The sequence below is a fragment of the Gallinula chloropus genome, assembly GCF_964237585.1.
Source record: "Gallinula chloropus genome assembly, chromosome: 9".
NCBI lineage: Eukaryota > Metazoa > Chordata > Aves > Gruiformes > Rallidae > Gallinula > Gallinula chloropus.
In genome coordinates this window covers 21558977-21631065 of record NC_140094.1, presented here as the reverse complement: position 1 = coordinate 21631065, position 72089 = coordinate 21558977, and the positions used below count along the sequence as shown (strand labels likewise).

The 72089-nt window shown below is 42.1% G+C and overlaps 1 protein-coding gene across 1 annotated transcript; it reads right to left on the bottom strand.

Moving 5' to 3' along the window:
• Positions 1–45059: 45059 nt before the first annotated feature.
• AQP9 (aquaporin 9) lies at positions 45060–71353 on the bottom strand. The gene is made up of 6 exons (XM_084267794.1): positions 71059–71353; positions 58903–59029; positions 55225–55362; positions 52777–52895; positions 51017–51234; positions 45060–45839 (listed from the first exon to the last, which is right to left on the bottom strand). The coding sequence occupies exons 1-6, from the start codon at positions 71158–71160 to the stop codon at positions 45677–45679; spliced, it is 867 nt and encodes a 288-aa protein (XP_084123920.1). The 5' UTR covers positions 71161–71353; the 3' UTR covers positions 45060–45676.
• Between the last annotated feature and the right edge of the window lie 736 nt (positions 71354–72089).

Genomic DNA, 72089 nt, shown 5'->3' with positions numbered 1-72089 from the left:
TACACAGAGTAGGTACAAGAAAACAGATCGGAACAATGAAACAAAACCCCCTTTGACAATAAGAAAAACCAATGAGAAATACAAACCTGTTGATCTGAATAGATAAAAGTCTTCACAGCATAGCCAGACTAATCAGTAGTAAAAAATATTTCTGATAGCTTCTTCTGTAGCTGCTGACTGCATGATTTTGAACAAGTGTGTCTGAAATAAGTTGTTCTGGCCACTGGAGCCAGGAGGTCCTTTCAGGGGCAATACTGAAGGTCTAGTTAAAAAAAAAAAAACCACAACAAAACATCAAAGCACTGTGGGGACAGGAACCTTTTCTTGCAACATCCTTTGTTCCTTTCTCATCACCCTAGTGTCTCCTTGCTCTCAGTAGGAGCTAGCACATTTTGGCTTTCTGTTTTTCAATATTGTAGTCATTGTGAGTGAATATAAAGAATTGGAGGATGAGGAAATGTGGTGGGGGAAGCAGTTGTTTGAGGTAGTTAACTATTGACCCCAAATGTTTTGTTTGTTCCAGGGCCTGAAACAGCTCTCGCTAGTCTTAGCAGCTTAGATACAGGGTTGGGTAGACCTTTAGATCTGATGTAATGTGGCAGTTCCTACATTTCTATAAGATTAGAGAAGATTATAGGATAGAAAATTGGCTTACTGGAGGGATGAAGAAGCCTTAAATACTTTGAGCATCAGTTAGGATAAACATGCATTTAAAATCTTCTCCAAACTTTCTGAAAATCTGGTCTGAAAAACAGCCTGAAAATATTTTCAGGGGCTTTACTTTCCAAAGATGTCTGGAGCTAGGCAGAAAAAAGGAGCAGGAAAAGAATATTGCCAGTATTGAACCTTTTTGAACCTTAATGTTTTAACTTAGGTGTTGATTTGAATCAGTTTGACCAATCTTATTTGATTTGGGACAAGCAATGTGATCTTTTAATGGGATTTATATCAGGAGATTTTGCCATCAGCCACCTGCTTTTATTCCTTGGCAATTCGGCAGGTGTAACAAGGCCATTTGGAAGTTCAGTGCGGCTTCTTGGTCTGCTTACTGCTGTGATGATGGGAGATGTGGTTCTTAGGACTGGATTTTATCAGGTTTGTGCTGGTTGCAAGCTTTTCTGGACAATGCACAATCTTACGCTTATTTCCTATGCTAGGATGAACAGCTCTAAGTTTTGCTGGTGTCATTCTAAAAATAGACTAGCAGGGAAGTACTTTTTATCCCAGAAGTATTCTGCAAATCAACAGCATTAAAGGATATGACTGTCAGATTGTAGCTTGTAATAAGTAGTGTATTATCTGCAGATTCTGTTTTAGGCCCCTGAGGGAGTGTGTAGGAAAAGCTCTTGCCAGGTGCATGCTATGGATCATTTGTCATTCTCTGACACCGAAGAATCTCAGACTCCTTCACGAGCACCAGACTTATTTGAAATCGAAAACTATGTACAGCCCAGCCACTTCAAGTACAAGTTTCAAAATACTTTCAATTGACAGTCCGAGTGTGCCTCTGGGTAGGAGCGGGTAACTGCATTGTGCACAGCTGGCTGAGTAACACGTGTCCTCACTATTCATAGCGAGTAAAATGCCGCAAATTAAGCTGGAGGGGCTGGCCTGGCAGTATCTTCCCATGAATGCCCTGTCAGGATAATCCCAGTTCAATTCACAAGAAACCGCTAAAACAGCAGAGAACCTTTAAACAAAGACTTTGGCAGAACCCTTCAGACAATGGCAAATGCTTCTGGCTAGTTTCTAGATAGCCTGTGTGGTCAGGCTGCCTTCTGCACTTCCCTTCCTTCCCTCCTGAGTGTGGGGATGCCGTGGTTCTCTTCGGTCCCTGTGAGAGTTTTGTTATTTCAACCAGATCTCATCTAGCAAAAGAAAGGCCTACATACAGAAAACACATGCCTTCTTGTTGTTCTTGCCAGGGCAGAAGGTAGGAGGGGTTTTTTTAGAGAGGTATGGTGGATATTTTCTTGAGTTCATTTGAGAAACAAATTTCCTAGGGACAACTATTCCTCTTTGAAGGTTCCACCCTGTATGTTGTACTATAGAAAATCTAGTACAGAATGTTCCATGTTTATTTCAGTGACAATTGTGTGTTGGAAATTAGCTTGCTCAGGAGATAATTCAAGCAGTGGGGAAGGTCAGCTGTGGTCCTACAGAATGGTAAGAGAATAGTTGACTTTGTTCACTTAAATAGAAATTAATGTAGCTTACTAGAAAGAATCAAAATACTTATTTTTCTGTTAATTCTGGAACTGCAAATCTTTGACTTCTGGATGAACCATAGGATAATTAGGTACACTGGCATTCCAGAGTCCATAGCTGTTGAAATGGTTCACAGAAACAAACCAGTATGAGACTGGAAGTGACTGTGACCACGAATTCAAACAATTTCTTGGTAGTGTCCTGTGAATACTGATGTTCCACAACTGAAATGAGAAATGGGAAGAGCTATTAAACTCTGAATTTAGCACAGATGTTTCCTGTTATAACAGATTACTAAAACTTCAGTATTCAGTGGGCCTTTAACACCCACCCTCCATCTGTGGTATTAATTTTTAGCATTGTAGAACAGGCCAAAAGAGCAGGCATGTAATTAAAAAGAAACCCCACCAGGATGTTTTCTCTAGCTTTGCCTTCTTTTTTCTGCATTCCTTATTTGTATGTCGAAACATTTTATGGGGGGCAACATGGATGAGACAAAGCTAGTTCTCCATCTGGGAGTCACACTTCTTGCAGCCAAGTGTGCTGCAAACAAGCCCTTGAGCATATGCTACATCCATAAGTGCTAATTGAGAAACTCTGGTGATGTCAGTTGCGTAAGAACAATACTTGCCAAATGACCACTTTGTGCGTGGGGCTTTGAAGTAGCTCTGGTTCAACAGAGTGCTTGAGAAGTGCGTTTGCTTTGAAGAGGAAGCTGAGCAAAGGGCTGAAGGCAAGCTGTGCTGACTGACTGGGGGAGAACTGTGGGACCAATAAGGTCAATAAGAAAGAGATTTGCCACTGACCCACTTAAAGTGGTGGTAAAGCTCATCTTTCTGTAACTTAGTTGGGAGTAAAAGAGGAGAAAGGAGCAAGCATTGTGGTGGCTCTGCCCCATAACAGGCATTGCAAACATGTACACGATTTACCATGTAAGCCAACTTCTCCAGATTCCTTCATGCATATTGGTATGTGAATGCCAGCCTTCGTTTCTCACTTGCATACATTCAGGTGTTGAATATACGACTTTAAAGACCTGGGATTTAGGGTTACTTATTTTTTTATTTTCATTCTCTTTTCTTCTATACTTCAGTGTAAGTTTGCACCAGAAAAGGAAATTCTGCTTGTGGAAGTTCATAATGCCTTCTGAGACAGAACAATGCTATCCAGTACAATATTCAAAGAAAGGGGTCTGGTATCCTTTGAAAGTGACCTGAGAGCTCAGAAACTTTCTTTGAAGTAAGATAGGTCAAAATTTGGCCTATATAGTTATTGAGAAGAATTTTAAAGCCCTGATCAAGAGGTACAAGTACCAAGCTAAGTAGATTTCTGATGCCACAATGACGTTTTTACAGAGGAGGAAATAACAGGATTTTCTGTCTGCTGGGAGAACAACCTTGCTACCCCCTTTTTGGCTGAAGGGCTGAGACTCTGGACGCTGTCCTAAGGAGCAATTCAGCCATCTTTCAGTGACAGACCAGGGCGTAGTCACAAAATACGTGCCCAGTGTCAGCTGCAGTTAACTGACCCTCCCATTCTTCCAAGTGTTAAAGTGCATAAATACAGTTTATTTGATATTCTCCAGGGCTGAGAGTTACTTAAAAGCCATGGAACATGATTTAGTTTTAAAATTACCATTTCATTTTAATTTTGGAGTTTTTGTTTTTCCACTAGAGTGTCTTTTAGATGTTTCTTTTCTGAACACTAGGAATCTGTTCAGAAAAGTGCTGGCTGTGAGCATGGCCATATCACTGTGGCTGAAGCTGGAAAAAGAGTAGGGTTAGTTTTCAGTCCCTTTTTGGTCTCCAGGAATTTGATCCATCTAAATGCTTTAATTATAGAGCAATTTCTAAAAAGTTCAATTAAATTTTTTTCCTGAAGAGTAGGCACATGCTTAAAAATTGCTGGTTTGGGATTTCTAAGTAAAGGTCCATTTTTGAGAAAGAGATTCTGCTGTCAGGTACACTAATGTAATTCAGAGCTGGCAGATGGATTTGTATTCATGATGCTGACAGCAGAGGTTTTCATCTAATACTGAGAAGATTCCTTTCATCTCCCTCTGTCTAGCCACTTTGCACAACGCTGTCATAAAGCTGTTGTGGCTGGTGACAGATTTGCTTTCCTGGTATGGGACGATTCCGAGCTGGTGCAGGCTGTTGGTGCGAGGTGCAGGAAGTTTCTGCTGTCGTTACCTTTCTTGTAATTAGCAAAGAGAAGGAGAAACCTGACCGGTTCTCCAGACAGATGGTTTAAAATTTCAGCCCAGTGACAGCAGGTCATGAAGTACCGTTGCTATTCCTCTTTTTTAAAAACAAAACTATTACTGAGCAAACCCAACAGCATGGCAGCAAGTATTGTCATTCCCAGCTGCTTTGTCTGGTGCTGTTCTGTGCTGCTGAGAATGAATTGTGTCTGTTGTCTTACTGCACCTTTACCCATTAGCGATTCTCTCCCTTATTCTTTACCTCCTCCCTGGTCCTGGTGAGCCATGGTTCAAACTCACCTGGTTTTCAAGCAATCTGTACGTGTCTCCTGCTGACTCTAGTATTGTTTACTGTTAAAAAGAGTTCACTTAGAAAAGTAATGTACCGTGTCCTCTGCAGCATGAAGCGAAGCTGGTAAAGCAGAGCCCTGAAGCAGGTGTGTTGAATGTCTCCCTTGGGACTGTCTACAGATTGGGAAGTGGAAAAGGGAGAATAGTAGCCTTTTGCTTTCTCCAGCTGTTTTTCCTGAACAGTTTGTTGTCCTTAAACAATCCCACAACATTCAGTTTCAAAACATAAGCAGTAAGGTTGTATCTAGTGCTTAAAAGATGGTATTAAGAACCAGGTGCTTGGACCTGGTTTCTTTCTGTGTCCCTAATTTCCTGTGAGCTCACTGGTAATTCACTCAAGGCTCAGATGTCCCGTTTGCTAAAGGGAGTTTAATAGTGCTCCCTTTTCTGGAGTGTGGAGAGGCTGAATGAATCCTCTGTAAATGTCATTGTATTTTCTAGAGGAAAGGTGCTATGTAAGTCAAAGTAATAGTTTTGTATCTAATTGAATACTTCAGTCTAACAGATGGGAGCAAAGCTTAAGAAAAACGTTGAACATCTTCTTCCCTTGCGTATTTCGGCTATTTCTGTACCTCAAAACTCACTTTGAAGTGAGTGCCTGTTAAACGAACATAAATGTTAACAGAATACATTTTCCCACACACAGTTAGATGTTCCCACATCAAAAACTAACTTCAGATTTATTGTTTTGAGAGCACACGTGTTCCCAGGGCAGATCGTAAACGCAGGGAGGGAAACAGCCGTGCCATGTGTGCCGTCTGGCTGTAGCTCAGCTTTGCTCCTTTGCAGTGGGGCACTGCTGCCTCCCGCCACCTACCCACATCTCTTGGGATCCTGCACATTCAGCAGGGCAGAAGTTTTCTTTTTAGTGAAAATAATAAGCTGTAAAATAATTTTGCCTGCCTGTCTTATACAATCGTGTGGGCCGATCAGCTTTATGTGTTGGTTGTTGTCAGTGAATGGTGAGATGTGCCATGGCTCCTTTCACATTAAAATGATGACACTCACCAAGGAGGGTTGTGTCTCCATCACCTGTTGCAGCAGGTACCTTCAGGCTTTTTGCTGTTACAGCCAACAACAAGCTCTCGTTTCTTTGCACACAGGCTCCCTGGTTCTGCTCTGACACCTGCATTTGCTCAAGTCAGGCCTCTGCCCTGGCCTTCACTGAAGTTTCAATCTGTGCTGCTTTTTCTAGAGGGTTCTGACTAGGGACCCTGATACTTGTTATTCCCAAAATCCGAAGAGGTGACAGGGTACTTGTTGAGTAACTTGGCGGGCGAAGCGCAGGCGTCAATCTTGTGAATTTCCAAGCCCAATAGTTTTATGGTCATCAGAGAATGGGCAAGCAGTCTAAAATGTGTTTGCTGTGGAGGAGTCCCATTGCAAAGGCCTCAACCAAGGGATGCAAACCTTTCTATGCCTGTACTTGCTGTAGCCCCATGGCCCTGTACATCTGTGTTTGTGTATTTCTTCCCTCTGCACTGTGGCATGAACCCCAGGGCAGCCAACGCTGGCCTGCGGTGCCCTCCTGCCACACTTAGGAAGAGAAGCATGCAGCGAGTCTGTTCCCTGGAGATTTCATTGGCTTAGTGCAAGCAGGGCTCAGTGCCCTGCTATATATTCCTTTCTTTTCTGTGCTCTAATTAGAACATAAAAAATATGTATTTTTTTTAAAAATTTCCAAATTCCACTTGGCATCTTGTACCCACATTTCCTGCAGAGAAAAAATTCAGACTATTGGATAGAAACCTTTCTTGTCACATTCCTTCACAGATGGTCCAATCTGCTCTGCAGTTCATGCCTGACAGCTAGTTAATCTGGCAATGCAAGAACACACGTTTGAAAATGCAAATTCTGCATCAGCCTCAGATAAGTACCTCAGCTATGTCCTGTACCCCAAAATTGTAGGTGTGCAATGGCACAAACCACATGTAAAGAGACTGATCCTGCTGCTATCACTTACATGTACTTTCAGAGAGACATCCATATTTGGTACATATGCAGAAGCAGGTGAGAAAGTATCTGCCTTTTCAATTTAGGTAGCCACGGTACTACAAATTAAGATCTTCTAACCATGGTGGATGTGGAAAATACATCAATCAGTGTTTTGGTTTATTACTTCAGATCAACAGAGAACATTTCATTTTATTTGCTATTGGAGGGGAACACTTTAATGAGAGAGGGTCTACACAGAAATAGAGAGCTGCTCTTTCCTGGTGCCCCTTTAGAGCTACAGTTTTGAAGCTTGGCTTATTGCTAACTGAAAACTCTTAAATTTTGAGGTTTTTAACTAAAAACATAAGGAGTTTTTAACTAAAACCAAAGGAGCATATTCACACCATTTGTGTAGTGCCTGGCATGGTGGATCAGACCCTCTAGAAATCACCTATACATGAGCAATTATTAGCTCAGGTTGGATAAACCGTCAGAATTTCCTACTTTATTATCAGTGCTGTCAAGCTGTTCTTGGTTTCCTCTTTCTCTCTTTTGTAACTTGTATTTTTACTTCTTGGATGCATAGAAGAATTCAGTCCATGGCCTCCTTAAAGATGTGAAAAGCAGTGTTTTTCAGCTATGAGATATATTATAGGAGACAAGTCTGTGCAATCTAGATGTAACTAGAAATGTTTGTTTTGTTGCAGTATGCCAGCACAGGGCTCTCAAACCCACACCAGTGGCTACGGGCAGTTCCCTAAAATCTTAGAAAAGGTGACTGAGAAAAGCAAGCCCATTCATTGTAGGTCTGAATTTGTTATTCATGGGCTTTCACCTTCTCTAGAAAACAAGAAAGGGAAGTAGAAGTCAAAAGATTGAAAAACACTGCCCTAACAGAACACTCTCAAAGCTCTGGTGAAGCGCTGGGTGCTTGCTTTACACTGTATATTTATTAGGCCTAATTCTGTGCAATCTGGTTAAACAATCTTTCTCCAACGTATAAAAACATCACCAAATTACATGTATTTGTTTCTTCTAATGAACTCTGGGAAGTCTCATTTTGAAAAGTGGAATAAGAATACAAAAAATATTGTGGGGTTTTTGTGTTACCGGTGTGTAACACAAATCCATAATTTATTATAATTACAGTTATTTTACTTTCGAACAGAAGATCTAGTAAAGATGCACCTTTGCTCAGTACTACAAAGCTTATATCTGAAACTTACTTGAAATGTAATCTCTAACTAAAAATTTGGGATTTTTTTTCTAGATAGAACTACAGGACTATGTTAATCCTTATAATTATTTTTATTTTTAATTTTAATTTTTTAGAAAAAGAGGTTATTGTGTTTCTGATAACCATGTGCCATATTGATTCTTAAATAATTGTGTCTTTCAGTCTATTTATTCCAGATTAGTGAAATTACTCTGTGAAATTCTACAAAAATCATTACAATTTAAATACATCAGTCTTTGCTAATGAAAAAGAGATAAAATTGAATTCCATTTGCTCTGAAATCACAGTCTCCAAATGGCAGCAAACAAATTCCTCAAAATGCTGCCTCTATTTTTTCCTGTCCATTTCGTATGGTGTTTGTCAAGAGATAAGTTAACATGAAAATTCAAATGAGTCATTTACTCAAACTTTAAGGCTGAATATTGAGCAGAACATTTAATGTCACATTTTCCCACTCCTTTTCGTGGCAGACGTAAGAAATTCAAATCAAGAAATCAGGATGCCATTATGTTTCTATAGATTATATATCAATGTAAATTCTGAGATGGGTGCAGAATTTTTCTGTAATTCTTTTCAGTGAAAAAAAGGAAAGGCTTCATAAAAGCTTTTAGAAGTGTCCCTAGGGATCCCAGTGAGGTGATGATATTTTTTCTTATGAATTAATCTTAGAAAATTTCACAGTGGCAAAAATCCTCAACATTTAAAGAAATACTGCAACTTTAAGAATAGTTCTTAAATATTTGAACTAACATAACCCCAGGTCTGCCTTTCAAAGGAACTGAATATTCCAGATTTTAATTGACTTCAAATTGCTTGCCTCTGAAAATAATCAATTTCAGATTAAGGTGGGGGGTTGGCAATAGGGTAATTTCCAGAATAAACACTCCTGGATATTTAAGGTCATGTATAAACTTATATCTCTATATTTAGTTTTGGTTTTCCTTTTGGACTTATGCATAGTTAGTCAAACTCAAGGAACTGGTCTGGTTTCTGGATACTTTTTGATTGAGCTGCAGGTTCTTGATATCCTTTTTCCCCTTTCCAGGGCTTTGTTTCATGCATTGTAATATTTATTCCTTTGGAGAGGAACAAAATGCATAATGAAATTAGGATTTTACTTGGAATGACAGGATATGTGTATCACATTTTAGATTTCTTAGCAAAGGCTATCCAGGCTTTATCACTGGCAGGTGACCACAGTGGTAGTCCTCAGAGAGCCATTAGTAATGGGCAGTGATTGGATATGGAGCGTATCAAATGCAGCCAGTCTTCATTAGGAATTCTGACAGCCCAAATCAGGCAGGTTTGGACATACAGTATTTTGCTTGTATTTCCTTACATTTCCACATATCCCTGTATTTTGCTGATACATTGTCAGGGGAGCTATTAGTCTGGATTACATGGCAATTATTTCATTTTATTTTAAAAAAAAGAAAGCAAAAGGAATTGCTTTTGGGAGAAGATGATCCCATTACTCAGAAGAAAAAAACACTTGATATTAAATGAAGTGCTTACCAAAATGAATACAACAGAATATGACAACAAAGAATTTAGATAATAACTTGAAAATAAGGATTTAGACAATATTTCCTCATTCATTCAGTGTGTGAGTTGCTAAGGCAAAGCCGTGTAAGCAGTTTTATGTTAAACGCTTGGCCTCAGAGCAATAGCTACTAGTAATGAATTACATGGCCCAGTTACTATGGACATGATAATAGCTGACATTGTATAATGTTGGCAGGTCCCTAATGTACCAAATAAGGAAAATTCAAGTGTAAAATGTCTGTGTATGCCATCATTTCCACAAGAAAGTACTCCCCTACAAGGCTGCCTAGTTTCACTGGTGTGCTTATGAGTAGGAGTGGTGCTCTTCTGTTGAGGATACTTGGTTTGGATTTTGCCTGGACAAAGTGGGTCCACTAGGAGTAGCAGGTGCAGAGAAGGAAACTCTCTGAAAATCTGATTTGTGAGGATTTGTCCTTGTACCATAGGGAAAGAACCCAGCATGCAGCTGGAGAGTTGTCTAGAATGCCATATGCAGCCAGGTGCAGCGATGCTTTGGTGCTTCCTGCTTCTGGGTTAGTGGTGCCTCCAGGCACAACTGGTCCCTGCCCTTCTGAGTTAGCCAGGACTGTGGAGCTCCCGTCACCTCCATTCCAAGCAAAAAGAAAATGCCATTCTAATCCTTTTCTGGAACAGCCGGATTCATGAGAATAACTTTCAGTCCCAGCAGAAAGTGCATAAAATTCCTTTAAAATTTGGGCTGCCAAAGGAGGAACTAGTGATATATATCTATATATATATAGATAGATATAGATATATAAAAGCCGTAAATGTATTAAAAGTGCATGAGCTGCAGTGGTTAGTATGATGCCTTCTGGGAAATAGGTTTTGTTTTTCCATTTCTTTCAGGATTTGTTGTACTGTTCTGAGTGACAAAAACTCAGGTCTATAAAAAATGGAACATTTCAAAAGTGAATATATTCTTTTTCCCTGGCCAGCCACTATAGTCTTTCACCTGAAGGAGTACTCATCCTTCTCCTTTGGTGATGACAAATCAGATGGCCCTTTAAAAACACCGCCAAACAATATTTGTGTTCCCAACAATGAGGGATTTTTTATGGAGCTTTTACTATAGTATAACAATTTTAAGTGTAGGCAACACAAGCATCGCATCTTTTAGCTTCAGCTGCTAACTTGAAACTAAAAATTCGTCCTTTGACTACAGTTCTTGGACTTCCTTCAGTCAACCTGTGAAGAAACAGAATGCTTTTTGGGGGGTTTTGGTGGAGTGTTTTCAGGGTTTTTTGGTTGTGGGTTTTTTTAATAAATCAGGACCAGACTTAAACACATGGGGCAATTTGCATGCTGAATTTGAAGTTAAGATTCCATAAAACAAAGTAAATTACAAGAAGCTGTGGTGAAGTTAAAAAAATCAGTAGAAAGCTAAAGTTCATTGCCAGTACTGTTCTTGCAGATCAAAGCTATGCTAATGTGGTCTAGGGTTACTTTAATAATTTGCAGCCTCTCGTTCCCTGGTGCGTGTTTTAAGTATGCATATCACTCACTTTTACAATAAAATAACTTGAAAAAGCCTTCTGCTTTGTATAAGCCTCCTGAGGTAGAAAGTCACAGAGATGGTAAGTCTCACATTGCTTGTTCCAGCTTCATTATGTCTGATGAAAGAAATATCTTGGTCATACCTTGTAACATGCAGTACTTCCTCAGTAACTGCATTGCTCTAAGGAAGGACATTTTTAGCTAGATAATGAAATTTTGTATCCTGGTTATTTCCCTGGTCTTCCTTGTATGATACATACAACAACTACAGCATGATGGAAAGCTTTGCAAAGGAATTCTATCTTTAGGGATGGATGAGTGGAACCTTTACTGTCTTCCTGAAAGATGCACTGTGCAGCTTTTTATTCTCTGTGAAGGAAGAGGTGTGTGTATTTTCTAAATATAATTATGGGTCAGAGTGTAAATGTTAGGCTTTGTGAACTCCATGACTAAAACCAGACCTATCAATTATGTCAGTGGGAGGTTACTGCCAAGATCAAAAGTAGATTATAGGTCTAGCTAAGTCTGCATTCGTGCAGCTTTGCTGGTGCAGCAATCTTGCTGTGCTCCCCTAGCAAAGAGCACGTAACTAATGTGGATGCAGCATATTCCAGGTTGCTGGGAAAGATGCTCTCTTGAAAAAAAATGGGTTTAATTCTCCATATAACTGTCTCTGCACCATGGATTTTGCTTATGCAAATAGTCATGTGTCAGTTTTGTCCACGTTCATGTCCAGAGTATTTACCAGCTCTGATCCATGATGATAGAAGTCTGGCCTTCAGTAAATGGGCTAACAGGGCTAAGCTGAGCCCTTGCCCTGTGTCCCGTTGAAGGGGTTGAGCATCCTAAGAATCTCTGTGCTACACGGGGCACGGATAAAAACTACTCACCCTAGGAGAACCCCAGACAGTCCTAGGGCAGCCAAATCCCCACTCAGTCATCAAATTAAAATGGCAAAGGATGCTTTTCTTTCTGATATTTGTTTTAATAAAGAAGTAGAAAAAGCAGCTCCTAGCAGAAAACTAATTTGCCCTTCTTGGTCTTGCTGATGGGTATAAGAGAAAATTAGTAGTTTAAGAAAAAAGGATGTTTTAGTGTATATCTTGCAATACTCCTATCTTTCTTCTTCTTTTTTTATTTTCATTTTTGCCATAATAGAGCATGGGGTTTACAGCTAAGGGATTGCAAGACATTGAATGTTTTGAGAATTGAGAGACGACGAATGCAGATATTTGTAAACAAAGAAGCAGAAAGTATTGATCAAAAAACGCTCTGAGGCAAACCTATTAGGGACCCACTGACAGCAAAATGACCTGCTCATCCATCTTCCAAATGAAATGTAAACTTAGGTCCACATCATTTGTGGTCATTTTAAACACTTGCATGTTTTTTTCTCCAGTCTGAATGCTGTTAATTTTCATCTCCTGGCCAAACTCCAAACCAAATAATTATTCTGCTTACTCCTTTTTTAAATTACAGCAACAATTTCATTGGGAACAAATGCATTCATAGTTTGCTGACCTAAACTACTCTTATATTGCCTTTATCTTCCTACTATGCTGTTTAGCTACAGCATCATCCTTGGTCATTGTATAGCATCTGAGCTACTTTGCCTGGAGTGGTTTTAAGCTTAGACTCTCAACTGCACAGAATAGTCAGGGAAATGAAAAATTTATTTATATGAACCTGCTATAATTGCAGGGGTGCCACACGGCGGGAAAGCACTCTTACCCAGTCCACAGAGCAGTTACAGTGGCAGCAAGGAACGCATTTTAACCCAAAGGCCTTGGTTTGCATTAGTCCTTGTCTCTGTGGCAGGTGGAAGCATTGTCTGATCTCTCCATGCAGCCTGAAAGCAGCCTACACTGCAGAGCTGGAAAATCTTCCTTCTCTAGATAATTTGAGTTTAGCAAGTACTTTCTCCTAAGTGCAAGCAGCTTCTTTCTCCTTCACTGGTTAGTAGATTTATAGTCAGAAGAAATGAGAAAAAGATTCTTTCCAGCAGCAGTTGTATTACATATACTGTTAAGTCAGAGCAGTACTACAGAGAGCCGCTGGGGGCTCGGCCCCCGAATGTCGGCAGTGGCACAGACAGTCCAGGCTCCTGTGCTCTACCCAACATCTCTGAGCAAGTGTCTGTATCATGTCAGTGCTGAGGAATGCCACTGACTTGCTCAGGACCAAGTGGGAGACTGCCTGGGTGCAAATGTTTATCAGCAGTAGTACTGTGGTGGTTTGAACTCCCCAGTTTCTTTCCACCACAGGGAATGAGGCTGCTGTCTCATGGTTTGAGCATTAGCCTTTTGGCTGTGGATCCATAAAGCATAGCATAAACCTGTAGGCCAGTGCAGTATTCAGAGAACAACAACAAATATATGTGGATTTTAGAATATTGCATGCTTTGGAATGTTATATGGTTTTGGAATCATAGAATGTGTTAGGTTGGAAGGGACCTTTAAAGGTCATCTAGTTCAACCCCCCTGCAGCAAGCAGGGACACCTTTAACTAGATCAGGTTGCTCAGAGCTTGACCTTGAATTCTCCAGGGATGGGGCCTCCACCACCTCTCTGGGCAACCTGTTCTAGTGTCTCACCAAACAATAAAGGTGCTTGGTTTGGCATGCTATAATATTCAGGTGTAGATGGTGAACTTGTATATGACTATTCACTGTCTGTCAGCTGCTGTGTGACTGGTACCAGAACTCTAAATCTCTACAGTTTTTCTTTCCTAATATTGAAGTATGTATACCAGAGTGTTTGGTTCATTAGTTGTTATCTGAAGTTATTACCATGTCTCTGTACGCTCCTAGGATCCATTCTTAGTGCTCTTAGGAGGTGTTGGTGGCTCTTTCATTTCCTCTTATGAAACTGTACTGAAAATTCAGTGTTCTTTATAAATAGGAAAGTACCAATTCCCTCCAGCATGTCAAAGTTTGCTATCAAAGGAAAGAACACAAAACATCATACTGTGCAAGTTACCAGGCAGAGGGACTGCTGACATCATGGATGGTCTCCTAATCCCTAACAGACCCAAATAAATAAATAAATAGAAAGTATTTAGAGCAGCTGAGCATCTTTGAACAGTCTGCTATGAGTAAAATGAGTTAATTTTGTAACAGACTTTATTTGTTGTGAATAATTTTGAGCTTTATTTAATTGGCAGACACAACAATAGCCAATCATACAACATTTCCCATAGGCTCTGAATCATGTTACAACCCTTTTGCACAGTGAAATGGTTACTGGTTTTCCTCTTTCCACATCTGTTTTAGTCAATCCTGCCAAGTATTCATTCATTGATGTTATAACATGATGTTAAATATTTAAAATTATGAAACACCTTTAGGATGGTGCCTGAACAGCATTCATTTAGCTTGCTCTCATGTTGGATTTTATTGCTTTGTGTATCATGTACAGAACTTTAAAAGAAAATATAGAAATCTATTAGTAAAACAAAAAAGGGAAACACAGTAAGTTAATAACAATTTCAGCAGAATTACAGATTCTCATTTGAATGTCAGTAGAATATAGACATCTAAATCACTTGGGAAAATCAGTGTTCTTTATCCAAACAGAAACAATCCACAGCCTTTTCATTCCAATAATAGTCCAATTCACTGATGTTCATTTATATTGGAAAACCTCTTGAAACCTAAGTAAAATTTTCAGGTCAACAATTCTCATTCTGATATAGTATCTAATGGATACTCAACACTGCAATGTTTGATTTCCAGGATGAGTCAGTTCTTTTTGACTTGAAGGACCAGCCCTGGATATTAAGAATAACAGCAAATTGCTAAACTTTACATATGAACCAATTAGTCTCTTTACTAATAGTCATAAGAGACAAGGGGTCTTGTGCTGATTTTAAGCCTTCATTCTAACCTCTCTGTAAAAAAGCAGCTCAGTAAACCATCTTCAGTCTCAACAGAATTTGGACTGCAATATACTACTTATTATATACCAAAAACATGTGCTTACCCAACTTCGCCTTACTTGATGATATGTTCCAGTCTGGCACAAGCTGTTCTATCAAATGAAAATTGAAAAAAGCCGTGCATGAAGATTCCCTCCTTGGAAGAGCAGACAGGTATCACAAGGAAGAAGTTCTCAATTTTATATCCTCCTCAACAGAAGGCACACAACTCTCTCACATTCTTGAATGGCTGGTCTTTCAAAAATGGTTCTTCAAAATATTGCTAAATGAGATCATTGTGTACCACATTCTTGTGCCAAAACACACAAAATATACTATATAAGTCACATATGCACTTAGGCATCCAGGACAGGATCTCAGCCTTGGCTTTTTTTAACTGTAAAATAACAAGCCTCTATTATGAGCTAAATGCTATTCTCTCTGTGAGACAACCGTAACGTTTGTCTATCCAACTCAGCAGAACGACTTCTCTTAAATTATAGCAAACTATCAGAGACAGAAGAGAGAGACAGACAGAAAAGATTTAGGCCCTGATCCTGGACATTTTTAAGTCAAAAACTGATCTGTCATTCCCTAAAAGACACCAGTATTTTGCCTGTAATGAACAGTTACTTTGAAGCTGGCTTTATAGCCAAATGAGAGAATAAGGAGTTGTGTATGAGGGAGAACAGATTTCCTTTTATGACCAAGGGTGCACGAGCTGGTGTGTAGATAAAAATGTGTACAGTAGTCTTCTACATGCTGGATCTCACACAGGAAAAAAGATCCATTTAATAAGATACACATTTTGAAGGAAATAGAAATAAAAATTAAGCCCTACCATGGGATTTAATTATCGGATAAAGGGCCAAGTACCAAACCACTGTTCAAGGTAAAGGTTTATCAGATACACAGAAGCAGGTGGTGGGCTTTATCTTAGCATCAACTGCAACTGAGAATGTTAGAAGTCTATTTTGCAGGATTTCGTGAAAGAATACCCTGAAAAGCGTGAATCTGTGGAAGCCAATCAACCTGGGTTTCAGACAGAAAAGTTCTACCTCATTAATTTCCTTACTCTCTTCAAAGATACAGTGTCACAGCGGTGGCTGGCGTGGATGATACAGGGGATGTTATGCAGTGCATGTTGAAACAGAAGATGATGATTCTGTGCTTTAGTGAGAATTGCACAGCAGGAGAAAATGCCTGTAATGGATAAAAATGCATCTTTGAACAGAATACTGAGTTTGATTATTAGGAAATGGTACGTTTCCTTAAGGATCTAAGAGACAGCTCTTTTGTTTATCACTCCATCTGACTACATGGGAAGTTAGTATCGATTTTTAAATAATCAGTTGTTTATGGAGCCAAAACAGAAGGTAAAGAAATTGCAGAATAGTGCAAATATGTCCTAGGGGACTCATCTATTTAAGATTATAGAAGAGCTAAATGGTCAGTCAAGTACAATGCAGAGAAATTCAAATTAATATTATCAAGTTTGCATAATTACATATTGCATGTATTAAGAGCATGTTCACAGTAAAACAGAGCCAGAAAATTTTAAGAATTCTGGCTGCTTTCATCTTGAATAAAACACTTGAACAGCTGTCCCAGTGAGTTAGAGAAATGAACCCTGCAGAGGGTTTGAGGCGAAAAGGGGCTTAGCTGAGAGTTTCTGTAGAATATATTCCCTAGCCTAGGGAAATAATATGAAAATGATGCTTGGCTAACAGAAAGACACTGCTCTTGTTTGCTTTCCCAGGGGATTTTGCCTTTTGGTTTAGATGAGGGAATCCATGTTCACCTGTCCAAATTGAAGGCCTGGCATATCACTTTCCGTATCTCTTCAGGCTCCCCTCCTGTTAGCAGCCCAGTCAATGTATATTTGCAGAGCAAAGTGCACGGAAGTTTCAACCTCTGAGGCACTTTAGAGTCACAGCTTTGTAGCAAAGAGAATATTCACAACAGGTGAGAAGGAAATAAAACGTTAGGCAGGAGAACAGACAGAGGAAAAAGGAGGCTGAACAGAAGCATTAAACTCTCATCTCTAGTTTATGGGATAAATGCAGGCCACTTTACCTAGTGGACACAGCTCTAACTCCAGAGTTCATGGAGAGGCAGGAAACAGATGTATTATTTCTATCCCTGGATTTTACTCCCCCCCTACACTGCCCTCGTGTGGCCTTGGTTTCAGCACAAAAAATGGCACTTGGTAGTGTGAAGCTAGTTGTATCTGATGCAGGGTATTTTAACCAGTCCTGCTGTTCTGGGCTAAGATCTCACGGTGAAGATGAGAATCTGTTGTTACCTGATCAGAACGGCAGTTCTTAATCGAATTGCCAGCCCCTGTGCTCTGAAAGCAGGTCCCACTATGATCTAGATGCCCGTCCTTGCTCTATTTTAGCCTCTGGGTTTATGTCTCCTGGTTGCTGTTGTGTGGCTTGTGTGAAATGAGTTGGTGGTTCCAGTCCTATGCATAGGAGATGGGTGGTTGTATCATGAAAATCAATATTTCCAAGCAAATGAGGTGACTAATGCTATCAGATCTCTGAAACAGGGAGGAGAAGGCACCACGGTTCTCAGACGCCACCGCTGCGTCTGAGTCATTAGTTAATGAAGTTAAAGCAACCCCCAACTATGGAATGTGCTGACTGTGTTTCAGTGATCTGAGGAATAGTTCTGGTCTCCAACACTCCTATCCTTTCGCTGCTCTAAACTGTCTGGAAGAGTAAAGGAGATTTCATGAGACTGGCAGGGGGCAACTGTTTATCAGAGAACTGCCCGTCAGTCCCTGCAGGGTGATTTTGTGCACCCCTTTCGCCTCCAGCAATGTCTGAACAAGACCCGACTGCAGCCAGTTGGACCCAACAGGTTGTGGCCGTGTGGGGTGTTGCAGGCTGTTTCCCTCTGGCAAGGACAGGATTGTGACTCTGACACCTCTTCCTGCCTTGTGCTCTGTATTGTGCGGTACCTGCCTGCTGCCGAAGGGCCAGGCTCCCAAGGAGCAGGGGCTCACATGGGAGCCTGGGGAACAGGCAGATGCGGTTCTAATAACGCCAGTGGCAAGGTGCTGGCTCTCACGGAATCGCTGCCTGTAAATATTTCTACCTCAGTGATTTGCTGGGCAGTGTTTCACTCTAACTGCTGCTGCCTTCGCCTGCACTAAACTGCGGCAGGGAGAGGGCGCTCAGCCAGAGCTCCGGGTTCTCTTCCTGGCTCCGCCACGGCCACGCTCCATCTGGTTTGCTGCCTGTCACATGGGAATAGTAAGACTGAAATTCCCTGGTAAATTGCTTATATAGCTGCAACACAGTGTAAGAACTAACTGTTATTACTGTAGTCTTTGGGAGCCAAATTCTGACCTCTCTGTGCACTCATATGTCATGAAGCTGCCATAAGCCTGTCTGCAGAAATCATTTCACCAGCAGGCTGTAGCAGAGGGAAGACTGCAAACACCACTCAGCACAGATCTAATGGAAGGCTGTTGTCCCACCGTCAAAACAGAACAGGAGAGAACAGATCTAGACAACAGCAGGTCTTAGCAACCATTTCACACCAACCCCTCCTAGGAGATGGGAACTGACAGAAGTTCATTTGTGTGAGATTTCAAGAAAAATCTAGAGAGGCACAACAGATAAAAGACCCATGTTAGTGAAACCCAGCCTTGGCGGTCTCCTTGAGTCCTTTTCTGCTTGTTAGTGAGTGCCCCTTTCCTTCCATTCAGGCACTCTTCTGTTCAGGGAAACACAAGGAACAGCTATGCACTTCTGATCTAAAGGAGGCAGCAAAGCAGAAAGAACAATAGTAACTTTTCCATGGGAAATGAGTCTGCTCTTTAACAGGCAGGAGCAACTCTTAAGAACAAAGTGGCTAATACCTCTGCTAAGAGGCAGAGTTCTTACAGCTTCAGAAGAGGGAAAAGGCATGGTGGCTGTGGCAACATGCTGTCTGCTCTGACTTCCACATTTAAGAAAAGGCAAAGGTAGAATATGTGAGAGCCATGCCCTTAGAAACTAGTAGCAATGTGAAAGCAATTTCCTTTACAGTTATGACTCATGATCCCTCAACAGTGCATCCATTACAGAATAAAATACTACCCAACATACCTGATTGGCAGTATGTAGGGCCTAATTAATCACTGTTGAAAGGTTTTAACAGTCATACAAAGGTACAGTTATTTGTAGATGATCTGATAACAACTGGTTTGTGGAAGGAAGGTTGGCTTTTGGCAACTCCAAAGAGAATTCCAACCTGGAGAGAATATGATTTGCAAATAGCAATGATCTGTGCTTTCCAATTGTATCAAAAAACAAGGCATCTGAAATACATGGCTGTGAAAACAGAGATTTTGCAGCTATTTTTCTATTCTCCCTAATTTTCTGGTAATTTCTCCTGTTCCAAACGGCACTCCCCATAGTTGGCCCCAACCCCTTTCCCACTAGTGGTCTCATATGTTCCTTATTGTCTCCTTCCATGCTAAAGTATATGCAGATTGCCACATGTGCTTCTAGCATCCTTGATCTTGATCATAGTGATTATCAGCAAATACAAAACTGGATTAGCAAAGGTTCCCAATTAACTGGATACAGAAACATAGGGAGAGAGCTGGCAGCAGGGTAACTGCCCTGCTCAGCGAAAGATGCATGGACAGATGCCTGAGATTTTGCAGCTGAACTATGTAATCAGTAAGTTATTGTTGTAAAGGTACCTTTCATTCATCACTTGTGGAAGCAATCTGGTGGCAGGAAGATGAAGTGTGCCGTACATTTTGGTGTTACCTAGAACCTGTAGATATTTGTGGATTGGTTTTGCTTTCTGTTCAAGTTTCTTAGGTAATGGGTGTAAATGTGTCTGGATCTTTATTCCTTAGACATGACCATTATTCTTGCTGCTCTTCTCCCTCCCACATGTTACCATCAATGAAAATTACAAATTCTAATGAAAGAACTCAACTGCCCTGCATTAATTTTAGATGGCACCTCAGATAGGCAGTGAAGTTAGGTTCTTGTAGAACCACTGTATATATTAACATTGTGCTAAAGCCCATCTTTATTGCATCTGAGCACTGTGTTTTGGGCTTTAACAACTCTGACTGACTAAATCCACAACAAAGCTCTGTTTAACACTCAGCAATCTGATGTCTCTTAATACAGTTGGGTTGTGTCTGCAAGTGTATTGCAACTATTTGGACCTAAACTAGAAATCAGAGTGGAAAGAGGAATTTAAGAAGGAAGAAGGAGCAGAGAAAGATTAGTATGTTTATTTACAACAGAAGGCATTTTAGTGTGTGCTGAGAAAGGAAAGGAGACAGTTTTAAATCCAGCCTTTCAGGATGTACCTTTCCATGTTATTTTAAATTTGGATCATACGTCAGTGTATCATACTGCAGGCTGTCCATCCCAAAAGAACAGTGAATTGCTGTATCACGTTCCCACTATGCAGGGGGGAAGCTTTCTCCATGCCCTGTCTCAGCCCTGCAACAAATGAACAAGCCAGGGCACAAACCCACTTTTAGCTGCAGACTTGTTCCAGGCCCTTTCCCTGTGCCCCAAGCAGACCCTGCGGCGGGGTGGAAGTCAGTGCACCCAGGCATGGGATCTCATGAACCTGTTCTCCACCTGCAATATGATGAATTAGCAGGACAGAAAATGTCCCAAAACATTTTCCCTTTTGGGCGTGGGTCACATTGTTGCGTGATTTCCCTGGTGTGAGTCAGAAACGGCTCACTTACAGCCGCGTAAATGGGATGAGCCCTGCTGGCCTCAGTGGGATAGCTGAATTTGGCCCACTGCTTTGCAACTGTGTTGTTTAGACAGCCAATCTCCTGGCTGCAAGGAGTAATATAAAAATATTAAAATTCACATGTGTTGGGATGTGCTCTGTGTAGCACTGTAACAGGGTGGACCAGCAGACCGGATCCTGGTTTGTACCTCAGTGCTGACAACATGCGTGTGGCAGCGCTGCAGAAAAAAGCAGCCGCCTCGTTATTCTCAGGGTGTCTTACAGTGCACCAAGGCAGCTGGGCAAGGAGGCTCTCAGAACCATGGCAGGGCTGGAAAAATCGCCTGAAATGAGGTGTAAAGATGAATAAAGAGTGATTTCCTTGTTTCAGCTTGAAGAAGAAAGTTTATGGGGTTTTTTCCTCAAAAAGCAGGAAGATGAATTAGGAAGATTTGCATCTCATGCGAACAGTTCATGTATCTCCAATTAACAGAAAAATACATCAAAATGTATGATGAATGATATGTCTGCTCAGTCCTGTTCTCATTATGCATACATCTGAAGTGGAACCAATGCCATTTATGAATAATTTAATTAAAATAATGACAAGTATTATTTTTGCAGCATACAAAACTGTAAACATTAATTTAGTAAGGCTGAGAATCATGAAATGCAATCTTAATTACTAGAAACCAGAATAATCAGCTGAACTGATGCAGACAAGACAATTAACTCTTTAGAAAGGAGTTTACAGCTGCTAGGGTGGAACTAACATCCTGAGAGTTAGCATTGTCATTACTTTGAAGTGCACAATGTTTTGGAATAAACCATAAAAGCCACAGAAGATCACTTCATTCTGCATGTCTCTTGAATATTCTACAGCCCTTAGAATTTCTCTCCATATTTTATATTTCTGTTGTCTGCCAGCACCAGGGCTTAGTAATAGATCTCCACATCAGCTCTCCTTCACAGTGGTGGCTAAGCTGTTATTAGGTCAAAGTACAGACTAGCCTGGATCATTGCAGGCATTCACATTGTGTTCTCTCTCCTGTTTAGAATTATTAAGGTTTTCTTAATAAAGAGTAAATTTTCTGGCACCTTATGCCTGGGAGGCACTTCATTGGTCTGGCAGGTAGAAAACTTCTTCCAATTTCCCAACTGTCCCCTACTTTTAGTTGGTGCTTTTTTATAGCTGCTTCTCTGCTCAGGTTTCTACCCCTCACCCCGGTGTATTTAAAGAAAACAGGCCTACTCTGTGCACTGTCAGGATAAGCAAAGACATTGTTGGAGTCCATCCTCTCGTAAGATGGACTCACCTTTCCTCTGATTGTTATTTCTAGTTTGATTTCAATTTTCTTTAATATCGGTACCAAAATTGTTCAAAGCTTTCTGTCTGTCTGTAGGGTGAACTTTGAGTTCAAGTTCAAAGTCAAAAGCATCAGAAAGCTGAGAGCTATCACCCTGAGGATAAAATGTAGGGAGCTTTTAAGCCATAAAGGCTGTGCCTGACAGCATCTCCGTGACTTGCAGCAGGCAAAACGACACCTTCTGCTCTGCAAGCAGCACTGCTTTGTCCCTCAGAGTGTGCGTTTCTCTGCTTTTCCTGTTCTGGTGCCTCATTTCTGACTCATCACAGGAACTGAGCAGAACAGGGATGGGAACTGGTAGCTGAGGCTTCCTGGATTTTCCCCAGTCACCTCACGCTCTCTCCCAGCAGCCACAGTGCTCACCAGGGCCAAGCTCTGCCCAGCCTGGTGTTCCAGGGGCTGCCACAGGAACACAAACCACACAAGTGGGACTTGTGCAGGTGGAGTTCTGACCCCGAGCTACAGCTGTGAGCGAATACAGCTGGCATCACGCCTCCAGAGCGAAGCAGTGCGTCCACCTCGGTCACTGTGCTTTGCAATAGGCAATAGTACTCCTTACATTAGCGAAAATATTAATCAGTGTCACCAGCTCTCATTGCAAACGATTTAAAATGAGAAGGGAGTGGGAAGTCGGCAGAGGGACCGACACGAACCGAACTCAGAGTGGGGAAAAGCCTGAGTGAAGCGACACCTGCTGGCCGCAGGGCGCCATGGCCGACACGCCGGGGGTGGCCGCAGCGCCTGCCCGAGCCCAGGGCAGCGCGGAGGCAGGCGGCAGCAAAAGCCAATGCCGTGTCATGCGGAAGGGAAAACACCTCAGCGGGGCTTTCACAAAACTCTGCTGTTAAGTGCCACTGACCTCAGAGAACAGCGCGTCCCTGCAGCACAGGCTGACATCAGAAGTGGGTCCCGCTGCAGTCGGTGCAATAGTAACATTTACTTCACTGGGCAAGGACTTCTGACCCGAAATTTACATTTCAGATTTAATGCTGAACAACCTCATTCCTCTTGGCTTGAGTTTCAGACAGCAACTATGGCCAAAGTCAAGTTTACGTGAGTAACTGGAGGGGCTTCAGCAAGCAGACCTGATCAGTCAGGGTTGTGTCGACTGACATGCCTGTTCTGAAGGACACCTTGAATGACAGTGATGCTTCTCTCACCGCTGCACAGAGCACTATGATGCTGCCAGGAATGGGAGTTGTTGTAGTTTTGCATGGCTGGGTTTTGGTGGAGAAGAGTGGCTGCAGGGGTGGCTTCTGCAAGAAGGAGCTAGAAGCTTTATAGAAGGGAGTGAGAAGATGTTAAGAAACTGCAGACACCAAGGGCAGTGAAGGGAGGGGTGGCTTGCAGCCCTGCAGCCCCTCCCCAATTTCCCCTCCAGAACCCATATTTCCATAATAAGTTTCAGTGATAATCAGTAAGGTTTGACAGTAAGTTTTAATGACAGAAAATAGAATTATGCCTTCATATGGACAGACAACTGATACCTGATAGGCAGAAAATATCTGAGGACGCTTCAGAACTGACTGGTGGGGTGGTGTTTGTACAGAATTAACCTATGTTGAACCACACAAAGTCAGACTGTGACTCAGGTTGAACTGTTTTGTGCTACTGTGAATCCACAGGGCTTTATAAGTAAGACCATAGGCATCGGGGAGTTCTGAAGGGCTGGGAACACCCGCTTTACAGCTGAGAATCCAAGCTGCCTGAGTTTCATCTTCAAGTGTGAGTCCAAGAGACACATTGCTTTTCATCTCCTTCACCACTCCCCAGCTCCTCCTCCTTCTCTCCCTTCATCCAGTATCATATTATACATGGCAACCAAGGCTTCATGCTGGGTCTTAGCAACTGCCCCAAATCCAATTCTTTGAGAAGTCTGGCTCAGGATTTTACTTCTTGGCTCTGGCCTAAGGCTTGAAGTGTGGGGTACGAGGTGAGTCATTTACTTTGAACTAGTCTTATGTTAACATGGCAGGACAATCAGTTTGTAAAGACTACCTACAGAATGTGTTGCAGCAGTGGCCAGAGAACAACCTAATGCTGGAAAACACAGAAATTACTTATTACTTTACCACAGTCTTTTAAATGTTTCTATAAAAGAGAAAACCAGTGACTACTGTATTAAGGACTTGAAGCATACTGGCAAATTGCCTGATAGGGCAAGTAAGGACATCTCACAATGCAGTCTTCACAGTCCTTCTTGAACAAGAGGCAGGAGGAATTTATTGCATTCTGTCATTAGGCAAATATTCAGTTCTCAGCTATAACAGCACTGAGGATTTTATTGAAACTTGTAGGCATCAGCCTGCAGTCGCCATATGTTCAGGGTTATACAAGCTGTTTCCATTACAAAAAGAAGTTGATGCTGAAGCCAGATAGCTAATTGCTTCAATCCTTTTTATTTACCAAAACTTGTAGGCAAAACACTTCTCCTCAACACAGCAGGCAGATTCCTTGTCCATGCTTCCAAAACTTCTTTTCCAGAAAGCACTGTTTATAAAGCTTTCTCAGAGGAGGATGATTCTTCCACTGTCTTGACTTTTCTGGTTTGGTTTTGGGGTTGGTTTGTGGGTTTGTTTTTTTTTTTTCCTCTGTGCATGTGTTTTATTTTTAATTGTATTTCATTCCTTAGAGGCAAGAAGAGTGTTTTTCAATCATACATTACTTCTAAATCCAACTTTATAAGAGACCTGTTAATTTCTGCTGCCTTCTGGGAGAGTAACTTTCATAGGTAGTTGATATTTTTTACATGGGACACTGATTATTGATTCTAATCATGGAAAACATAACCTCCACTCTCTGTATATGTAATGCAAGTCTTGGAAAGATGCTGTAATCAGAAGAATGTGGTCCTGTTGGCTGGGGTTATTTTCTTCAGGGTGAATAAGATGGGACAAATCACTTAGGCATCACTGGCCAAACGGTGTGATAAACCATGCCTCACAAAGGGAAGGTAATACCTAGTGAGATTTTATGGAGGGAAAAGCTGTCTGTAATAAAAGGTTCAGGACACTAATTGGCCTAGCTGTGATTACTCTTAAGGCAGAAATTCTTGCATGCATTATTCAGGCTGTCACATCAGTCATAGGTCCACTGAAGGACATTACATTTTAGATATGCAGATCAGCTGCACACATTCCAGTTTATGCCAGATGATTCAGAGAGTCAACGTGCAAGTTGTTTCCTTAATTTTTGGTGGCATCAGCTCACTTGGAGGAAAGTTGAACCAGGAGAAGAGATGAGTGTAGGAGCTCCCAGGGGTCCTCCCCAGCTCTCCTTCTGCACCAAGATGAAGGTAATGTGCTGGACAGGTGATCAGAGCTTTGACTGCAGCACACACACCTTTTCTGTATAGCAAACTCAGGGATCAAGAGGCTTGTGCACCACTTAGCCACTTAAGTCTTATGTCCTCCCCAGAGGGCTGATGTGGTCTGTGCCACTGCTACTGTTACTATCCGAACCAGCTGACAGACAATCTAGATTGCATCTGCTGCAGCCCCACCTCCTGTTGGCATTGGGGAGGAACCCAGATGGAGCAGCGGCTGCTTACCTACCCTTTCTAAGCACCGCTGCTACCTCCCAGCCTGCTTTTTGGCAGCTGCTGGGAGACAGAGACAGGAGGTCAGGGAAACGAACCATAATTTTAAAGTCTACTGTCTAGATAATGTCTGTGTCATAATTCTTTCCCTTGCCCTAGAGTTAGAGCAGCTTTATTTGTGAAAAGTCATCTTGTTTCTTGTTGATAAAGAAAGAAATGAGAACTTCTAAATTGCTCAATATTCCTTATGAGGCAAATCCAAACATAAACCTCTTCATTATGGATCACAGTGGTGTAATTCCTATTGTGGATAAGTTAATTTTAGATTTTTTAAAATAAACCAGTCCATCATCTTTGACTTTTCAGGGCTTTATAACCAGCACAGACTCAAGTGCATTTCAGAGAGGCGATTTTTTCACTTGTGCTTTTGTTCTGTGAAGCACAGATCAGAGCCTGCTCTGTAAGGGGAACAGGCCAAAGTCACACTGCCAGCTGTGGTCTCATCTCAACCCCTTTTTACAGCCTGCTCTTTGAAAGCTTTTTTATCTCATCTTTTTGGCACACCCTTTCTCTGAAATACAGGGCATGTATGTCTCCTCCTGGTGAGCAGTGTTGTGTCTTTGAGACTACCTCTCCGTTTTGGAGCTGTAACTGCATTGCAAACTTGGAAAAAATACATACTATGGTGGGTTTATTCTTTAAATCAGTAACTGATGCTCCAGGTAATGTAGGTTCTACATAAGATTATTTTTTTGCTAATTAATAACAGACTGTGAGGTTTCCTAGCTGGCTGTTCAGAAAGATGCTTTTACTGAAGTAAAAGGGTTATGTAATTGTCTTAACATTTCAGGGCAGCAGAATGCATTTCAGTAGGCAGAATTTCAAATAATGAATTCTGTGAAAGAAAAAAAGGCAAGCTGGGTGGTACAGCCATTCCTTTAAAGTAACCTCTCCTGGAAAGTCCTTTGCATCACCATTCTGCTGACTGATACTGTGTGGGAGGAAGGGTTTATTTAGAAGGGTGCAGCCCAAGGCTGGGCTGGTGCGCTGTGAACCCAGCCCTGTGCAGGGAGCAAGCTCTTCCATCACTGTAGCTCATGTTATTGCCCAATGCCTACAGAAACCCCTCCATCTCCCATCCACTATGTGCACTGCAGAACAAACAGGGAGGGCAAACAGAAAAGTACCTTTGACTCTTCAAATACAGGCAGTTCTTGTTTGCAAGAGGAGAGGGCTGGCTCCATGCCACCTAGGGAGAAGAAAGCATCAGCCGGGTCTTCACAGGCTTGCCACTGGCTGCACTGCTACTCTGCAGAAGGCCACACTGTGTCAGATTTTCTTACTCCTTCTCTGTAATTTAAGTGGAAAACTTGCCACTTTTCCATTTATTTCAATGGTCTTTAAATCAGGAGCTTGTGAAATCCAACACGGTGAGAGGATGAGAAGATCCATGTTAAACAGAACGGGTTTGGCTATAACACAAAGGCTGAATTATATTTAAATAAACTGGGCTGGCAGTTATGTAAGACTTTTGTGATGTTTGTTTCTGATGTGGGAAAGGAGAGCTTGGTGAAGAAATGTTTTGTTCTAAATCCTGGCAGTCGGGTTCATACACCAAAAATGCTGCTTTGTCTGCTTTTCATTTTTCTGAATTCTGTAGGCATCAGAGAATACCCACAGGTGTGTTTGTGTACCTTCCTTCTGGTGTGAGAAGGTTGATTCGTCATCTGAATATGAACTCAGAGGATTAAAAAATTAAGTATCCCAGCTATTTCACACATACAGGTTGGAAACTTGAAGTTCTCTCAATATGCATTCTGAAGAGAAAAATACCCAATTCAGTCGAAATACTGCCTTGATTTTCCATTCACTTACATGAGTTTTACATTAGTGCAACCTTAATGATTTCATTGGGCTTACTCATGAATTACACATTGCATTTGGAAACAGAATCAGGTCTATATGCTTTTTCAGACTTTCACTGATTTTTTGGAGATTGCTGATTTAGTTGGGGAGCTATAATCTCAGAAGAATACTGTTCAAATGATCATTATCAAAACCATCTCAATTTCTGAAGTAACTTTTCATAACTTACTTGGCACTTTGGCTGATCTGTGCTCTGGGTTTCAGTCTGCTGTACACTAATACAAATTATCTATAGAGGGCTGGAAATGAGGTGTTATCAGAAACTTAAAATTGTATTTATTAAAGGCAGTTTTCTTAACATCAAGAGCCTGGTGACTGTAAAACTGAGCTGTGCCATAGGGTTTTTTGTATGGCCATAAGCATATACTGAATTAAAGGGCTTTTGTCTCTTAGATTCTTTCTCTCTCAGAGCACCTGTGGCATAGGCTGGTGTGGGTTACTCATGAGCCATGTCTACAGAAATAGTTTTAAACACCTTCCCATATGCTGTATGAACAACTGTCGCTGAGAATATTGTATTCAAATTGTTAGAACAGGTGTTTTTAAAGTATTTTACATGTATTACTTTTTTGTTTGTTTGTTTTGTATGTATGACACACCCTGAGAGAAACTCCAAATTGATCTTGTGTCGGAGGCTGAAGGCAATAACTTACAGTTCCTTCACAATCAGGGCCAACCTTCAGGAAAAAACCCTCCATTAGAACGTTTATGTTCACATCTTAACATTGTTTGGGGGACTTCAGATGTAGGTTAGAGAGTTCACAGAGTCTGAGATCTGAAGAAGCTGACAGGTATCCTTTTCAGTTGGATTTAGTGTCTCAACTACCCTGACTGAGTGGAATAGCAAGTTTATGGAGTCACAGCCATTTGAGCTGCAGGAGCAATTGCAGTTTATTTTGTACCAAGGGGCAGTGGAGAGTTCTGTCCTCCACAATATAATTCTGTCTACCTGATTTTTGAAGTGATTTGGTAGTGAGGAACGTCCAACCTTTAGTATCCAACACGGAGCAATGAAAATAATATGCACCAGTATTTCAACAGCTTGTGTAGCAGCTGGCAAATAATGTGTAGGAAGGTTTGTTCTCTTGTCCATGTATGTGCTAAATACTTACTGGTCTTACTTTTAAATATGAAATATTAATGAAATTTAAGGTAGTAGAAGCTCTCAGGAAAAATGTATTTTTACACAATATGTGTCTCGTTTCATTATGCAGTGAGGATACACCCAAGGTGTCCAGACAGGACTTAACATTTAATCTTCATTCCCCCATGAGACATTAACCTGGACTTTGTGTTAAACTAAGGGCAGTCAAACCTATTTTGAAAACTGTTAGCTGGCCAGCTGTCTGTATTTAGCTAAGAACTGAGTAACACATCAGTAGTAATGAAAACCCTATCAAATATTTGTACTAACCGACCTTAAACCTCACCAGGTATGAGAATCCTACAGTGGAACCTTTACCAATTATTTCCTACCACATGGACTAGAGCAGAGTAATGAAAATAAGTTGTAGTGCCTGGTTTAAATGTCACAGGCCAGGAAGATATGTAGGTAATATACTAAACAAAAAAAAGTGCAGTCTGAGAAACCATACCTTTAAACTAAGTTAATGATGAAATTATTTTGTATCTGCATAACTTCTCGTGCATTTCCAGAGGAGAAACAGGTGGCCCACAGCCCATTATTAAATATATTCTGTAATGGATTCAAAATGGAAAATTCTGGAATCAACATTTCTGAGTTTTTCATGTTAAAAATCTACAGCAATTCATCATTTGATAGGGAATACAGGGATTCTGAGTAGGCTATTTTGCAGAACACTGGATATGGAAGTTACTCAATGCAAGTGCTTTCCAATCCTAGGAACATGCCTGTGTTAGCTATACCAAGCAGATGTTTCAAACCCTGTTCCCCTCTGTTCCTGAATAATCATTTGGATTTCCTGGACTGACTTAGAACATGAGCTGCTACCTTGCATTTGTCTGACCATGACTGGGGTATTGATGGTCTCAGGTATGCTCTGCTTGCCCCAACCCAGTGCCATGGGTTGTGGTCCTGTCTGTGCTGTGGCTGCTCTCAGCTTCCCTTATCAAGCAGTCCTTCTCTTACTGCTCCCTGGCAGTGAGGTCAGAAAGGATGTGCAGATACCTATAAAGGAACTGGGGAACTAATAGAAAGCTAAAAAAAAAAAAAAAAACAAACCGTAGAAAGTGAGGGAAGAAAGCATCAGGAACACCCCCAGAAAGTGGCATATGTGAAATCCTGGAAGACTCTGGAAGTTCAAAGATTTCTAGAGTGTAAGTGGGGAAGCCCTAAAAAGTAGTGGGAAAATTCCCACTGAATGAATTGCTAGGAAGGAGAAGGTGAATTCCTAGAAAGCATCAGCAACAGTGCTAAAATGGGCTGATTTAAGTCCTAGAAAGCAGTAGGAGAAATCTAAGAGAGTAAGGATTTCCCAGCAAGCTGCAGAAAACATCCTTAATAACTGAAGAACTGGGAAGCAGGAAAGAAGAATATAGTCTCTCAGCAGACTCAGTGAGATTGTTTTTCCTGAGAAGTTACTAGTTGTTAGTGTATTTCTATTAAGATACACTGTCCCTTTTTCAGTGTATAACATCCCAGCTTTCAGTGCAACCTCGATGACTAGTCTGACTCGAAATGATTTTGGAGGGTGCTAAAATAGTAATCCCATGTGGAAGCATGTAAAGGGACCGACCGACCTCCAAAGTGGTGCCTGCCTAGACCCAGCTATTTGTACCTGTTTGTCTGTAAACTCCTCCCTGCCTTTGCCCTCCAAAGTCCTGTTGACCTGCATGTTTCCCCTTTGGTTGGTGTGGGACAGCGTGACCCAGCAGGTCGGGCTGCTGACAGCTTCTCTGCTGGCACCTCTCTCACTCCTGTTCTTCCAAGCATGAATTTCTCCAGCTCAGTTTACTTCTCTCTCTGCTTCCTCACTGAACCAGAGCTCCCCAGCCACGGTGGAGCACTGTGAGCTCTGAGTGCTTGGTGGCTGACTAAACTGAACAATACCTGCTCGAGGAACAGTTCTGTTCATTCCAACAGACCGTGTCTGAGCAGGCCCTGCAGGCCATGCTAATGTGAACATTTAATAAATACAAATTCCCTGGGGAATGTAATAAGCAGCTTTTCATACCAATGACTGATGAATGCACCACAGGGCTTGACCTCGCTGGAAACATTTAAAATACTGGCCATGAGGAATAGTTAGAAGCCAGCACATGAATCTCTTGGGGAGGACTCTTTCTAGATAGGAAGTTCCTCATTGTAAATGGTTTCCCTGCTTTAAGGCACTAGACTTTTAATTCAGCCTTTATTGCAAATGTGTCTGGTTAATGTTAAATTAAAACACCCCAGGAAATCTGTACTTTTCAGTGTATTTGTTATTTATGTAAATCTTTGGACAGCAGCCATTGCTTCAAAATCAAGTTAATTGGAAACACAGCACAACAGGCGTGAACACATTCCCAGCAGAGCATCCTATGGCTGAATGGTTCACCTTTCTTACTCTTCCAAGACATTCTCCAGATATCCACCCTGTGAAATCTTCAGCTGCCAGATGAAAGCATGGTCTTCCACATTGAAATGTGTATTCCTATACTGATAGGAACTGATACTAATACTAAATCTAAATTACTGATGCTAATAGTGAATCTACTATTGCTATTCAGCAGATTTTAGGTAAACATTGTAAGTCAGGTTGATGTAAAGCTAAATCTTTGCTCTGTTGACCTGAGGCTTTGGCCTGCATTTGAGAGGTTTAGGTAGACTCAGAGGTCAGAGTCGAGTTCTAAACCACAGATGCTATGCTGATTGACTTGTCTGTGGCTCGTGGAATGCGATTCTCTGAAAGAATGACAGCCCACTGTGCTGATCTGCTGACTCCCTGGGATGTTTCAGTGACACTGTACACTGACACAAGGCTCTCTCAACGGCTCCCCAAATGTGTAACAGGACAGCTCTCTATTGCATGAGAGCGTTTTCCTCACTGCAGATTTGCATAGCTTTGACAAAACATTTATTGCTTGGCTGAAAAACAATTTCAGTGTAATGCAGCCCAAAGTGTCTGCTTAGAGAACAGCAGCATCAGCAGCAAGTAACCACAGAGAGTTTAGGAACTGTTACTTGGCTATGTTTTTTCCTCCTGTGATGAGTCTATTTGGGTGAAGTAGCTTATTTTACACTGAAATGCTTTTGCCAGCCTGGTTATATTGATTTTAACGAATCACATGTTACCTGCCAGCATAGTTAGGCCAGAAAAAGCTCTAGTGTGTGTGCACCTTAACCTCAAAGTAAACCAACAGTCTGTGTCCTGAGACTGAGACTGTGACAGTTAGCATGGTATCCTGATCAAGTGAAATCCAGGCAGAACAGGCCACAACAAATGCCTTTTGGGGACTGAGCTCCTCCACATGTAATGTACCATCCAACTAATAGAACTACTTGAGGATCCCAAGAATCTCTGAGACAACCAAATCTGAGATCCAACCTTGGTGCCTGTATCAAAGTGTCCCTTAAGAAGGCCATGGTGATGGCAGCGAGGGAGGAGGTTTGTTCCTTGATTGCAGGCATTGCCATGGCACTTTGCAGGTGTAAGTTCTCAGGAGAAGAAATGTTCATGGAAATGGGATGCATTTGCAGAGGGACTTTTACTCTGTGATACTGGGCTTGAAACCAGTGCAGGGTTGAGGAGTGGCACACAGTAGAGTAAGGTAACTAGGATTCAGCACCCAGTTGCTTTATCAATAATTATAAACCATAGCACCAAGTAACAGCATGCTTTTAATTATGAGCACTGCATTACCCCCACAACGGGCACAAAGGTGGTCCCAGCAGGCTGCTCTGCCCAGGCAATTAACTTCAGGGCCAGCTGAGCCTAACTAGCCCCACCTGAAGCCTTGCTGCCTGTCTCTGCAATGCCAGGGACCCAGGTTGGGATGATGGGCCAGGCAGGTAAACACCATGCTCTGCCTTTGGAGAAGGGCAGTCTGTTTATGTGAGAAATGCTGCTCAGCTGCCCAAAGACACTGGTACAGGCATTCAGTCAGAGGCTTTACTTCTTCCACTTTGGAGAATTTTTGCTCCAAGTCGGTTGTCTGTCTCACCCCCTTCTGGGCACAGCTGTGTCTTGTTTTCTTTGTCTTTTGGCAAGTATGGCTGGGCAGCTTAAAGCAGCAGAGGGGAGCTCTGGTAAGTCTGATGAGGGTATCTGCCTTGTGTTTTCCTGGGTCTGTGTGCTCTAGCAGCTCTTCCAAAATCCTTGGCAGGCTTTGAGCTTTATTTCACTGTAAGCAATCGTAATTTTAGGGATCACTGTCTTTCTCCACAGATCCCGTGAACTTTATCAGGAATGTGGCTCCTTCCTTGTTGTGGCTTACATTCTGCAGTACCAGCAGCCCGACATCAAGGAGACGTGTTTGTGTTTTCCTGTCAGAGGTGCCCTTGGATAAAAGGTATGCCTGCTCAAAGGTGCTCAGTGCCTGGGGTATTGTTAGGCAAAGGCTTAGTCCCAGCTTTTGATCATTTTTTTTTGCTTCATGTAAAACAAGCAGTGGTTGTTTAGTGGCTTGAACTTTGGAAGAGTTTGAGAGCAAGCTACTCAAACAAGCTATTTTTAAAAATACATTTCAAGCTGTGAGAGGAAATAAAAATTTTATATCACTGATATTTCAAAACTGAATTGACCAGATTTTCTAAGATATGTGCATTGTTTGATTTCACACTCATAAGGGCCTGAGAACTACAATCAAATGTTAATCCTGAGAGTACTGGTTGTTTCTTTCCAGATGGGGAAGATGAATATGGTATTTGAAAGTGTCTTGGAGAAGGTCAGATATGGTTTATGTATATAAGAGGGGTTAAGTAAACTGTGTCAAGACTTTTTGCAACATGTTTCACTGAGACTAAATATGTGTCATCAGGTCTTTGTGGGCTAATATTTATAGAAAGTATAAATTACTTTCAAATGAGGGCTATCTGCTGAGGGTTAGCTGTTAAAAATGTTTACTTCTCTGTCTGTAGTTTTCTAAGCCAGGGCTGTTAACGGAAGTGCAGGCAACGTTACATGTTCCCCAAGAGTTTGACTGAGACCTGCTATTCTGATGGATTATTGACTGCTGACAGTGCTGACTATTATCGTGAGATTAACACCTTAAATATTAACTACATTGTTTTAGTTGCTGTGATTGTAAGTGGGCAGCTACTGAAGTAAGCAAGTACATCTTCTAAGTCTAGATCAAAACAATCTAGTATGAAAGGAATGATCATTTATCTGTTAAATGTGTGAATCCCTCAGAAAATGCCATTTTATTCTGAGAAATATTGATATACAGAAAGTCAGTAGGTATTTTGTGTGCCCATGGAGAATCTGGTTCAGAACTTGCTAAAATCAGTGGGAACTAAGTCCTAAGTTAATTCACTGAATTAAATCCTACAGCAAATGTGGCAATAATAACTGCAGTTCAAAACCATGACCCTCCAGTGGGCTCCAGATGGTCAGGGAGACTTTCCAGGAACCTGAGAATTCTACCATGCCTTGGATTTGGAGATGTGCTCAGTTCATTTGGTGTGTCTCCAGTTTTAGAGTATTGTGAAGTGATTTTTTTTTTGTTTTTGTTTTTAATGTGAACTTGAAACCATTCATAAGTTTATTTTAATAATTTACAGAATTTAGAGTGTTTTCATATTCCTCTGTGTAATTCAAACCACTAAACAGTTATTAAAAGCAAACTTATAAAGCTGAGGCAAATCTGCAAGAGCATGATTTGATTTGAAGATTAAGTCTTTCTCTGAACATTATGCAAAACAACTTCTGGAAAATAAATAGGCAGGTTGTATTGTAACATTATTTTCAGCTATCCTGGGAACTCATTAATGCCTCATTGTATCTTTGGTCTAAACATAATTTCTATTAAGAACTTGCTATCCTGTTTCTCCTAATAGTATGTTTAATTATATATAATTCTCTATCAGTAAACAGTGCTGTGGAAACACTGCTCTGATTAAAAATCATTATTTGAGAAGAAAGAAACTAGTGACAAGTAATTAGTGGTCCCACAAGATCAAATGTTACTTTATAGCAACACTGGGCAATATATGAAAGACTATACATTATAGATAGCTTTCAATAATATTCTACACAATTAGCTTATCTTTTCTTACAGTATAATTAAGTCCTTTGATAACATTCTATAGTGCTCCTAAAATGAGAAGGTTAGTGAACGTACTACCCGAGTGTTCTCTTTTCGTTGCCTTGTTTAGATAGTTTTTCTTCTGTTTGGTTTTTGCAAGATGCATTCCGGTGATGTGTTATTGTTTAATCCAGTGACCTTTATTTGGACTAGATTTTCAGTGACTGGGCTTGTGAATTTGCTTATTATAACACCTATATATAAATCTAGAGACTAGGAGACTTCAGTACATTGACATCACTCAAACATTTTGTCCTTGGGGATGTAGTGTTTGTGTTTGCTGTTGTAAAACTTCTATAGCCTGTCACATGGTGTGCCTTTAACTCTGTTACTTTCTGAGGCTGAAAAGAGGAAAATTCAAATTTATTACAGTTAGAATATTTTCTTTTTGAAAATTGAACATGAAAATATCTTTGTTTATTTTGGAACATTCTAATAAACAATTACAAGTAATTCTGGGTGAAGACAGAATTAACTCACATTTAGTAAATCCCAAAATATACTTAACTCATGGCAGCAGCCTGCATTATACCTGCAGAGCTTTATTACTCTTTGCCCATGCTCAGAACAGGCTCTGTGTGCACAGAACAACTCAGGGTTCATAGGAAAATGCTTTTTCACAGTAGAGATCTGGAGGAGAAGAGCTGTGTGCGGGTTCCTGGAGCGTGGATGCTCTGTGCAGGGTGTCTTTGAGACTCTTCTGTAACCGGTGCGGGTTCTGCTGCCCTCCTTGTCACAGTGTGGCTGATGGCTTTCTCCACCCCTGTGTTGGGGAGCTTACCCTTGTGGTATTAAGGACATGGGAGTCTTTTAAGGGGCTGCTCTCTTCCACGGGCAGGTCTCTCTCTGTAATTCTCTGGCCCTTCAGTGCCAGGACAGGAGAAAGTAGTTATCCCTCAGCAGAGTCTCTGCTGCTGACAGAGGAGTAAACCATTGGGTCAGCTCTCTGCTGAGATATTCCAGTGTGCCGTTTCAGTAACGAGCACTTGCTTTGCTTGAGAGGTTTTATTAAGGCTCCCAGGAGGCCACAGCAACCAATCAGCACGAGGATGAGTTCCCCAGCTCACTCCAGAGCATTGAGCTCCTGTTACTGCATGGGTCACCTTACCACACGCTGGCTCCTTCCCTGCAGCTCCATTAGCTGGTAGCCAGTGGTGTAATGGAAGCAGCCGTTTCCCCAGCAGCCTCCTGCATAGAGATAGCTGCTCCTTCCTAGCTTTAAAAATACTGCCAAACTGGTGATGCTTTTTTTATTTAAGTACAACAAATAACATAAAAATAGAACTGTAGCTGGGATGTGAGCTACTTAGCATGGATTAATGTATTTATTAAATAGCTAGTGATTTTGGGTAGTCTTGAGATACACATGACCTTTCACATTACTCCCCAGAGAGATTAGTCATACTGTCCAAAAGCAGCATAAAGTAGTTCGGTCTCATACAAACAATATAATTAAGGCCACTTTGAGCCTGGTAATGGGATAGGAATATAGTAGTCCTGCTCAGATCACCTTCCCTGGTATGCCAGTTGTCAAATATTGCAGTTAGTGCAAGGTTTTTATCTCTCTGGATATCAATGAGCTTTCTGCCACACTCAGCATTTGTTCAGAACTATATTATCAGCAGTCTCAGCAGAGAGGTCAAGGACTGCACAAATGGTGTAGGCTAATATATCTCCTGATAAAAAGGGCTAACTTTAGGGTCAGGGATTATTGTGGGGCAGCCTAAAGAAGCTGCATATTACGTTGTTATCTCCAATACTGTGGGGTGCCATGCAAACAGGTAACAAAAAACGGCTGCACTCAGGCTTTAAAATAGTCATTGTCCTTCCCCTCTGGGCACAGAGGAACTGAGTGACCGAAGTGTGGCATCTTCTATTTGCACTACACTTACTCCATTTCCTACTGACACTGCTGCTGACTACAGAACCACCTCTGTAACAGCAGTAGGATCAATAGACCTTGCTCTTAGAAATTAATTATTAGACAGCTGTTAACACTTGAAAAATATTCTAATTAAGGTATTCAGATAAGCAAATGTCTTAATAAAGCACAGCCATAGTCATATTTCAAGACTGAGATAAAAAGTAAAATGTTTTACTTGATGTATATGCATATTTTACATCAAATCAATGTATTTCTGTAGCATTTATAGCACTGTTTCATTATCTTTAAAAAAGTACAGTAAGTAATGGGGATAAACAGCATCCTGTCCTAGTAAAACTTTAAAAAACAGGTTTTGTTTAAAAAACCCCAAACAAACCAACACCCCCAGGAAACCCACTCTGCTGGTGAGCACGGGCTGGTCGTTAAAACTGAGAAGTGCTGCAGCTTTTGGTATGTAACTGACTGAAAGTATTCCAGGTGGTGTTGCAGTGTTAATGTTCTGAATGAAATGAGTGTTTTAAAGTGCTGCCCTCTACCAGGGACTTCTCTCTGCTGGCTCAATGCTTATGGTAGCAGCCTCAGCAACTTCTGTGCACCTCTTCTGTATGTAAGTGGAACAACCTTTGGTCCAAGGTGCCAGCAGAGGCCTTGCATGCCTAAAGTACCTCTGTGTGTTTCAGTGCTGCATCTGTCCAAGCTTTTCTCTAGCAGCAGAGCAGCTGGCCACCTTCAGTCAGCACGGCACCCCTCCTAGGCAGGCTGGCTGGATTCTTCCTCTTGTGATGGTGAAGCTGCGGTACCGCGGTGGCCTTTGTGCTGGCCTACAGAGCACAGAGCTCTTCTGACAGGCAAAACCTTCCTGGAGCCGCTGCAGGGGGAAGGTTTGTGGGATGAAGCCCTCCAGGGCTGATAGAGCAGCTGCAATTTTTTGGAAGCCTGATGTATACGTTGCTCTTTTACTGTCAGTTGCACCATGTGGAGTCAGGGAGCTTCACTATGTATAGCAAAGCTAAGGAGTGAGATGATCATAGAATCCCAGACTGGTCTGGGTTGGAAGGGACCCCAAGGGTCACAGAGCTCCAACCCCCCTGCCACAGGCAGGGACACCAACCTCCAGGCCTGGAGCTACACAAGGTTGCCCAGGGTCCCATCCAACTTGGCCTTAAACACCCCCAGGGACGGGGCACCCACCCCTTCTCTGGGCAGCCTGTTCCAGCCCCTCACCACTCTCTCTGTAAAAAAATCTTCACCCTAATATCTAATCTAAACCTTCCTTCCTTCAACTTTAATCCATCCCCCTTGTCCTGCCATTGTCTGCCCTTTTTTTAAAAGTTGATTCCCCTCCTGTTCCTCTGCTCCCTTCGGGGACGGGAAGGCTGCAGTGAGGTCCCCCCACAGCCTTCTCTTCTCCAGGCTGAACCAGCCCAGTTCCCTCAGCCTCTCTCCGTAGGGGAGCTGCTCCAGCACCCTGATCATCTCCGGGGCTCCTCTGATCCCTCTCCAACAGCCCCACATCTTCCTTGTATTGGGGGCCCCAGCTCTGGACACAGGACTCCAGCTGAGGCCTCATGAGGGCAGAGCAGAGAAGGACAATCCCCTCCCTGTCCCTGCTGCCACCCCTTTTCTAATCATGAAGGAGGATGTGTTTATTATCAAATCAAATAGAAGTACACAAGAAAGCACTGCACTTGTGTGTGTATTTAAATAATAATAATAATTAAAAGTTCAGAAGGGTTGGACCAAAGCAGAACAGCTCCAGAGTGTCAGGAAAAATGCCGACAAAAGCAAAGTTCATAGCCAGGGGCTACGATGTTACAAATCTATTAAAGGAAAATAAGTTTCAAAGTAAAGCAAACTAATTATTTTTGAGTAGGGTTATGTCTCAGCCATGATAATGTTAAAACATCAAAAAGTCTCAGATCATAGGAGCTCTTTTACAACTCTTCATCTTTATAAACCATACACGTTTGCTCTCTGGGAATGGAGTAAAGTTTCTCCATCTGCAGAGAGGGTTTTGGTTTTCTTTTTAGGATAGCTGTACTTGGAGGTTTACTTAATTTTTTAGGGGTGTATGCTTGTTTCTGGCTTTCTAATGAAATTGCCTGAAATGCAATGTACAAATAAGAATTCTGTGAACTTAAAACACTTTCTATCCAGAATGATGCAAACTGATTCTTACTGATTTATGCACCATATTCTGTAATGTGCTGTAGCTAACTGCTGAGTTTCTTGGGGTCACTCTTCTATAACAAACAAAATCCACCAATGTCTGGGTTGTGTCTCTCATTCTAGGGTTTCCCTTGGGGTAAATAGAAATCTCACCTGCTGTCAATCTCCTTTAGTGAGATAATTACTGTCTTGCCAGGCTGCTGTGACCAATGCATCTGATCAAAATCAAGGAAAAAGAGAGTAACTGCTAGATGAGTTGGTTGAAGCCTAGTTTACTAACAGTATACATCTTGAAATTGTATGGAACAGTATGTGTTTTCAAAATATGGCTTGAAATTGCTTTTCCTGGCTTCATGGAAATAGAGTATTTTGGATGGCATCTGGTGGCCAATGGATATGAGCAACCAGTGGCACATAGTAAAGGCAAGAGCCTGGAGAGAACCAGAGACCTGTGGCAGTTGTGCTAAGAAAAAAAAGCAGGTAAAAGACTTAGAAGAAGAAAAGGCTGCAGACCCTTGCAGGCAGGATAAATATCTTTCTGTAGATTTTTGTCCTTCGGTTTCAAGCTGTTCTCTTTGGTTTCTTGTGTTTCTCTGGTTTCAGTGAACTACCTGCAACAGCAAAGAGGTTGGCCCACGATGGCTTCCAGTATCCTGTAGATCTTAGTGGTTTGTCTCTGTGACAAAGTGGACTGAAATGTCTATGTGTTCATACCCATATCTTGTTCCATCACGTTTTCTTGCTTCAGAAGCACTAGTGGTTTCTGCATATTTGTTATGTTTGCAAATGCCCTGTGTCACTGGAGCGTTTTTCTGTGAAGACTACTCATAGGTGTGAAGACAAAGTGTTTCTGAGTCAAGTTTGGTCTGTTGTTGCTTTCTTTCCCCCACACTTGCTGGAGTTGCCTTTGCACTTGCTTTGTCCCCCAGGATTCTGTGGTAATATGGGAGCTGGATTCATGTCTCTCTGTATTTGTGTTTCTGATAGCTGACTTCAGTGCTAGCATCTTCAAAAACATGTGTTGTTTCTATAGTCTGAAAAACACAAACCCACTGGGGGGGAACTGCACGTGTATGAGACTAAATTCTCTCTGTACTGAAGCCAAAGAGGCTTTCCTCCTTAGGCAGCAGACTGGTTACTTAGCAGAAGCTTTCCACCATGTGTAGCCATCAGTTGCCAATGCCTTGAACATCTGATATGGAAATGAAGATAAAACAATTCTGGTCTTGGTATTGTGCAGTTGAATGGAAAGGTCCCTACTGCCTCTTATGAGGGTTTTGGTTTAGTTTCTCTTTTTTACTTTGTTTCAGTAATCTGGAAAAGTTCAAGTCTTCAAATTTTGCTGCTTTGCTCTGGGAACCAACATCCCTGCAGTTAGTCATTTTATTCTCAGATATCATTTATTTCATTAGTCTAGTGAAAAGCTATTGACAAAATAGCAGTGCTTGTTGCCAAGCATGTGCTGCTGCTCTGGCTTGGTGTTTGTTATTGGATGCCTCAGTCATGCTACAGAAAGTGTGGCATCTATTCAATTCTGGTTCATTTCCTTCTATTCATTTGCTGACTTTTCAAGTCTTAACCTGTTGTTTGCTTTGTTGCAAACACATCCACAGCCCTGTTGATAACTGGAAGGCAGGCAAGCTTTGCTGGGAAGAGCTGTGCAGTTAAGGACTGGTATTTCTGATGACGTGGGAAGTTTTCTTCACCTATTAAACTATTACGTGCCTAATGCTGAGAAATAATAGTAGTAATAAGTATTAGTAATGCTTTGAAAGTAATAGTATTAATGTACCCAAACTATTCTCTTGGTGATATTACAAATGTTAAAATTTGCATCCAAGACAGATGTAAGTTCTCTGATAGGTGAATGATAAGACAATCTTCTGATGGTGTTACTTCCTACTGTTTTGTCTTTATTTCCATGTCCCACAGTAAAATGTACACTGCTTTCTGAAGCAACCAAGCATTTATCAATTAGCCTTTGGCTTTCTTTGTTCTACCAGCTTTTCAAGTTTTCTTTCTTTATTGTCACTTTGTCAGTGCATCAAGCAGCACCATCCTTACTCTTGATTTCTGGATGGTTTAAGCAATGTTTGGAGTGTGAAAAGAAAGCTTGCTTTCTAATAGTTTAATTTCAGACTGCTTGGTCCCTAGGCAGGTTGGGGAGGGACTGTATTGGTTTGTCCTCCTGTGTCATGGAAAAGGAGCTAACTGGGTCATCCAGCCAGAAAGCCTGGTCATCGCTGAATTAAAGTGCTGTGATACTCGCATTCCCTATCCTAGTAACTTCTTCTGAAGGAAGCTGTGGCCACAGAAGAGAAAAAGGACATAAATGTCTCATGTCTAACTTCCTACAATATGGATTTCTTTAATATTGGGTTCAACTATAAAAAAAGTCTAAAAGTATAAAATAGTCTACTCTGAGACTGTCATTAGAGTGTGCAAATAAGCAGAAAGACACTAAGACTTAGAGTACAAGAATTCTAGATGGGTTTTCTCACATGTTGTAAGTACAAAATAGATAAAAATCCAAACGTGTGCAGAATTCTTTTCTTTGCCTGGGTGATTTTGTGCTATTTTCAGTAGTGATCTGAAAAAGGAAAGCTTTAGAAGTTGTACATGTTTGAAAGCAGGGATCTGTTATGCAGCAACAATGGTACTAAACAGAAAAAGAGCAGCTGTTACTGGAAGTTACAGTTAATTGTTGTATTTTCCAGCACAAGGTTGTTTGGTGGGAACAGTGGGGGGAAAAAATGCGAGCAACTGCCAAAAAACAAGCGTGTGAGGTGAAACTTGAATTTGCTCTCATGAGAACTTTGTAAGATTCATAAGTGACTGAGAAAAGCATGCTGTACTTAAATCTCTGGAGATGTATTATATTGTATGGAGACAGTGCAGCACACAGTGTTGGCAGGAGACAGAAGGGGGAACAGAAATACTGGTGAGAAGGTAAGGGTCATCAGGCTGGATGAAGGACAAAATGCCCCCTGCCACTTCAATATGGGGGGGTTTTGTGGATTCCCAAGTAAATTTGAAGATCCTGATCTTTCCCTCTCCCCTTGTACCCTCAGAGCAGGTTTTCATGCACTTTTAAAGTGAAACAAGCAAAGTGTGTCCCTGTTACAAATCTGTGGAGTGGAAGGTAAATAAACTGGCTTGGGGCATTCTGTAAGTACTGAGGGCTAGATCTGATGTGATATATGCATGCCTTAAAAGCAATTTCTGAAGAGGGACTTAAGCAAACATCCCACCTAGGTTCTGGTTATCATTAGACTGGTGGGAAAGCTGTGGCAGAAAGCGTCCCCGGGCAGGCTGCAGGCAGGAGCAGGAGAGGGTCAGAGGCGAGGGGCCTGGCGCTCTGGGTGTGCACGGGTACCTCCTGGCCCAGGAGTGGCCACTGCTCACGTGGGAGCATTTCTCTGCTTTGGCACTGCTTCTGACCCACCAGATCTGCCACAGGGTCTGCACTCTGGGAATACAGCTTGTTAGTCAACGTGTTCTTCCAGCAGAAGGCTATAAAACATTTTAGGTCATAATAGCCAGCTATTTATTTCTTAATATGTCCTTAGGTGCCAGAGGGGAGAAATTTTTTATATATATAAAAATAGTACTGGAATGCACTTATTAGGGATTAACTGTATTTATTTTGAACCACAACACATTCATCCAGATCCATGGTCAAAACTACAAGAAAGAACAGTTTCCACTCTACGCAGAGCTTGATTCTGAGCACTTATCCTTGCCTGTATTGCACCTCACTGCAAATATTCCAGTGGCTTCTATGAAACAACGTGCAGCAGCCAACCTTTAACCCAGTAGTATTTGTAGAATCACTCTCCAAATTATTTCAGTACTAAGTTTAGCTCTAAAGAACAAACACATTGCATCCCCCAACACCCAAAACACAAAACAAAAAAACCCAAACGGAGACTGAACAATACTCTGGAAGTGTTTTCAACATTAAAACTATCTAGTCTGACTAGTGTTAATTCATTAAACAGATCCTTACAGCTGGAAAAACTGTTTCTTGTTGCCAACTGTGTTACATGAATTCAACATGAGTGTGACCACTGAATATCAGTTGATATTAGAAAATTGCATAGATTATGCAAAGTAAAAGTACTTTTTTTTGTTGTTTTGCACAGAACGTTGTGTCTGTGGAAGGTTATGACATGAGGAGATTGTTATTGTTCCCATTACATTACAGATGTAGTGGTCATGGTTCTGTAGTTAAGACTCAACTGAATTTTGTCCCTAAACACTCATTTTTATGTAAGTAAATGATGTAAAATCTGAGACAGGTTTATAACACCTTGTTCCTGAATGGAATTCTGGCTTTTGTGAAGTCAGTGTGACTTATGGTATTAGTACCATGTGTTGTCAAAAAACTGACATGAAACTAAAATGGAAAGACAAGCTTTTTAAGCAAACACAGAATTCACAACAACCTGAGAGCATGTTTTAGGTGTTGCTGTGCTGTCATGCAAATGTTAACAGTGACACACTAGCTTGTTGGTAACTTCAGACAAGTAAATAGCACTTGTGCCACTCCTATGCACTGAATTTCTGTAGGAGCTGGGGAAATGAGATTTCATGTTGATTTACAAGCAGAGCCTGTTGTGATCGGGATTCTGAGAAAATGGCCTTACATACCTTGGCCACTGCACAGCCACACAGCAACTGGAGGCTGCTCGCTCACAGGTTGTATAGACAAACAGTTTCTCTCTCATTCCTGACATGTATTCTGCTTTCCCCCATGTTTTCCATGGTATATTAAAGAAAACAGTGTCACAAGGGACATGAAACCTACTTACTATGCAAAATTCTGGCACAATAACTGATGACTTGCCCCTACCATTTGGGGCAAAATTGGTTACTTCTGGTTGATTAGCTGTCTATTGCCTTTTCTGCACAGATACTTCATGTTAGGTGTTGATGTCAGTGGAAGGGTAAGTGCCTTTCAGACCTGAGGGCAGCCCCCTGGCTGGTCGTGTGTAATCCCTCTGCAGACCTCCTGGCCAGCAGCCCCAAGGAGTGCTCCTGCCAGGGCTGAGCAGCAGCCTTCACTGCAAGGGGGAGCAAAGGGAGGCTGTGTCTGCCACCACTCTTCCACACCACCTTGTCTTATGCAGTGCCGTTTATCAATGTACAGGACAAATGAACTAGCTTGTCTGTGCTGCCAATATAAGGCCTACAGTCAGGAATGCCACACTGTTCTCTTGATTTTCCTGTAAGTGCCTCTGCTCAGGGTGAGGACGGATCCTGTAACCCCTCCCTTGTGTCACAGTGTGGATGAGTACAGCTGTATCAGGTTTTAACCCACAGCAGAGAAAGGCTGAATCAAACGAGCACGCTGCACAGGGTTGGTGTGCTCTCTGGGCAACCCGAGTTCATTACAGTCCTGTAAGTTTCCTTCAAAAACATACTCAAAATTGGAAAGGTGCCCCCTCAAGTATACAGTATCGTTCTACCCCTTTGCTGCCATGAATTTGGTGTGGCATACCAGGGAGCATCAGCAAGACATGCGGTGAGGCACCTCATCTGCCCAGATTCTGAGGCAAATTCTGAACACAGTGTTTTCCAAGCCATTTCTGTGGATACCTCACCAAAGTGCCCAGGCTATTACTGGAGGCACGAAGGGTTTCTCTCTGCAAGAGTGAAATCAGAAAATAGTGTGGAATTCTAGGGAGCAGATCTGTAGTTTTGCCATGAAAATTGCTGGGGGGCATCGTGGAACAGGATGTCTATTCATGATCACCACCACCCATATATATCTGTACTTATTAGAAATGAACCTCAATTTAATAAAATCTATTCCATTTGTAACGATTAAGCAGAAAAAAAATCATTTTTCAAGGCTGGATGTTTAGGACATGGGGTATGTACAACCACTTCTCTGTAGTGAGAAAGAACCCACACTTCAGCACCCTGGTGTGGACCTGGCCTGCCCTGGGGAATTCAGATCTGGGACTAGGTCTGAGACCAGTTTCTAATTTTAATTACTGCTACCACAACAAAAACTACTCCCACAAAGCAACTGAAATCTCTCCATGTAGATCAGCAGCAGAAGGCCTTTTGAAAGCTTATACAGACACAGTGTCTTGTGCTGACCTCCCTGCACAGCATAAGCCTCTGTTGCTGGCCCCTCTCCACAGGGATGAATTCTCTCCAGAAAGCACAGCGGAAGAGGTTCAGATTAATAAACTAGGTTAGGCTTTTTGTTTTGGGTAGCATAAAGGTCAAGTAAGTAGTTTAAATGTAACTGAACATTACTGTTGTGAAGAACCTGTGCAGAAGTACAGCTTTGCTTTCTTTGGTGGTGATCTTGGAATGCTTAGTTTCTACTTCTTGTGATCACCTTTTGAGTTTGCTAAAGCTCATCACTAATGAGCTGAGTCCTGATCATTCAATTAGTGACTTAATAGAAATTACTTATTTAAAATTACTTCAATTGACATTTAGGCAATTCAGCTATTGCTTCTGTTTTTCAGACAGGCCATTCTTAAATAATGTCTCTAAAAAGAGAGTGATGCTCTTACATGTTACGTCAGCACTGAACCAATTAACTACATATGCATGCAGTTATGTAACAACATCTTATTTATTTTCAGTTAATTAACATGATTAAGATCATATGTGTTGAATTAACAGGTCGGTGCATCATTTCACTATAATTTCATCCAGGAGATAAACTGAGCTGAAAGCTGTGTGAAAAGAACAATGATTCACCCTTTCCACCCTCAAGTTCCCAGTTTGGGATGTGATCAGCCTGATGTTTTGTGGAAAGAGGTCAGCTTTATAATTACCACAATTCTGGATAGATGGGTTTGGGTTTTTTTTTTTTTTGCTTTGAAGTGTGAATTTGTAATTGAGGCACCCAGGTTTTATAAAATGGTCCAAACAATCATTTACATAAAAACTGCACAACAAAAGGAGAGAGAAAATTTTTCACTTCTTACTCCGTATTGGTCAGTTCGTATTTATCATACGTGTCTTTTTCTTCTCCTGCCTGAGGATCTGAGTGATGAATTTCAATAAAAATAATATAGATCATTGCTCCAAGTATACCTCCCAGCATAGGTGCAACTATAGGGACCCACCACCAGTTATTTCCAGCCCTGTAGAAAGAAAGAAAAAAAAACAAGAATAACTGTTATTGTTACTCCAGTGAACACCCTACCTTGTGTTTGACAGTGATGTAGTGGGTAACACCCACTGTGCTATAGACCTTTCTATTTTGTCTTGCACTTCTGTGAGCAGCTGACACCCCTGTCTGTCCTGCCTGTGTTGTGATTGAGATGCTAAGTAACAACCACCAGGCACATTGGTCTGTGTGCTGTGCTTGCACCTTAGAACATAAGGCCTCTTCACCGTGTGTCTGTTTGGAGGGCAGGGCGTAATTTCTCCCTCATGGAAAACAGGCTTCATTGACTTACAGTGAAACCAACAGGGATGTATTTATTGCACAGCAGTCTTGACTGATGCTGTTGCCAGATGCTCATGAATAGGTTTTCAGGAGTGATTAATGCAAATGTATGTTGCAAAAATGAGTTATCTCATCTGCATGGAGATTTGCAGGTTCAGGCCTGCAATAGTGTATATACAGTGTTCCTCTTGACAAGTGTAATAGATTACACTTGATTTTCAGTGTATTTGCCTTAAGGAATGTAATAAAGTACAGTGACTGTGAAGTGGATTATGCTTGACAAGAGCAGTCAAGATTTAAATCTCATGACGTCGTGTCTTATCTCTAGTTAAAATGTGGGATCTTTCAGTAGGAGGCAAATGAGCGTTTAGGAGTGTTACACTCCTAAAACTTCATCATCTTTTAGAGTTGCTGTGTACAGTATGAAAGTTGGGCATATTTACTCCACTGAAATGTTTACATTCACTTTGCACGTTTACTAAGATTTAATTTTAAATGTGTAGATTTATGGAAGTTTTTAAAGCAAGGAGTCCACCATTAAACAGTATAAAACAACAAACAACAACCTCGGTGCAGGAGGCTTAGACTTTTAGAATTGCTCTCCCTTTCCTGGAGGTCCACATTCAGACAGTAAATTACTGAGCATTGGTTTCAGAACAGTCTTTAACTGCACCAGTATTTTGATTCGATAACATGCAGTATTAATTGAATCTGTGAGCATGCAGTGAAAACCCAGCCACCCCAATTTCACGCAGATTGAAAATGGAGAGGTAACGTCTTTCCTCCTGGGAATACAAAGGGATAAATTCATCTGTGTGAGGAAGCTGCCAGGGGAATTCTGAACTGTAAGGATCATTATTCAGCACCCAGTTATACAGAATTGGGTAGAAGTGAACTTGTGGTTAAGTCTCGGCACAGGAATATGACAGGACTGGTATTACAGGGCCCTGTTGCTGCTGATAATGTTCCTTGCTTGGAAATGCCTTGGATGTGCATGTTTTGCCTTTGGAATAATTGATATTTTGCCCCAAGGATAAAATCTAACTCCTGTTATTGCTCTACTAAGCTTATAGATCTGTTTGTTGAGTCATGAATGTTTGTTGAGGTGCAGAGTTTCTGAACAAGCACAGACTAAGGTCTCAGTGCAATGAGAACACCAGAGTCTCTATCAAGTACTTGCATGTACTCCTCTGCGTGTGCCTGTGTGTATGTGGGCATGCAATGAAGGGGTTTGCTTGGCAGGCTTCCCTCTGCTTGTTCCCTGAGCTGACATGTGCCTCCTTGGCTCCTGCCTGACCTCCAGATCACGGCCTGTATTTGCGGCCGCTGCCGTCAGCTGCACTTGAGACACCCTGTGCGAAGGTGAAGGGCATACAGCCTTTACAGGGGATGCCAAAGCTGAAACGAGACCGGGACACAGCTGAGGAACAAGTTTCCGTGACACTCCATTCTCCTTGGACACAGGAGCAAGAACTCTTTGTTAGAAGTACAGGCAGCTTTGCCAGAGTACCCTTGGCTCCCTCATGCCCTCCTTACAGCTTTGCTGCCAAGGTAGCAGCGAAACATCCAGGCGCGGCTTTGCCAGCGGGAGGTGGTTGTGCTGTTGGGCAGAGCAGGAGGGCGCTGGCCGTGCAGGGGAGTTGGCAGCCTGCGGGCCTGGCAAGCTGCGCTCTGGTTAGCTACAAGAACGTCCAGCAAGCCACAAGGCAGAAGCGGCACGGCCTGGCAACTCTGACCCGTCCGAGGCCTGCGAATACACCTCTCGCCCGGCCAACCGCCGCGGGACGGTGAGGAACGTTTGCTCGAGAGACGCCAGGACAGCTCAGGCTCTCGGCAGGCAGGGCGCGCTGGCCCCCGGCCCCGCGCGGGGGAGAGCTGTATCTCCCGGCCCTGCCAGCGCAGCTTCCCGGGGCCGGCGGCCACGAGGTGTCAGCGTTACCGCGCCGGCGGCTCTCGGGGGCGGCCGGGCGCTGCCCGCCGCGGTCCCGCCGCGCAGGGCTGAGGCGGAGCGACGCGCACCCGCTGTCGCTGCTGTGCCGCTGCCGGCCGGGCCCAGCCGAGTGGCGGGCTCGGAGCCCGGCTGCGGGTCCTGACGCGAAGTGCTGTTCTGTAGGGCCCTTCCCCACTTTCTCGTTGTACGCAGGTTGAGATCCGGGCTGGCATTTGTACGCGAAGCTCTGGCTGTTGTCTCGCTGCAAGCAAAGCTTCTCTAGCCAAAACTGTGCCTAAGCCTATCAGACAATGAAGGATGTGGTTAGGCCTGGCTCCTGGCTGTGTCCGTGGGTTTAGAACAACTCCCTAGCAATGCTCAGGTCTCTAACGTCAGGAGCTGCCCCTAATGCCGGGGACAGTTGGGTCTGTGCCACCTGCTCCCCAGGGGAACAGCTCAGTGTGCAGGAACAGGCAGGGTGCTGACGGCATCTTGTGTGCCAGACGGTGTGCTCGGTGGGGCGCTGGACAGCTTTTAACAGCAGCCTTTAACGAAAGCTAATCCGGTTGTGCTGGTTAGAGAAACCACACCGCAGCCTGTGTCCCCTGGCTTGGTTCTCAGAGGAGCTGCTCCTTCAGCCGCCTTGGTGCAAAATGTAATAGCAGAAACATTCACAAAACCCCTGCTCAGCTGCCTCCCTACCCTCTGGACACCTCCATGGTCCAGCAGAAGAGGTTACCCCTCCAGTCTACTTGCAGTTCCCTGCCTGAGAACATAATAAAACCAGAATTTACTGGACTTGGGAGCCCAAAGAAGGGCAGAGGGGATTTTCCCACTGTGAACTGAAGCTCTCAATATTTACAGCATTTTCTTGGGATCAGGGTGTGGAGAGTCTCCTCCTCCTTTATCACAGCTGTTACGAAGTGAGGCTTTCCCAGTGCTCCCTGCTTGCTATTTAGGCATCCCTCAAACACTCCCTGACTCAGGGTGACTCCATCACTGTGAGTGGCATCCATCCTCCAAAGAATGTCCAACTCTTAACTGCTTGGTTTGTGCAGTGCTCCCCTCGTGTTACCGTGGAGGCTTCACATGTAGCTCCCACTTCCTGGCCATGCCTTTTACTAGACATCTTAAGCACATGCCTCAAGGTTGGGCGTGTGAGTGAAGGTGAGACATCTGAGGTTGAGCTGTCAATTGTTGCTGCATCACTTCAGTGTTTGATGCACATGTAATGCCAGCATGCTGGTTCAGGATCCCAGCTACAGCCATTCACACTTCTCCCGTGGCCTGTAACTGATCCAAAGCTTCCAGCTACTTAGCAAAGCTCAAGTTCTTTTGAGTCCCACCTAGATCTGTGCTGCAAATAGATGAGAAGATAGTCCTGTATCATTCCCTTGAACTTGGTTATAGCTGTAGCCTTATAACTACAGGGAGGAAGACTTCTTCCTCAATTTATACATCCCTGAGACTGCTGTGGGTTTACTCTGGCAATGGCCAGAGATCCCATATCTCGTTTTCTACGTTCCTATTTCTTAACATGGTCTTTCCAGTGGGAATGCATTCCCTCTCTGCATGTAAATCCTAACATGAAATTAGAGAAGAGCCCACGTTCCTACAGATGCAGGGTTCTCCTGGCATTTCCTACATGTAAATGAGGAACACCTTACTTTTGGAGAGGAGGGGAGTTCACAGGTATTATGTGACTAGACCAGAGTGCAATCAGGCTTCCCAACTTTTTCAGTAATGTAAAAGCTAACCCCATAATGTATTATAGATTATAGCACATGACACTACAAGATCATAGTCAATTGCTCTAATATGCATGAGAGAACAGCATCTTAGGCGTGGGATATCTCTCTGTGTCCTCCTGTTTTCTAAAAGAAAATGCAATTGAATGGTACAGTGGTAAGAGCTGGGGAGGAAGAGCTTGGAGGGAACTATGCTGGAGAGCTGACTTCCTGCTGGTGCCTTGCCAGAGCAGTATTGCAGCCAAAATTTGGATCTGGCTGATGGTGTGACTGTTGTCCCAAGCTTTTTTTTTTTTGTATGAGAAAAGCTTTGCTACTACACTAACTGTGAAGACACATAGTACGTTTTCCATCTACACGTCCCAAATAGATACAGATTATTTGTCCTTGGTGAAGTAACTAGAATGAAATCTCTTAACTAGAGCTCTCTAGTGATCTACAGATGCTTCTGGAGATTCCTACTTGTAAATAACTAGAAAAACAAACTATAGAAAAATAAAACCAGGAGCTCTACCTCCTGATGACAGAGTATTCCTGGTTAGATATCCCGGAGCGCCTCTGACGCTGGATACGTGTAAGCTGTGGCTCTGATGTGCAGCTAATTAGCTGTGCGCTTGGCCAGCCAAGAGCGTGTGTGTGCGTGCACACATGCATGCACAGGGATTTGGGAATGTGCTCTGAGATGTGGGAAAACGAAGGGAGCTTTCCCTCCTTCACTCCCAGGCAGGAAGTCAGGCTTTCAGATCGTTGTGTATTCCTGCAATAACTTAGTAGTAATAATAGACTAGATCTATCTGATACGTCTATGTTTTTTACAGCACCCAATAAATATTCCCACCTAACTCTCCATATTTTTCCCCTCTCTGAAAGCTGCAGGACAAGAGAAGAAAGCACTCTTATATTTTCAGTGACCTCTAAGAATGTCTAATATTTTGGGAAGGGTCTGCTTGAAACAATGATTAATATTGGAGATAATGCGTGTTTGATTTGCCCTAGGAGCAGGAAATCCCCTTTAAAGCCCAGTTCCTAGAGGATGTCTGGCTTAAACTGCGTGAATAGCTGCCTGTGGTATGCAAAGAATTACCTGTATGTATATAAAGTATGACTTGGTACCATGTTGAGTATGGATCTGGCGTTCCTAGGAAGCCGTTTTAGCCAAGAGCGTTTCGCTTCCTCCCCAGGCACACTTACGTGAACACTTCCATGCCCCATCCCGCGATGGCTGTGAAGAGCCTTGGGCCCAGATCCCTGGCTGGGTTCATGGCACAGCCACTGTTCATCCCCAGGGAGCAGGTAAGAACAACTATGAGAAGTCCTACTGCGATTGGCTCCAGGCCCTTTGGTACGCTGGTGTTTCTGGTGTCAAAAATAGCAAATATAGCCAGAAGAAGAACAGCTGTTGACATCACCTGGCCAATGAAAAGAAAAGACTATTGAATAAATATGTGCAGATTCCTTCCAGTAATGAAAAGAGGGGCTCTGGTGGCTCAGTGGATTGTGGTGGCTTAGAGCTGCTATGTAGATGTATCCCACTACACAGAGTAGCCAAATGTGGAACCTGGTGCCTTCCTGCTTCTCAGTAATGAGAGGCTTTGAAATCTGGGCTGAAAGAAAAAGGCAAGAAATGTGCTGAGGACATTTAAACAAACAAACAAACACACTTAACCAACCTGGTGTGGAAAGAATCGGAGGTTTAAAAGGCATTGCCTTGGTGAGGTTGGATGCTTTGTTTCAGTATGTCTTGCTATCTATTTAAAAGTTCTATTTACTTGATTTTTGGTAGTTCTGCTACACCAATACGATCTGTTACGTTGATATAAGAGTGTTTTATGTGACTTTAGCTTATGTTGATAAATTAGAGTAAATATGCATCTCTTTATGAGGGTATTGCTTAATGTGGGGAAAAAAGTAAAGTCTACAGAGTCAAAACTGAGCAGCTAGAAAATGGGGAATTACCTAAATGAAGGTTGCACATGTAACTGTAACGTGAACTGTATTGCATGTGCTAAGTGAGATGATAAAGGCAGCTTTCTTGGAATTGCTTTGATGGAAGTGCTGCTCTGCTTAAATTGCATGTTTTGTGAACGTCAGCTTTGACAATAATTAACTTAGGGGGAAAACAGACAAAAGTCTCAGCAATGTCAAAATGTTCAATTTCTGTACTGATTTAAAGGAGTTTAAATTTCAGTTTTAAAAAAATAATTTTTAAATTCATCTGGCTTTAATTTTGTTTTGTAACATCCATGGGCAAAAAGATCTTATGGAAAAGTCTGTTGGCTGATGAAAAGACCAGAATTGTCTGTCTTACAAAATTTCAAAGCAATATTTGGATTTTTTTGAAGTCAGATTTCACAGTCTGCAAGTCCTTTGTGGAAGGAGTTCCTGCGCTCCAGCAATCCCTAGTTTTCATAGCTTGCTTACACAGTCTTTATGCCATGTATGCCTGAAGACAAGCAAATTGATTAGAAGTAGATAGAAGATAGGAAGTTTCAATTTTTTTACTGTTGGGTAAGTAGGATTAGAGGATACAGATTGAATCTGAAAAAAATCTCCTCTATTTCCAGTCACTTGAAAAATAACAGAAGGTTGGAGAGGAGGCTTGTGGTAGCAGAAAACTCAGTTGTTCAAGGTGCGTTAAACTGGCTCTTCAAGCATTACTCAACAAAGAAGAGGCCCACAAAGTGGGCTGGGTTAATGGACATAGCTCTGCTTAAGTTTCTGGAAAAACAGTGATTTATGCTGGGGAAAGCCTCTCACATGTACAGCGCATAAGACTTGTAGAGGGCAACAATTAATGTGATGAATGTGAAAAGAACAAGTGGAGATGATGTGCTTGTAAGGTAATGACTGAAACATGCACCCCACACACAGTTCTCCTTGTTGTTGTACGCAGTGAGGTGTGGCCAGGATGGTGACATTCAGGCTTGATTTGTAGAATCCAGTGCACTTACCTGGTCTGCAAATCCATTGATGAGGGACAGGTACGGGGCTGGGTATGTTGCAAAGATCTGTGCTGTGGCATTCGGCCCTGTGACTTCAAGTGTTCCATTGCTGTACTCCATAAACGCATCTGTAGGAAACAGCCATTACCTGGGTCACTTCTGGGTTTTCTAGGGCTAGAATATGTGCAGCAGGTCTGTGCATTTCACATTCTCAACTGAAACTGATCATGGATTTGAGGAGATTAAATAATCATACCCTCCTGTCTTGTCTCTCCTCCTGTGCCTTGAAGGACTTGGGTTTATCTATAACAGCTTTCAAAATGGGGCTGGTTTTCTCCCTGCTCACTGCACCAAGCTCAGTGCCAGGGAGCATTTTCTGGCTCTGAACACAGCTATTCTAAGAGGTGCTCTATTTGTCTAGATGCTCCCTGAAATACACGGTGCCTGATTGTACTGGACTCTTCTAAAGGAGTTTGAATTTTTCACTCTGCATGTGAAGAATGAGGGGTGAGGGGAGAGGTCCATCCCAAAACTTCAGTTCTTAGTATATTCAAGTTACACATAAATCTTTATATATGTAACAATGGACTATTGTCAATACATGTATATTTCAATTAGTATATTTAAATTGTATTTTAAATAATATAATATGACTTCTGTGTCAGAAGTACTTCCTGCCTTGAAGACCCCTGAAATGTTAGAAATAGGAAGACATGAAAAATCTGCATAGACAGACACAAATAACAACCTCTGTTTTTATTTCACTAGTGGATGAGGTGTTACTTTTGAGTAAAGAAACAGCACCTCATTTCCCACTGAAGTCCTGGTGAGGATGGTAAGCTTCTCCCAAAGCTGGCAGAGAAATCTTTCTCCTTGCCCCTGTTTGTTCCAGCTTTGCTTAAGGCCACAACATGGGTGTGGGGAATATTTAGGTGCTTACTTTGGTCAGGCTGTTTTATTTGTGGTTTCAGATTATTTTGTTGCCTTGGTCTATTAGGGGGCAAAATGGATCAGAAAGCTAAAACCACTCAGCTATGAATTCCTTTGGGTGCCCTTAGAAAGCAGCCTAGCATGTATATTCCCTCATTTTCAGGTGCATGAGAGCACCTAGCTCAGAGGTGTTCACATGGGATGATGGAGGCGTTAAGGTCCTATGTCTGGTTTAGCACCAGTGAGATTTCAGTGGACCTTGATGGGTATGTGACACTCCTGTGAGTTGCAGGAAGGAAAATACTCTTACTAAATCCCAACCCCCTTCTGTACAAGTGGGGGCAAAGTACTTGAGGAGAGGTAGGGATATGAGAAAATCCCGCACTCCTGAATAACAGGAAGAAGTCTCTAACCCTCACCCCAAGTTCGGTGTCTTGGCTCCCTGTCCTAGGGCTGCCCTCTGGCGGAACACAGGGAATCCACCCTCAGTCATGTGCAGGTTGATGTACTGGTACATCCTGGCCACAGCCCTAATCCTGGCTGGCTGGCTTGAGGAGGACTTGGAGTCATATGGAAATCCTCTTCCAGAATCCCACCATTTCCAAATGCTAATGCTAGCCCTCAAACCAACAAACAAAACCCTTCTCCCCCCTGCTCCAAAGCCCAAACAACCCCCCCCCCCAACCCCAAAACAGATACCATGGTTCCTAAAGATCTTTCTGTTTGTGATGACCGCAGGTACTGAGCTCCTGGGTGATACAGAGGGAACCCTTCCCTTTTCTCTGTTGTGCCTGGAGTCAGCACTGTCTGCAGACACAATGCCCACAAGAGAGAGGCTTTGGAGAAGATGGGCAGAGTTTTGGAGCAATTCATCTAACTCTGGATTCATCACGTCAGGGAGTCTGTGAATAAGCTTTTTGCCCTTGTGGCACACCGTGTAAAAGAAACATGCCTCAAGGACAGTGGATTTTAGTTATTTTAATGTTTTCCCCTCCTAATGTGTGACCTCTTTATCACCGTACCTGGCGCGCATTGCCTTGCAGAGCCACCTCTCCAGCACAGTCTAAAGTTTAGTCAGGAGGGACTTGGTCTCATATCCTGTAACCTCAGTGAATGACATGGGTGATACATGCCTACAAGGCACTTGAGTCAGGTCTTTAATGTTTCTAATTTGCTTGGAAGATGAATAGCCCTATATCCTGGCTATTAAGTCATTTAAAATCCTTACTGAGAAATACATGATCTCAGAGTATCTGATTTCCCATGAATAATTTTTCGGGATTTCAGAGCGCTTCCTGCAGTACGAGTGTTTTAGAGAAGTTGTAGGATACCTGGAACGCTTGAGCCTTTCCCCCCCTTCAGGCTCTTTATGCTTCTTCCTTTCTTTTTTATGGCTTTAGCTGAAAGCCCTGCCGTTAGCCCTGTGTGAGCAGAGCGCTCTGCCTGCTTGGCACTCACTGATAAACCGGGGCCTCAGAGGCTGCCGACCTCGCGCTTGTCCCGTGAGCGTGTCTGAGGTGTGCTCACCGTAATAAATCCCAAAGACAGCCGCTGCCCCAACGAACGCTCCCAGCAGTTGTGCTAATATGTAAATGGGTAACTTGCTCCATTTCAATCTTCCAGTCACGCACATGGCTAACGAAACGGCTGGGTTTATGTGGCCACCTGGAAAATAAATCACACAGTAAGCTGTATGGATGGCTCGGAGATAGGAGCACGGGTGAAGGCTCTGCAAAAATGTGGGCAGCTTTGAGCACAAGACTAGGACATGCTTTTCTAAATGTTAGTTTGCAATTAAAAGCTGACTGTAATTAAAGTGAAACAAGGTGGATGAAATTAGAGGGGGAAGGAGGAAAGGCACCGAGATCCAGCTTTCCTCTTGATGTTTGCCAGCTGTGTGGTTTATCAGACTGCTGTCCTGCAGCATATAGTCTGTACATCAGATCTACAGACAACTGTTCTAGAAGCAGCCTAAATCTCCCCTATCAGTTGTGATGGGGAAAGTTCAGCACTCATATTCTCTCTCCTCAAGGACTTCGGCTTTTTATTTTTAAGGGAGAATTTGGGCAGCACGACACTCATTCAGTTTAGTAAGTGTATGCTAACATTAGGCACTATTGCTGGCTTGATCATGTATCTTGAAGCAGATATGGACTACCTCAGATTTAAGCCATGTTTATGCCCCCATCTTCAACCTGGGGTTACCTCGGACCTCTGTTTCCATGAACATAACATAACGTTAGGGCTGTCCTGCTTCGTGCTGACTGTTGGTGAGCTATGCCCAGATGGGATCTGGGGACAGCAGCATGTAGTTCTTCATCACACGTTTGCATCGAGCTCTTACACCCTCCAGAAAGGTCCGTGATAAGGAAGTTAATAAAGTAGCTGTGCTGAAACAAAGTTTTAATTGCTGTGGAATTTCCTTTCTTTGTATTTGGGAGTAGCTACACCTAAACTCACACATGGAAAAGATTTCAGCAACACTGAAATTCCTTGTGACAGTTTCCGTTTCTCAGATCGATTTATTATGTCACATGCCAGTCACTTCCTTCAACACCTTTTTATAAGCATGGAAAGAAAGCTTTGAATGCTTTTGGAAAACTTCATTGTTTACAAATATGTAATTGATACTTCAGAAATACAAAGTGCTAAATAAACAGATGAAACATCACTACACAGTAAAAATACAGTAGATTTTCAAGGGCATAGCAGATCCATTGCTTACTTTCTAGGTAAAGTCTCATTTCAGCCTGGATGGTTATCAGAAAAAAAAGGCTTTTGTCTTTAATAAAATAACTAAAGGAACGTGACCTTTGTCTGTCAAAGGCTAGTGATAGAGAAAGAGCCTCTATGTACAGTTTCTGTGTTTGTTTGCACTTCAGGTCACCGAGTCATTATCTTATGAAATCCAGGCACCTTTGATACATAATGAACTGACAAACATAGATAACAAGCTGGATAAAACCTTCTTTGTATTATTTCCAAAACTCTGACCTAGTAGCACTAGTCTTGAATTAATTTTGAATTCCTCACTGTGTTTCAAATTCTTCAGTACAGAGCAAATAGATGGATGGCACCTTATTTAACAGCCCTTCATGTGAATTTTGATAAATTGTTGTCTTGTCTTTTGTTCTTTACTCTGGCTGGAATGAATCATTTTCCTTTCTTTCATCACCTGATACTGTTCCCCACCTGTATATAATACTGGGTGATTATGATGACCAGGACAAGTCATAACAATATTAGAGATGTCTGATTAACATTAAATGTGGAAAGGAAAATTCTAGTTGGAGGCTTTCATGCTGAGATAGGAGAGTTGAAATCATTTTGGTTCCTGTGCCCCTGGTAGTTTCCTGGTTTAAAAAAAAGTGTTTTGGACGGTGTGCTCCCCATTCTTTTGTAGCTGCAGTGATCACAGTCATGACTTTGAAATGTTAAGTTGGAAAAAAATGGTGTGAGATTATCTAGACATGAAGGAAAGCTAGATGGAGGAAAAGCAAAGAAAGGGAATTTTCCTAGGTAAAAACTCAGATTTACCAAGTGTGCAGACTATATATTTTGTTACTATTAATTTAGAACTGCTTCATAAAGAACTACTGCAAAATATTTTACCAGTACTTAAACATGAGACTTCATGGCCAAAGTTCCACAGAATTTGCTTAAAACTAGAAACTGATATTCCAAGTGTCCACTAGTAATCATATGTTATGTAGTCACAGCCTATTGAATTATCTGTTCCTAGTCTTTCACAGAGAAAATGCACTGCATGCAGAATCCTTTGTCATGGGAGAAACACAGGAAGCACAATACTGCAACATCTGCAACAGCTCTGTCCTGCTGGGCTTGAACTCTAATCTTCTGTGAAAGGGAGATGAATATCCCTTACAGACGCAAACGTAGGACAGGTTAGTGTCTTTACAGGGTTTTATCTTGATATTGCATTAGAAGCATTTATCTGCCCACATGTAAAGTGAAACCTGTAATTTCAAGTTGTTCAGGTAATAGGAATGTACTGCTGCATTAACTTTGTGTGCTATTACAGACACATTCTGCTCTGTTTGAACGACAATAACAAGACTGCCAGTCTTGCAGCACCTTGAGCACTTTCTAAGGTGAACTTAGAAACCTCCTCTGTACAAAACTTTGCAAAAGAGAAGAGAAATGGCCACAGTAATTTCTGCTGTAGCAACTATTTGTAATGACTTAGTTACACCTAGAGATAGCTGCCCAGATTGGCTTTACCCTCTTTATGAAGGCTATGAAATGCCTAAGAATTGCAATACAACAGCATCATTTGCTTTAAAAGGGCAATATAAACTCCACATATAACATGGAGTATTATGTATTATAATAGAGAACACTGTGTACTGTTACAACTCATAATTTTCTATGTTAAAGGGAGCATTTCAATGCTAAAAGCAGTTATGCTAGTGTTTGATATTAATCTGGCCAAACGGAATGGTGGCGATAGGAAACAAAGCACCATCCAGTACGTCGTGTGTAGACACTGATCAGTTAGCCCAGCTACAGGCAAAAGAGAGATTCATGAGCAGTATATAGTGAGCAAACGTAGCAGCAAATAAGGGGATCACAGAGTGTGTCTCCAGTGCAGAATCTTTCTGCTCTTTCTGCTCTCTATGATCTGCTTCTGCAAACAAGCAGGCAGGAGCAGGCTTGCTACTGCCTGCAGTAGGGCATGAAGAGAGAAATTGCACTCTGTAAAGTGAACCTTGCTCATTATACTCATTAGTGGGTCATTCTGCCTTCCACCTAGCTGGCAACCATTGTAGCTGGTGACTGCTGGATTCTGTAAGCCTCCCATGGTTACTTCCTTCCACACAGTGCCTGTGCTGTCCAGGATCATCCCTAGTGACAGAATTTTCAAACCAGGACCAAGCAGATTTCCAGTTTAAACAGATCACTTTCAGTAAAAGCCAGAGGTGTGCCAAGGCTTGCCAAGGTTTGCCCACTGTAGTTCAGAATTTGGTGGGATATTTTGTCAGTCAGGAAGAACAGAAGGAAACAGCACAAGAGATTTACAAGCCAGACTGGGATGCACCAGAACTCTGCTGTAAGGGTGCTTTTGCTATTGCTAGATACAGAATCGTTTGGACCATCAAATGGAAGTAATTTTATAAGATTTAGTAAGTCTTAATCCTGTGGCAATGAAGGCTATATAAGGGGGGAAAAATCCAAGTGACTTACCAGAAACACCCCCGGACACGTACACGGCTATGGTGACTGCCATCGCAAATCCCACCGACACCGTCATGGGCCCGCCGTGGGCTCCCCTGCTAAGGACAGCCTGGCCCACACACCCGCAGCCAAGGGCCTGTGTTTTGAAAGAGAAATGTTAGTCCATCAGCCTGGCTGGCAGTGGTATTTGTTAGTTTGCAACTCCTACTGCTGTCCAAGTGTTCCTGAAAACATTGTTAAACGCTGAAGCAGTGCTAGAATTTGAGGCTGGTGGCATCTGCACCACTGCTGCCTTTGCTGCAGTTAACATTTGCTCTTTATTTTTCCCTGCTCTGTGACCAGGAAGAATGTTTCCCCTCTCCCCAGAAAAGAGATTTCAAGTACAATGATGTAGGTCAGAACTTGGAGCCTAAACAAGCTCTCAGAGCATCTACAACACATCTCTGCATCTGAAAGTGAAGAGGGAATTGGGTGGTAATTTTTCAGTTCCAAATTGGGTTTAGAAGCAGTGAAGAAAACTACTATGAAAGTTATGAGAGTTAAAAAAGCCTTTAACACTTAATGCTGAAACTCTGGAATGAAACAACTTTCTGGAGATGAGACTCTGTGTGTTTTACTGTTATGCTGCTTTGATATCATATATTGCTCTATCAAAACACTTCACTGGCTCTGCAGCTTAAACAACTAACTGAAGTGGGGTTACCTGAATAATTCTCATTGGAATATTCTTAAAGGGTTTAAACTAGCTTCCATTTTATGTTGGTTCCACTCAGTTCAGCAACATATTTAAATATATGCTTAAGATCATGTTTATTCAGTTCTAAAGCTTCTGCTTATCTTCAAGTGTATGTTTAGGTCCTATTAAAGTTGGTAGGAAAGATATTTCAGGTAAAAGGTACAAAAGGCCTTTAGTTTAAGATAGACTAGCTTATCCATTTCTGCCAGAAATCAATCTGTTTCTTTGAAATTTTCCTTTTGAAATCTGTGCCCAAGTGCTTTGCTGAATGAGGACCCAACGCTCTATGGAAGATATCGAATAATATCTATACTCTGAAAACTTCTGCGTCTCTGCAAGTGATCTGAATCATACCATTTCTGGGATGTGACTAGATTTATCTTCATTAGTCTTAATGATTTTGATGGTAAATTGGCTATATAATGTATATATATTCTTCCTTTGGTGGGAATCTGGTTTGGCTTTTTTCCCCTTAAGATTCATTCTGTCTTGGCCACTGCAGTTGGTTAGACTCCTTGCATCCCTTTAGTGTCCTGCCATTACTGTGTGTCACCAATGACTGTATTGCAAATATTCTTCCTAATTATGCATATTTGAGTAGCAGAAATTTAGCATTTTCAGGAATGCTTATGTTCAGTTGCAAGGCAGTTGCATTCAGAAACTGCAAAGTGATGGGAAAATCTCTCCCGCCTTAGAGACAGACTGCACCAAAAAGACTGAGGTTTAACAAGCAAGTCTGCTAGAATAGATGCAATTTAAACAGGCAAAATCATACTTTTGTTTCCATTATTTCCCTAAGGGTTTAAACTAATACCAAAATGTGACAGAAAAGCTCTCAATAAAATTACACTCTTAACCAGCTTTGCAATGCAGATGGAGTTTCTGTTATAAAAGTGCCCCGAGACTGTGTTGTACACCCAGGTGCAGCTCTTGCCTTGAGGTTATAATCATGCAAGCAAACAAAGCCCTGCCTGGTGCCAAAGTGTTACAGCTGTCAGGTTACGTCAGGGTAGGGTGGTGTGAGACAGCAGTAGTTTATTGGACTGCATAATTAAAAGTTACAAGACGTATTCCAAGCTGCAGTCAACTGCTGTGCAGTGGATGACATATGCTTACGTTAGGCATTCTCTCATTGCCGTAAGTATCCTGTGCCTGGCCGTGCAAGTGGAAAGCAAAAATGCACATACAAACCAAAACACGTTCTAGTTGTTTGAATCTGAAATGACATGGGCTTTTATAACTTCATACAGGACAATTCTACTCACTGCCTATTTATGTTTAATATGGAAAGAATGAGTATGCTGGAATTTATAAAGTTTAAGATTAGGGCTCAAGTGTAGAGGAGGTGGAGTTAGCATGCCCTGTGCTTCATTTTACAGCCTTCTCACAGGGAGTATTCCAGAAATTGCACTGAGCAAGATTTAGTGCAAGATATGACTTAGACATGGAGCAAGCTCAGCAGCCTGGTCTGGGGCCCTGTGTACACCGGGGTGCAGCTTGTGTCCAGGCAAGCAGTTAGCTGCACGAGTGGAGGCTTGTGTTCTGACATGGCATAAGCAACGTTTGGCTGAATCAAAGAGAAGGGCATTCTTTTGAAAATATGACCACTTTCTATAAGGATGATGAAGAAAGAGAACAGGAATGGGAGAGATGGGTACAGGAAAGAACAGTAACTGCATCTGTGTAAATCAGTTCCAAACTTAACGGAGGGGAGGGAATAACAGAGGACAGCATCCCTTCTCTGATTACCAGAACTGAGGAGAATCGTACAGGAACAGCTGTGTAGCCCTCTTGCATGACAGCCTCAGCTCTGCATGCCATAGGGCAATATGCAACACCAGATGCTCTGTTTCTGTTCTAACCAGTGTCAGAAAACTCTGCGAACAAGGTGTATGAGCCAGCCTGAACACAGCACCCCTGGCTTCTTGCTCAGTGGCTGCCTGCTCACAACTGCAAGCACAGTGAGTGTGTGCCAACTTCAGGATGGGGAAAAGGGGAACTGAACCTGCACATCTGACCCATGGCACGGTAATATTTCTCCATCTGCTGTCATTTTAAGAAGGAAAGAAAAAATTCTCACATACCTACTGTACCTAGGCTGACATAACTGGAAACTAGCACCTAATTACATGAGCAGCAATTTAATACCCTGTGAATCTTTGCTTGGCTGAGTTGAGACCAACTAGATCATCAAGTTGTAACTGAATATGCTAAGTTTCTAGGGCAGACTCAGCCATCGGCTGCACCCACACACACTCCTTGAGTGAAGAACATGGAGTCGATGGGAGTTTAATTTACAGGAGAACATAGCCAGATCTGTTTATCTTATCTTATCTTCCCTGGTTTTCATCTTAGCAGTTGTCTATAGCCTGATCTGCCTAAATTTACTGGAACAGCTTCAGTACAAACTTTTTGTTCACAAAGTAATTAGATAACTGTCATAAATAACACGTTTGGGTGTAGAATGACTGTCTGCACATTCTCTGCCAAAAAATCCTTGCTTCATAGACATTAGATTCCTCTCCCTGTCTTGAGTAACAAGGCTAACGTTAGGAAAGGAAAACACTGGCCTCCAATGAACATAATGGCCTGTTAATCCCTGGAAGCTTGCAGAACTTTATCTCTGTTCTACCCATCAGAGAGACTAAGGATCATTTTCCCTCCCTCTGTGCTATTTTCAGGACTTTTGCAAATGCTTGTAATAGCCTATTTTAATGTAAATAGGATTTCCTGCAATATCTGATTCCAGAAGTGTAGGGAATCTATTTTTCTATGTAGCCTGTAAAGCTTAGCACACCTTAAAGCAGAATGCTTATAAAAAAAAGGCCCCTTTTATGGAACTGAGGTGGTGGGAGCATGCATTCATAGCCATACACTCTTACTGTAACATTAAAGAAGCAGCCAAGCCTCCTGCTTTTTAAGCAACATGGAGACTGTGACCCATGTTTTGTTGTATCTTGGGCGTCACCAGCTGCCGAGCTGTGGTGAGTTCCGTACCTACAGTGGGGTGCCAGAGATGTCCCTGCACACAGTTGGTGATGCTCTACGTGAGTACAAGAACTCTGTGCTACAAGGAAGACAGTCAGCAGCTACAAGGAAAATAATGCTTTGATTGTGAGCTGCACACTTTCAATCAGGAAACACTAGAGAAATAGTTCAGATTTTCTACTTTAGTCAGTTTTCAGGACCAAACCATGCTTAAACAGCCACAGCCCCTTATGGCGAATCTCCAAGGATCCCTCCAGCAACTCTCAATTTTCTTAGAGATGCCTTTGTTCAGGGGAGGCAGCAACCCTGCCCCTTTCCCACACCACACTCCATGCTCTCCTAGCGTTCCCCAGACAAGCATTTCCTGCTAACTGTGACCTGTCTGCTCCCCTGCTCCAGGCTGGAGGGGCCTGCGCTGGATTCTGCCGCAGGTGCGCGTTCCTGCGCAGCGCTGCGCCGGGGCCGGGCTCTCAGGGGCAGGGCCGCGCCTTCGGCTCCAGCTCTGTGCTCGCTGTTCCTTACGGTTCCTGCTCCAAGGCTGTGGAAGCAAAGCAATAGTGCTGGGATGCTTGAGGATGTGAGAACAAGCCTTGGTACTTCACTTAGGGAAACCTCGGTGACTCCTCCAGGCATCCAGAGTTAGCACCGCACGTGTAGGCCCTTGCAGCCGGGGTACAGGCAAGAAGCACTTTGGGGGTCACTGCATTCGCCCTTTGCTGCACATGGGATCTCTGACCAAATTGCCCAGAGAAATGTTAGGGGGTTTTTGTGATTTCCTGTAGTCTTGTCCAGTTGCCCCTGCCTCCCATTAGTTATTCTATACACTGTTGGTTTGGCTGTTGCTTATAAAAACAGTGCATAAACTTTTCACATTAGAGGCTGATTACTAAATTAATGGTAGCCTTCTAAAGGTCTTTAATTGGAGTACCTTAGAACTCACTTTCATTTTCAATCCCTTTAATTACAAAGCCAGTCGTCTTAAGAATTTGCCTATTGCTTTTCATAGTGTTTTATAACAGATTAGAAATTCTTTCCATACAGAGCCATATTTCTACTCTGTCGGTGCATTATGTAGGGTCTTAATTCTGATGGAGCTCCTAAGCATTCTTTCCATATGCTAACAGGTAATGCTAACAGCAACAAAAGTAGAGACACCTTAGATCTGCTAAAATTCAGGGCATTAGCTCTGCAGGAATTCAAGTTGCAGGAAACTCCTGCTCTTCCAGGAAAGAGCTGTCTTCATCTAATTTCATGTTTAACATTTGCTGTCTTTTGTTAAATCAGATAGTACTTAATTTTTTTTAGGGTGAGATAAAAATACAGCTTACCAGTCAAGCAATTTTTAAATACTTTAAAAGCACATGGCTCTTATTTTATCATTAATTAAATATTTTGGTGGGGGCAGGGGGGATTTCTGTACATTACAATTTAATCAAACTTGGAGTAATAAAAAAATCACTATATCCGTTCTCCTGATGATCTCCTGGGACACAACTAATATCCTCTTGGGTTCAAATGGATTTCCCTTTATTTTTTTCAGACTTGCTATCTAATAAAATAAGAGTTTGAAAAAAAACCAACCTTATCATTTAGTTAATTAAATAGTATAGACATAAGCCTTAAAATGATTGCCATTTTGAAACCCTTTTTTTAATGTCAGAAAGCATTACTACTCGGAGATATGAATGTAAATTTAATAAGCCTTTGGATGAATTGTGTATATAAAGCTTTTAAAACGTAAAAAGATCTGGTTCAAATTGCTCTGTGGGAAAAATATACTGAAAATATTGAGGGACAGACTATGCTGTGGTATATAAACTGATGCTTTTAAATTTTTATTATTGCTTTCACACATTCAATAGGAGACAAATAAAAGCTTGAAATGCCTAAAGAGAATGCAAAGGTCTGCATTCTCTCATATTTTATTATGATTAATATTGCTCTCTTCATCCTGAAATTCTAAAAATGCTTTTTTTCCTGAATTAGACAGGGCAACTGGCTTCAGTCAGTTTCTTCAGTGAAGATTAATTTTTATTTTCTAGCTAAGTTTTAGAAATTCAGGAGAGTAATTAAGTGAAACCTATTCGGATACAAACTCTCAAGAGTGTAACGTGGCCCCTTGCAAAGGGGCTAGGGAGAAAAGGCTAGGCAGGGGAAGAAAACCTTACCTAGTAGCTTATTGAGGAGAAAAAGAGCCTATTCGTGGGCTGCTTCCCTCCCAGGTTATTCATTTACTCTTGAGCTGAGATGTGCTTCTCTGCTTCGCTTCCTACACCAACTGAAAAGATGAAAATCTTTATCTAAACTCTTAAATTATCCTGAATCTCTGCAACAGACCTCAGGGAAGTGTACCATTCTGAGAGAACACCTTTCTGTCCTCTCTGAGGCGTAGAAGGGTACATGTGTCTTGTCATTTTGCCTTTGGGTGCAGGAACAGGGTGGCTGGATCTTTGCTGTGCCCACATGGCTGGAGGTGCAGAGTTATGAGTAATTAACACCTCAATATGTTCTCTTCCTAAGCTGTTTTCTCTTGGGGGGTGAAACACAAAGGCTGAATGCTACTAATAGTAAAGAAACCTCTGAGGAGTTGGTTAGAGGAACTGAGTGGAGTTTGCTGTTAAGCTGGACCATGGATCGGAGAGCTCCCTAGAACTGACTTTCAGCCAGAATGGTTTATGGAAGTGTTGAGATCCCAAAGATATAAACTCACTGTATGGCATGAACTGCATTTATTATCTTTTATTCTGTTCTCCAACTGTTTATAACAGTTTTTAAAAGTTATTACTTTTACTACTTCTTTTTTTGGTGAAACTTTTGAAAATACAGCCTGTAAATTTGTGTCTGGGTTTGCACTTGCAGTTAAATGTTGGAAGGATGCAAGTGTTCTGTCAGGCTCAGGGAGAGCGCCTGCTCTTCAGTCCTGTAGATGAAAACTCTCTGGAAAGAAGTGCATCCACAGAAGAAGGTCTTGGAAAATCAAGTTCAGCTTGCTGGAACCTCTTGGTTAAACAATGAGAGCTGAGTTGTGTGTTGGGGCAGATGTAGAGACGAAGATAATTCTCTTCTAAAACTTTCATGCAATACAGAAAATCTGAGTCACGTGGAATTTTAAAACGTCACATACTGGAAAACTCAAGTTTGTATTGAATGGAAACAAAAGATTTCCTGTGACTTTGCAGAATTTTTACTGCAATAAACATTTTGGGGTAAAAGAACCAATGTAACCTTCCTTTCACTCCTTTCACACTGCTAACTGTTCAGCTGAATTAAAGAATAACCTCAGGGAACCAGAAATGTTGGCTAGGAAAAGAAGTTAATTGATTTTGGTAATAGTAAAATTATACAAATAGCAGTATGCAAGAACACCTCCTGAACCTCAGCACAGCTAAAGGTCTTCACTACCACTTCTGTTTTGATGCTGATCTTCTCCTTCTTGCAACTGTACTCAGAGTTTGCACTTCAGAAAATCAGCAAAACTTCATGCTGCCAAAATGTGTGCCTGGTGCATATGCAGAAACAGGAGGGACAGAGCTGGTGATGAGAGAAAGGAAGCACATCATTCCCTTCAAAGGAGCGGGTTTGGGCTGTAAGTGCAGAATTAAAGTCTATGACACTAGGTCATGAGTCCCTTCTATTGTCTGGTTGTACTGTAGTATTGCTGGTAGGGACTCTGGTAGACAGATCTCTGTGGCATAAGAGCTGCTTTTCAGAGAAGAAGTGCTGCTAAGGCCAATTACACATAGGATTTAATAACCTTTTGACGAACTTAAGTTCTCTGAGAGCCAATTTTACAGGATTCTGTATTCCAGGAAAGTCATCGCTGGTGGCAAACACAGCAGCAGTTAGAAGTAGTGCCATGTAATTGCCATCTTAAACAAAACTTGCTGTATGCAATATCATCCTATGCAAAGAAAGAGTCTCCTGTCACAAAAATTTGGAAATTTTAAACAGAGAAAAATTCATGTTCTAACTAACAGTTTTGTATTAAATAGTAAATGCTTATTTAAGGACTAAATGATCAAAAGCTACATTTGCTTTCATGTAGTAACATATAATGATGATTTCAATCAATGCTTGGCATAAAGGAAATATATTAGTGTACAGTATTGTAATTAGCCTGGACTGGAATGTAGGGCCACAAAAGGAAAGATATCAGAAAGCTAGTTTGAATTTTAATCCTCTGGAGTGAGCAAATCCATGGAACGTCATACTGAAAGATATTTTCAGGCAAGTCTAAACTCTGCAGCAAGGCAGGAGGGACAACTTGTGTAATAAAGTGGTCAGAATATAAAAACAAGACAAAAGATTTTAAGCAAAAGATAAATAGGCTTCCTTCTCATAAGCTGGACTGTCTGCAGTGTAGGGTGTCATGCATTCAGTCTGTGTTCATGCACTGCATCCTCTATGCACACACAAATACCCACTTCAGTGGGAGGATTGCAAGAGGCTCCCCACCTCCAGCTGGAGACTAAGGCTTGGGAGAGGGACACATACACTACCCACTTGTCTCTGTATGCTAAATGGAAGCCTGTGTTCTGTTTCAGCAGGGAGGTGTGTGCTGCTCTGGTGTCGGGAGAGCCTGGCTCCTGTGAGCTCCTTTCTGGGAACTGTGTCTAGTAAGATGCTCGTGAGAGTGGAAATGAAATACAAACTGTGTTAGGTGAGCAGTAGCTGGTAAAGGAAGCCACATGGCCTGTTTGCTGTATCTTTTTGGAGCTGTTCCAGTTCAGATATACTTAATGGCATAAGCCAGAGTAAATTCCATTTTGTTTGAGAGCAATGCAGCCAAGTTCCAAGAGGAAACATGGAGAGAAGCATGATGAAAAGCAGTGAGGCAGATGCATAGGTCAGTTCCAGACAGACTCCCTGTCACACACTATTTACCTGGTGCAGCATGGCTTCTTGACTCTTGTGCCAGCACTCATGTGTTGTACCCCCAGTCTAGCACGGGAGCCCCAGGAAGAAATGCAGTGAACCAGGAGACATCTCAGAGGAAAAGAATCCTCTCCAGAGAGCTCTTTCCCAAGGGAGGCCTCAGGAGCAGCCCCAGCTACAAAGGCTGAGGCTGTGCTGGAGTCAGGGAAGTGTGTGTCTGCACTGTCCTCTCAGCCACCATGGCAAAAGCAGGTGGGTGTTTTTCCCCCCTCAGGGACCTGTTGCAGGACAGGTCCCACAGGTCGGTTCCAGATCTGTTGTGCAAGCTCCACGTTACTCTGCATCCATTTCCTGGAAAATAGTTGCTTCCTTTTCAAAAGTTCATGGAAAGGTTTTATGTGCAGGCTGTGGGGTTTGTGGGTATTTACTCTAAATTACAAATGACACAAGCTTTGCAGGTTGGGGGGGTTGCCAAATGGTAAGCTTGGTAAATACAAGAAAAGAGCAGGAGTTTAAAAATAACCTGCAAATGTAAATACTCCATATAATGCATATTCCTCATTGCCTGCATTGCAGCTATAAGGATGTTATAACCATATCACTCCCATTTGTTTTACAGAAATCATGTAAGAGGTGAAGGGCAACACTTCCTCAGCTTGATGGAACCTTATAAAGGGAATAGTTCAAGACACTAACCAAAAGCTCAGTGCAACTAAAGCCACATGCAATTTGCATTTGGTTATGGACTGTACATTTTGAGTTTTCTGCCCCAATTCTTGTTCTAGAGTGTAACTAGAGAAGATGTGCTGTGCCTTAGGGAATAGTTCAAGGCTTGATACTGAAAGAAATACTTGTTCCCACAGCACAATAGGTCTAAGAGTAAAACTGCCTTAATCACCAGCAGGATTACGCAGACAGGGGCAGCAGCAGCTGCTCTGTATACCTTTGGATCCACCGAGACAGCAGGGTACATCCAGGTTCCTTGAGTTTAGTGTTTCTCACTTCAGCCTCAGAGGTTGAACTCAGGTACTTTCATAAGCAGAGAGAGGGGCTCACACAGGCTATACCTGTATTATCAAGTGGTGAGTGCAAGAAGCTGGTTCAGAGAACCTGACTATGGACATCTACACTTTGGTTTCATCTGCAAAGAGTTCAATTTACGTGCTCTGAGACCATGCTCCAAGGCAAACCACAGCGTATTAAATATGGATGACCAAGAGATGTTATCCAAACTGTATACCCAGTGACTTTCTCAAGGCCTGTTGTCTCAGATCTGCTCAACGTTGCAGGCAGATCCCTTCTTACCCCCAGGTGAAGGCTTGGTTTTTGCCTGATGAGAGATTTCACTCTCTAGATGCCCTGAAATTGATCTTACCAGTTTGGAAAATAGTGTTGCAAGGCTTGAGAGTTACCAAAGGCGGCAGTTTAAGCCATGGAGTTGGATCTTGTTCTCTAGAAAACAATGGCAAGAGGTGATTTGGAGGGATAGAATTTCCCCCAGCTGCCTTGCAGAGGTGCTGGGTTGGTTGCAGATTAGGTATGGCCAGCTGGCAGTGACTTCCAGAAAGAGCCTGTGCGCAAGGGAAAGGCCCATCCCTGCCTCGCTCCCCACAGGCTGTGAAGCCATCACAGGGACTGAAATGGCTTTCAGCAAAGAGCTGAATCATCTCTCTTGTAGGCTCTGAGCTCTTGTCTCACTTTCACTTTGTAACAGGACTAAGACATACTAACAGAAGGGGGGAAGACAGCTGTCACTTCTTTTGCATAGATGAGACTTGTTTTTCAAGGATTTCTGCCCTCTGACTTAGCAGGGTGCCCTTTCATTAGCTGTAATCGAAGTTAAGGGTTTAATATTTATCTGTTCTTAAAGGGAAACTACTTGGTGTCTGACAGAGCCTAACAGCAATAGCAATAAATAACAGCAGAAATGTCTGTTTCTGCACAATAAATGCTTTGTACTGCAACCAACTTGTGCTGTCTAAACATAAATCAAGGTATCCAAGCCCTGCAGTTTGATCCATGGGAGACCCTTGTCTCTTTAAGCCAGGTTGAAACTAGAAAGGGTGAGATAGAATTGAGAAGCTCTGATTGTCAACAACGATTTTGTAGCTTCATTTGCTACTACATTCATATGGTGAATATACTAGAAAATGGGCTCTGGGTTTGCATTTCCTTTTAGTCTTGTGCAGCAGGACATTAAATAATAGCATTTGTGGTCTAATCTGCACTTTAATACGCTTTCTTCACTTGCCTAATTGTATTAATGGAAAGAGGAGGATGATCTTGTGGCGGGGACAGAGTACTGGAAGTCAGGTGATCTGGGTTATATTCAGAGTTCTGCCACAGGCTTCCTGTGCAGTCTGCTGTAATCAGGTTTGCTAATATATAAAACGAAGATAATGACATTTCCCCTCCTTACCAGGGTGTTGTGACACTTAATTCATTAATGTTTGTAAAGTGCTCTGTGCTCCTTGCTTCTAAATGTGCTCCTTACTGTAACAAGGTCTTATGGATGGCATTAAATTTGAGAATAATGTTAATTTAGTGCCTGTACATTTCAGTTGGCTGAAGTGTAGTAAAGACCATTATTTTCATGTATTTCATGTGTTTTATGAGCTACTGGAATTTTTTAGATGACTTACTTGAAATTTAGCTAATATAGTTACAGTTATAAAATATACTATGTCAGTACTATGCCTGCTTCTTATTTTTTTCTGTCCTTTCACTATGATGAAATATTTAGCAATCAGCAAGACTGTCTTGTTCAGACTAAAAGGAGGAAGAAAGAGCTTGGCATAAATACTCTAGCTGCTCAGCTTCCAGCTCTGCTACTGAGCTGCTCTCTACCCTGGTAAATCACAGGGCAGCTCTGTGTCCCACTGCAAAATGCACCAAAAATTGAGCAAGAATTTAAGTAAAAAACCCCAAACCCACCATAATCTGGGGATATGAAAATGGGGGAATTTGGTATAAACCTAAATTGTAGCAGAACTACAGGACCAAGCAACTGTATAATTTCTGTAGTACAGTTAAAAGCAGAACAAAAATTAGTTAACTTACAAAATCTCTGAAGGTTGGGCAGTGCAGCTCCCAGCACATTCACTACAAGTCACACAGCGTTTCTGTATTGCACAGGAAAATAGCTGCAGTTCTCAGTGTGCACTGCAGCATGTTTATTAAAGCAAATGGAAGTTGTGCATAGAAGTGAAAGTAGAATAAACTGCTGAGTATTTAAACAAAAAAGCAAGAGTATTGTTAACGTTCCTTGTGCACGTCTGGAGTTTTCAGCATGTGGTGGCTCACTGAAGCTCTGCTCCTGTGTGAAATCAAACGCTTATCCTACGCTTGTAACACGTAAAGCTGTTGTTAATAGCCAGCAATAATAACATCAGGTGAAGAAAGGAATTACAAACTTACCATGGGGAGAAGGAATTCATTCAGGCTGTACAGTGTTTGTCAGGCAGTAACCACGCTGCTGGCGCAGTACAAGAAAAGCACACAGGTCCCCTTACAAGCACTGTCCAATGTTAGATTAGAAGGAAGAAAGGAAAGCAGCTGACACTTACTATCAGTATAAAAGTTCCCAGGAATTCTGAGAGGGCTTCTTTAACCAAGCTGTTCTTCAAGGCAAATTTCTCCTTTAAGCTCCTTTTGCTTTTCCGGCTCATTCTGGCTTCCTCTATTGCTCTGGTGCCCTGGTTCCAGATACACACAAAATTTGTTCTGTGCTCGTCCCTGCTTCAGCTGAACTTTGACACTTTTACTTATACATTGAAATATGAGATTTCATCTTGTACAGCCAGTGAAATCATCTGACTGCAGGCATTGACAGAACCAACTCAACATGCCCTAACAATTCATCATGAGTTTTCCATCCTGTGCCTTCTCTGAGAACACGTCTATTTATACTGGTTAGATAATACCACAATAAGTTCACAATCGGAACCTTCTTTCTTTCCTCTCAGAATGGATTAATCATTACCTTTCCTGACATGTCACTGATTTTTTTTTTCCTGGGTTTTTTTTTTCTCCCTTTTTTGTTTCCTGGTAAAAATGAATAAAATGTTGTTCCTGTCACACTGATCAAAAATAACAGCAAAAAGAGAAACCACAAAGTAATGAGCTAAAACATAGTTGAAATTTCTCTCTGACCTAGATTGGGATTTAAACCATGCTGCTCTTGGCTGTCCAGAATCTTTTCAAGGGGAGGTTGCAAAAGAGAGTGAATGCTTGTGAGAGTGCTGTGCTGTACCCTGTAAACAAAAGCTCTTATCTTGTCATTTCTGAAGGATTTCAGTGACTACTGAGGAGTCTTGCCTTGGTGCAGTGTGTTAGATATGTATATTCACTCACAGTACTCTTTTTGGGCTAAATGCCTTGCTCTCTGGTGACCTGCCCTGTTTACAAAAGAGCAATGGGGCAGAATAAATTAGGAACGTTGAATGAAATGTGCTGCGGTCCGGTGGCTCCCCACACCGCAGCGCAGGCAAGTTGAGGCACCCAGTGACTGTGTGTCTCCAGCACGTTTAGCCTGAAAGTGCCCAGGTGCTTCAAGGTGAATGAAGCATTATAATACTATTTTTTGTGGTCTTTAGAC

Coding starts and splice junctions, on each gene's coding strand:
- AQP9 (XM_084267794.1), bottom strand. CDS start 71,160: ATGAGCCGGAAAAGCAAAAGGAGCTTAAAGGAGAAATTTGCCTTGAAG. Junction 59,030..71,058: donor TGGGAACTTTTATACTGATA/GTAAGTGTCAGC, acceptor TTCAAAACACAG/GCCCTTGGCTGCGGGTGTGT. Junction 55,363..58,902: donor CGTGTCCGGGGGTGTTTCTG/GTAAGTCACTTG, acceptor TTTATTTTCCAG/GTGGCCACATAAACCCAGCC.